The sequence below is a fragment of the Nyctereutes procyonoides genome, unplaced genomic scaffold (genome assembly GCF_905146905.1).
Source record: "Nyctereutes procyonoides isolate TBG_1078 unplaced genomic scaffold, NYPRO_anot_genome, whole genome shotgun sequence".
In the NCBI taxonomy this organism is placed as follows: Eukaryota; Metazoa; Chordata; class Mammalia; order Carnivora; family Canidae; genus Nyctereutes; species Nyctereutes procyonoides.
The window spans coordinates 59,574,926-59,647,014 of NW_026575125.1; the positions used below are offsets into that span (position 1 = coordinate 59,574,926).

At 36.8% G+C, this 72,089-nt stretch overlaps 1 protein-coding gene and 1 pseudogene across 1 annotated transcript; both read left to right on the forward strand.

Annotated features, from left to right (window-relative positions):
• The first annotated feature begins 27,560 nt into the window (after positions 1-27,560).
• Positions 27,561-28,064, forward strand: LOC129518513 (transcription factor BTF3-like; annotated as a pseudogene).
• Positions 28,065-42,984: 14,920 nt separating this feature from the next.
• Positions 42,985-44,097, forward strand: LPAR4 (lysophosphatidic acid receptor 4). Its single transcript, XM_055339101.1, has one exon. It carries the CDS (start codon positions 42,985-42,987, stop codon positions 44,095-44,097), a length of 1,113 nt encoding a protein of 370 aa, XP_055195076.1.
• The last annotated feature ends 27,992 nt before the right edge of the window (positions 44,098-72,089 follow it).

The following is a 72,089-nucleotide window of genomic DNA, read 5'->3' on the forward strand; positions in this document are numbered from 1 at the left end:
ATTTTACTCCTATATATTTTATTATTTTTTTTCAATTGTAAATGAAATTGTTTTCTTAATTTCTCTGCTATTTTGTTATTAACATGTAGAAACACAGCCATGACTCCTGTATATTCTTCAAGGTTCAGCTCATGAACCTGCCATATCCTGTAATGCAATCTTTCATCCACCCATTCATTTAGTCAATCAAAAGGTATTTAATTACTTTATTACTTAGCTATTGTAGATTTCTACAGCTGGAAGCAACTTAATGTTCTTTTAATTCTTTCAGCAATTTGTTTGTATCTTTTTAATGGCATTTACCATATTTGGACTATGACTAATGAAAAATAAATTATCTTTCTTAAGCACTTTGAAGGCAGAGATCATTTATTTATCTTCATTTACCTCACAATGACCTGAACATAGTTGGTATCTATTTTTAGATAATCTCTATGTCCTTAAGGAACTCTAGAACTTCCCTATTTCCCTTGTTTCAGATTTATCCTTTCCAGAATATGCTAGAAGAGTTACTGTATCAAATACAGCCAGATAGATAACTTGGTGAATGATTTTCTCATGAATTCCATATTTAGTAGAATTAGCCATTTGTAAATGTTTTGTACTTCACACAAATAACACTTTCAAAGCAAATTTCCAATTTGTTGAACAGTTATGACCTCACCAATATGAGTAATTAGAGTCAAGATTTCAAATAGTCCAAATAGGAGATCCCTGGGTGGCTCAGCGGTTTAGCGCCTGCCTTTAGCCCAGGGCATGATCCTGGAGTCCCATGTTGGGCTCCCTCCATGGAGCCTGCTTCTCCCTCTGCCTGTGTCTCTGCATGTCTCTCTCTCTCTCTCTCTCTCTCGAATGAGTAAATAAAATATTTTAAAAATAGAATAAAAAGAGTACCCTAGCATGTAGACAGGGAGAGAAATGTTAAAAAAATAGTCCAAACATACCATGATATTAAGATAACAGTAAGATATCAAGGATGAAACAATTTTTAAAGATATGTCTTTCTTAAAACATCAAGTGTCCATTCTGATAAAGAGAAATTCTAAGTGCCTTTCCTATACAGTTTGGTCAATTAGACTTACAGAATTAGCGATTCAACCTGAGGAATGCCTTTGCTGAACCTGAACTATAGTTTCCACTGGAAAAAGGAACAAATAAGTGTCTCCCTTCCTTTTTTTGATAAATATTCAGTAGTGGAATTTCTTATTGTTCTAAGAGGAGAGGCCCAAATTTAAGTAAAACAAGTTGGTCATAATAAGATTGGGCTAAAGAGCTGGAACAATACATACTAAAGAAAGTGGTTTTAACAGTTTTGTTTTGATTTGAAACTGTGGAAATTGTAGAAAAGAAAGTGGTTGTGATGTGGGTGCTTCCTTTTTACTGCCTAATATTTAATGAGAAGGAATGGAAGTAAAAAGAGGGTTTGAATTTATTATCAGTTAAATTTTTTTACAGTAACATCTTTTTAGACTAAGGTATAGTCTCCAAGATGATATAGTAGCATCACTTAAGTAATTGCAACATCACTTGTGCAATATTTTTTAAAAATTTATTTTAAGTGCAGCCCAGGTCGCTCAGTGGTTTAGCACCATTTTCAGTCCAGGGCATAATCCTGGAGACCCAGGATCCAGTCCCACATTGGGCTCCCTGCATGGAGCCTGATTTTCCCTCTGCCTGTGTCTCTGCCTCTCTCTCTTTCTCTGTGTCTCTCATGAATAAATAACTAGAATCTTTTAAAAAATCTTTTAAAAAAAGATTTATTTTATTTTAGAGAGAGATAGCTCATGAAAATGGGGGAGGGGCAGAGAGAGAGGGAGTGAGAGAATCTCATGCAGATTCCCCACTGAGCATGGAATCCCAATGGGGAGGCTAGGTCTCATGATCTGAGATCATGACCTGAGCAGAAATCTAGAGTCAAACATTTATTTGACTGAGCCATCCAAGTGTCCCCAACTGTGTGATGTTTTTGAAAGCTAATCATACAAAACAATCCTATACTGTCAAGAAGTTTTTAAAATGTTTCCCATCTCTTCTATGGTGTCTCACTCTTATGATCACTTTCATGTTTTTATTGTTTTGTTACAATACATATTTGAAAGCCCACCTAGGAAAATAAACAGATAATTTTGCTTGGTAAGCTTTAGGTCTTCAGTAAATAAAATGTAGTAAAATTAATTTGTTGTGTCATATGGAGAAAACTGGCATGGAATTTGTTAATAGGAAGCCAGCTAGTTTTAGCAGGCAGCCAACTAGTTTTAACAATCAAAACAATGACAAAAATAGAAGGAGCAAAAGGAGAAATAATAATTTCTTTGATAGAGAATGTTGTTACTCATTGAAATTTGGTTTCTTTAAAGGGTAATACATTTTGCTTCTTACTGCTTCCATAGTTTCTCCACAGAAGGTTATTTGGGGCCTAAGACTAAGATTGGGGCTAGGTAAAATAGTGAAATAGTCAGTTTGTACTCAGATGCATTCCTGCCCATACCCTTTCTGATTAGAAGGATGCTGTATAGGACTTCAGAGATCTCATATTCCATCAACCCCATTTCCTTTTGATAAATGAAGAAATTTTAATTCAGGGTAGGATTTTTTGAAAGTCATAGGATCAAATTTCTACAATTAGACTAGATGTGTTAACTCTTAGGTTAGTGCTCTTTCTGCCACATTATGATGTTTCTGGTGTTCCATCTTTTCTTTCAGAGTAGTTTAACACCCATGTCCTTAACACTCAGACTACCTTTCCAAGTGAAACCCAATGAGAAACTCAGAACTTTCTCTTATCCATTGTTTTATTTTCAAGTCCTTAGTTTTTCTTTATCATTGTCAGAGTTCTCCTTTCTGCTAGGGAGTAGATAATGAAGCCACATTAATTTGCTCATAGTAAGTTATATGAAGCCATATTAATTTGTTCATAGTAAGTTATATGTTAGCTCTCAAACATAGATCTATTGTAACAGCACCCTTAACCCAAAAAAGAGACTGTTATGGTAGATATTTCAGTCATCAAATCAGGATTCAGGGGAGATATTTTGGGTTAGGATAGTCTTTATTGGTTTCTCCAAATCATACTATGTGTATGAGTACCTACTTGGCCTAAGCAATGAGTTGCTGTTTGTCAAGATATACTGGTTTCTCCACTTTTGGGGTATTAAAATGGCTCGCTACTAACAGTATTGGCAGTTATTTTGTTTTCATTTATGGTAGCCTCATAGGGCCTGAGTCCTTAATCATAAATTTCCTCTTTAAAGAAAATTTCAGTGACTTACTAGTGCATTGGATTTGGATAATACATAAATCATACGTGTTACAGATTTCTGGAAAATAAAACCCTACCAAAAGGATACTTCACAGTTTTATTTTAGTTTTTATTTATGTTTTTAATCATAAGTTGGCCATGGTTCACTGGAAAGCAGTTTAAATCACCCAGAAAAGATTTGAAGCCTTTCTACAAAAAGGGCTGTCTATAGGATACTTTTTCCTACTACAAATATTTTGTTTTTTTTTATTTTATTTTATTTATTTATGATAGGCACACAGTGAGAGAGAGAGAGAGAGAGGCAGAGACACAGGCAGAGGGAGAAGCAGGCTCCATGCACCGGGAGCCTGATGTGGGATTCGATCCCGGGTCTCCAGGATCGCGCCCTGGGCCAAAGGCAGGCGCTAAACCGCTGCGCCACCCAGGGATCCCTACTACAAATATTTTGAAAAACAGACTTCTTGGCTTCTTTTGCAGCAAATGTCCTTGATGCTTAGATAAAGTTGTTCTTTCTTCCTGCCAAACTAACCTATAAACATTTTTAAATGTAGTAGTCTTGTACACTCCCTAACATATTAGAATAAACATATTGATTAGTTTTTTGAGCTATCACGTCAGCCTGACAAAAGCAGACATGCACACATGTATCTAAAAGTGACCCATGTATTTATTTCTTTTTTTTAAAAAAAGATTTTTATTTATTTATTTGAGAGAGAAAGAGCACTAGAGAGAGAACAAGCATGAGTGGAGAACAGAGAGAGGAGAAATAGGCTGAGCAGGGAGCCCAATGTGGGGCTCAATCCTAGGTCTTGGAGATCATGACCCAAGCCAAAAACAGACGCTTGATCAACTGAGGTGCTCCTTTATTTCTTTACTCTTATAAAATTTGTAGCTGAGGATATTCTATCACTCACTCCCAACTGAGAATAAGTTTTGGTTTATGATAGAGAAAACTGTTTTTAATGACTCTATCCTAGAATGGGCCTCCCTATAGTCAAATAATATATGCCAGACTTTTGAAAGACCTTTTTCTTCCTGGTGTGCTGTACTTTGAGGAATGAAAGCCAATAAACCAAAGGCTCTGGTATGGAGAGATGCCAAGGTCATTTACCTGAAAGAAGCAACAGGATAGGAGTCAAAAGTGAAATAAAAGTTGCTGTGGATAGATTTTAGTGGGCTGAATTCACTTAAAGTCAGAGCCAAAATATTCCAGAGGAATGGCAAAAGCACATGTTTTTCCTCCATCTTAAACCTAAAGGAGAACAAGTGTCTTACATTTAAGATTCATCAAACAGTTTACATGATCTTTTTTTGTGAAGTGAAAGTGACATTAGAAGATATATACAAGATAGAATTAGCTAAAATCTAGGTAGTAGATTGAAGTCATTTGCATGGACAGTTTTTTTTTAATTGAGGTATAATTGACATATAACATTATATTAGTTTCCAGTGTACAACATAATGATTTGATATCTGTATACATTGTAAAATGATCACAACAATCTAGTTACCATTCATGACATATATAGTTACAATTTTTTTCTTGTCATAAAGACTCCAAAGATTACTCCCTTGGCAACTTTCAATACAGTATTATTAACCATAGTCACCATGCTGTATATTGTATCTCTATGATGTATTTATTTTATAATTGAAAGTTTGTTACATTTTGACCCCCTTTACCTATTTTTCCCACTTCCACTCCCCTCTCTTCTGGCAACTACCAATATGTTCTGTATGTATGAGCATATTTTTTTTTCTTGTGTTGTGTTCTTTAGATTCCACATATAAAGGAGATCATACACATTTGTCTTTCTCTGTATGACTTATTTCATTGGCATAATGCCCTCAAGGTCCATCCATGTTGTCACAAATGGCAAGATTTCCTTCTTTTTTATGGCTGAGTAGTATTTTTTATGTATCTCACATCTTTATTCATCCATCGATTGGTGAACACTTAGGTTGTTTCATATCATAGCTATTGTAAAAAATTCTGTACTGAACATGCCAAGTGCATGTATCTTTTTAAATTAATGGTCTTGCTTTTTTGGGGATAAATAACTAGAATTAGAATTTCTAGATCTCATAGAAGTTCCATTTTTAATTTTCTAAAGAAACTCCATGCTGTTTTCTACAGTGGCTGTACCAGTTTACATTCCTACCAACAGTGTACAAGCATTCTCTTTTCTCCACATCCTCTCCAACATTTGTTATTTCTTGTTTTACTTTTTATAATAGCCCTTTTAACAGGTATGAAGTAATATCTCATTGTTGTTTTGATTTGCATTTCCCTGATGAGTAGGATGCTGAACATTTTTTCATGTGCCTGTTGGCCATATGTATGTTTTATTTGGAGAAATGTCTATTCATATCCTCTGCTCATTTTTAATTGGGATATTTGAATTTTGCTATTGAGTTCTATGAATTATTTATATATTTGTATATACATATATACAGTCTTGACTTCTTTTTTAAATTTTTTTTATTGGTGTTCAATTTGCCAACATATAGCATAACACCCAGTGCTCATCCCATCAAGTGACCCCCTCAGTGCCCATCACCCAGTCACTCCCACCCCCTACCCACCTCCCTTTCTACCACTCCTTGTTCGTTTCCCAGAGTTAGGAGTCTCTCATGTTCTTTGACTTCTCTTCTGAAAGATATTAAATTACATCTTAAAAGGGCTTTTTCAGCAAGTATACTTTAGCTTCAAGGTCAGCCAAAGCCTTTTTTAAAAATTTTATACAGGACTAGATTATTTTTGGTCTGTTTAAACTTATAAAACTGCGAATATTGCTACTTTTGTGCAGACTTAGTCATATTTCTACTTCTTTAATTACAGACTCTGAAAAATGTCTAGCACACTTATATAGTCTATAGACAGCTGCATTACTCTTTCAAGTTTTTCTCTGAAAGTATTTTTTGTCAACAAAACTGATATACTGGTACCAAAATTGGTTCTTCATATTCCAAAGATTGAGAAGATATAGTCAAAACTGTGTTAACTTGTCTGTTTCTTTAATAGCTATTTTGCACAACTCATGAATATTTGTTCTATGAACAATTGATGTTGCATTTTAAGGCTATCTTACTGGATTTTACTTTTTAATTGTATAAATAATAGTTATACTGCAACTTTTAGGACTGATTGAAAGGCTTCAATGGTAATTGAATAGCCAGACAGACATTTAGAACTTTTATGCCTTTGTGCATAAAAATAGCAGGACTGTGTTGAGAGAAATTATATGATATCAAATTCTGTGGAGATTTTCATTTGATGAATAATGTGCAATAGAGGGATGCCTGGGTGGCTCAGTCAGTTAAGCATCTGCTTTCAGCTCAGATCATGATCTCAGCATCTGCCAATCAATGGAGTAACACATCACATCAGACTCCCTGCTCAGCAGGGATTCTCCCTCTCTGTCTGCTTGTCCCCCCACTCATAGTCTCTCTTTCTCTCTCTCAAATAAATAAAAAAATCTTTAAAAAATAATGTGTGGTAGAACATAATATCTAGTACCTATTTGAGTAACTCCAGTAAGTTCCTGTTTTCCAACAGTAAGGAGCAGGGAACCAACATGATGAAGTATAAGTATTTTATAGCTTCTTTGAGCATAAACATTTGTCCCTGAAAATATAAGGCACACTAATTAAAGGTTATGTTGTCATACACCAGAGTTGGTAATCTTAAAATAATTGGAAACATTTTTCCCTCAAAAGTATTTATCTTAAGTAAACCACTTAGTAATGAAGAAATAGAATCAGAGTTATGGGACATTTTCCTATAACTGGAGGGACGCTGAAAGAGTTACTCCTATTCTTTTTGCTAGTCAGGGGCAATTATTACTACTGTAAAAATGTCTGAATCTACCATAGTTTTGTGGGTAGAAAGAAAAATTTCTCCTGAACATTCATGATATGATCCAGAAGGCTGAAGGAAGAATTCATGGTTTGGGAATTGACAATCCTTAAGTCCTCTGCATTATCTGGTAAACAAATATCCCTCCCCACTCATACCCAACTTCCCTAGTGCTGTAAAATCAGAACCTGCAAATGGTGAACAGCTATCTGGGAAGTCATGCTTCCAAACTGATGAGGGAAGAAGCTGCCCTCTAGAGGAAGATGGGAAAGGGGATTTGCCAGAATTTCTGTTTAGGACAGGCAACACTTTGGGACCTTCAGAAAATTGATAATTTCCAAATGTTCTCTGTGTTCCCCACAGTTAAGTGTTTCTGAGGCAGAGCCAAACCTAGAGCCATACACAAAAAGAGATTGTTAAATACACAATTCTCTTCATTTTGCCTAAGCCCTCTCCCCAACCCAAGCTGAATTGGCTAAAATTAATTGAGAGAAATACCTTGAAAACAATGGAAAACTGGAATAAAAATCACCACAATGAAGTAACTCATTGTAGAAAGCAGTCATTTAAGTTTCGTTAACACCACACTTGCTGGAAAATCAACAACTATCAAACTAAAAGTGTTTAGAGGTTTGGTCACAGAGGCAATAGTTATCTGAACTTGTATGTGAAATGCTGAGGAATGGCTTTGTGATCAACCAAATTGCTTTTTATTGTGACCTTCATTACTTAATTTCTTTGGCTAGCAGCCACATCCTATCTTCTCCCTTCCACCCTATTCTGTACCTCATTTCAATGACACACTCACAAATGTTTTCCATTCTTTGACTCCTTCACCTTCCATATCATAACTTTGGCAATGCTTGCCCAGTCCTGGTTCATTTCAGTGGTCCACTTTGCTTATTCTTGTTCCCAGTCTGCTTAAGTTTCATCTGGGGAAAATTGCATGTTCAATGTTCATTGGCTCCACTACAAATGTATGCTTTCCAATATCACTCAGATCCTTAAATCTCATCCTAATCCTTTTTTTTAAGATTTTATTTATTTATTCATGAGAGACAGAGAGGCAGAGACACAGGCAGAGGGAGGAGAAGCAGGCTTCCCTGCAGGAGCCTGATGCAGGACTGGATCCCAGAATTCTGGAGGCAGGACTCTATCCTGGAATTCCACTCAACCACTGAGCCTCCCAGGCGTCCCCCTAATCCTTTTCTTAATCCATAGTTGGCTCTTCCATTTCCCTCTGCAGCTGTTCTAAAACTTCATTCTTTTTCTCAAGCCCCTACTTCAAACCCCTTCACTTTGAGCAGATGACCTACATTTCTATTTCACTAAAAAATGCACTAGATAATAATTCTCTCCTACTTCTCCATCCAATGACCCTGTAGTTATTCATCCTTTTCTTCCTCCTCTCTTACACCACTGAACTTCATTTTAACTCTTCTTATCTTTCCTCACAGTCTACAAATTTGTTCCAGTCTAAAATGTTTTATAGACACCAAAACATATATTTCTTATATTTATTCCTCAAGCTATAACTAACTCATTTCTTTTATAACTAAACCTCTTGAAGGAAGGCATAGTTCATATTTGATGTCTTCAATTAATCTTTGATTTGCTTCTCTATTTATACTCAGATGTTGGCCTCTAGCATTCTAATAGGCTGTCACAAAACAGTTACAAAAATAAGTAGTTACACCTGCATATTTCCCGTCTATTTCGGTTTCCAGAAACAATTACCTTTGATTCTTCTAATTGTTAAATTAGTTACCACTCAGCCACCTGCTTTCCAGCTTCCAAAATTATGTTGTCTCCTTTCTTGTTCTTTGTTTATGTGGGTTGATAACTCTAAATAATCTATTTTGTTGTATTAATGAGGTTTCAGGAGGGAATAAAATTAGACACGAGTTCAATCAGTAGTATTTGTTTGGAACTGCCATTCTCTTTCCACAGCTTTTATTATTCTCTTTGCTCCTTAAGAATATTTCTCATTACACTGTTCTCAGGTCCTTTTCTCACATGATATCTGTTCTTCCTAGGTGATTACGTTCAGTCCCTTGGTTTCAACTATGTGCTTTATGAATATGATTCAATAATCTATATTTCCAGCTCTGAAATTTTTCCTGAGCCCCAGACTATCTACCTATATACAAAACTTCTTCACCCGGTGTCCTAATGTCATGTCAAACACAACCTGTTCTAAATCAGACTTATTTCTTCCATTCAAATTGGTTTTCTCTCCTGCCTAGATAATGGTGTCACTTAGTCACATAAGCTAGAATACTCAGAGTCATGTTCATTCATCTTCCTAACAAGGAATCTGCGTGCTTCTTGAAAGGCAGAGATAATGTCTCATTCATTTCTGAGTTTCCAAACCATTAACCTAGTTCCTCAAATAATAAGAGTAGACACATTATAGTTTATTAAATTGATGAGAAGTTTCTTTTAGTGTCTAAATGTGGGACAAGTCTAAACTAACCACGCAGATAAATAAGCATATAACTATATTTAGCTCATATGTAGTTAAATTGCTTATTTTATGAAATTCTTATTTGACATAAGATTAAGGTATGCATAATTTATCTATGATTGAAATCATCTCTCTTGTTTTAAAAAAAGTCCAGTTCTTATATGGAAATGAAACAATTGTGTACCTTTTGCATTATTCTATACATCTCTGTAAGTAAAACCCCAGTTTGGAGATTAAAATCGTCTTGTATTCCTCTGTGAGATTTCTCTTCATGGCCAACATGCACATGTGAAAATGCTCTGCATCACTTGCCATCAGGGAAAGACAAATCAAAACCACAATGAGATACCCCCTCACACCAGTGAGAACGGGGAACATTAACAAGGCAGGAAACCACAAATGTTGGAGAGGATTTGTAGAAAAGGGAACCCTCTTACACTGTTGGTGGGAATGTGAACTGGTACAGCCACTCTGGAAAACTGTGTGGAGGTTCCTCAAAGAGGTAAAAATAGACCTGCCCTACGACCCAGCAATTGCACTGTTGGGGATTTACCCCAAAGCTTCAGATGCAATGAAACGCTGGGACACCTGCACCCCGATGTTTCTAGCAGCAATGTCCACAATAGCCAAACTGTGGAAGGAGCCTTGGTGTCCATCAAAAGATGAATGGATAAAGAAGATGTGGTTTATGTATACAATGGAATATTACTCAGCCATTAGAAATGACAAATACCCACCATTTGCTTCAACGTGGATGGAACTGGAGGGTATTATGCTGAGTGAAATAAGTCAATCGGAGAAGGACAAACATTATATGTTCTCATTCACTTGGGGAATATAAATAATAGTGAAAGGGAATATAAGGGAAGGGAGAAGAAATGTGTGGGAAATATCAGAAAGGGGGACAGAACATAAAGATTCCTAACTCTGGGAAATGAACTAGAGGTGGTGGAAGGGGAGGAGGGCGAGGGGTGGGGGTGAATGGGTGACGGGCACTGAGGGGAACACTTGACAGAATGAGCACTGGGTGTTATTCTGTATGTTGGCAAATTGAACACCAATAAAAAATAAATTTATTATAAAAAAATAAAAATAAATAAAATCGTCTTGTAACTTTAAAATTTTTTTAATTTTTATTTATGATAGTCACAGAGAGAGGCAGAGACACAGGCAGAGGGAGAAGCAGGCTCCATGCACCGGGAGCCCGACGTGGGATTCGATCCCGGGTCTCCAGGATCGCGCCCTGGGCCAAAGGCAAGCGCCAAACCACTGCGCCACCCAGGGATCCCTTGTCTTGTAACTTTAAAGGACTTTTAAAGTTTCTTGAAAAGGCACCAGAAAGGGATGCCTGGGTGGCTCAGCGCATGATCCTGGAGTCCTGGGATCGAGTCTCACATCAGGCTCTCTGAATGGAGCCTGCTTCTCCCTCTGCCTGTGTCTCTGCCTCTCTGTGCGTGTGTCTTTCATGAATAAATAAATAAAATCTTTTTTTAAAAAACGGCACCAGAAATTATTACCTTAGAAAATCTAGTCAAGTATTAGCTAGCACAGATATTTCCAATACAGCTTTCTATTGCCTCTCTGAGGAAACATCCCATAGCTTTATTTTGATAAATATAAAATAACAATAGTAACAAATTCTGAGACATGTAGAAAAGTAAAAATAATGCACAAAAATAAAATGTTCTCTTTCCCACTTTTTCATCTCTGTCTCTAAACAGAAAGAAATAAATCTGTAGATGAATGCCCTTGTGACATTTCTTTGAATTTCACAATGGCTGAAATTCTTCCTTATACTTTCATAATATTATGAGGAGAATATGTGTTTATGGATCTTTTTCACAGCTCAATTTCTCCAGATCAGCCTATCATATAAAACTAAGTTTCATTTGTTGTGAGAACACTCAAGATGGGACCTATACTCTTTTAACACATTTTTTAAAATTTTTATTTATTTATGATAGTCACAGAGAGAGAGAGAGAGAGAGGCGCAGAGACACAGGCAGAGGGAGAAGCAGGCTCCATGTACCGGGAGCCCGATGTGAGATTCGATCCTGGGTCTCCAGGATTGCGCCCTGGGCCAAAGGCAGGCGCCAAACCGCTGCGCCACCCAGGGATCCCTCTTTTAACACGTTTTTAAGTGTACAATACAGTAATGTTAGTTATAAGCATAGTATTGTACAGCAGATCTCTAGAATTTTTTCATCTTACATAACTGAAACTATATACCCATTGAACAGCAACTTTCCATTCCCCCCCCCACCCAGCCCCTGGCTACCACCATTCTACTCCTTCTATAATTTTGACTTTTTCAGATATCTCATATATGTGGAATCATGACAAGATGCAGGAATAATCTAAATTTCCATCAACAAATGAATAGATAAAGAAATGTGGATATATACATATATACATATATATCATACATATTACATAATATATATATATGTATATATTATTCAGTCTCAAAAGAAAGGAAATCCTGACATATAAGACAACAGGTGAACCTCGAGGATATTACAAACATCAATATGCATCAAGATTTTTCTCAGGTAAAAGCTTGAGCAATTCTTATTTCCAATTCAGATTCCAGTAACGTGAATGGGTCTCCAACTAGTTTCCAGATTCCATTCTAAATAATTCACATATATTTCTCATTTAACCCTCACAGCAGTCCCTCAAACTTAGAAACTAGGAATATTTAGCCTTCCTTTTAGAAAACACATAAATGGATATTCAAGAATTTAAGAGACTTGCCTAAAGCCAATCATGGAGCTAATAAGTAGTAGACCTAAAGTTTGAATTCAAGTTACTTGACTTTTAATCCAATATTCTTCCCATTATAGGTCACAGACATCTTATTCCACATGTACCCTTTTGTAAGCATATGTTCCCATTGTACTTTGAAATCTCATGCCACTTTAGCCAACATCTTTTACATAGTGTCCATTGTAAAGGAATTAGTTCTATTGAATTAACTGTAAATATATTTGGTGGCATGAAATGTGGAAAAAGGGCCTTCTCTATCAGCGTGATTGGTGACAGCTAACGCCAACCTTATACAGAGGTAGAATAAGTTAAGTAATAAATGTGCTGAGATTTACTAAGTACAGATTATTAGAACTGGAAAGAATCTAAATAATCCATTCCATTTTTCAGAGAGGAAAACTGATACTGCTAGAAACCAAGTGAGTTGTACAAAGCCACATTGTCAACTAGTAGCAGAGCCAACGCTGGCACTCATGCCTTAAGTTCTCTTCTTTTAAAAGGAAAAAAAACTCTTTCCTAGCTTGCTGACGTGCCTGAAAAAAAAATCCACCACCATTAGGGGTTTGAATTTTTGGATTTAAATATTTTGTGTTAACACACTGATCTTGGAAGCAGTAACTAATTCATGATATTGTAAATTCTCAGCCCCTTCTTGTGTACTGTCAAATCCGTGGAGCCATTTGAGGACTGAATGCTATGATGAACAGAAGGTAGGGCAGGGCAATTTTGAGTTCAGAGGGAGAAAAGGGAAGTTCAGAGCCCTCACTATTGGAGGAGAGGTTCACAGTAGGGGGTCCTGGGTCACCAAGGGGGAGTGTGAAACCATACAGAACTTGGGGGAACTGTGAAGGGACATGTAGCACAAAAAACAATATTGTGTGGCCAATGAATACAAACTGAGCCAACTCCAAAGTTCTGGCCCAGGCAGTAGCCGTCTTTTAATGGATTTATATGCTATTAGGGTCTGCTAATATGGCCAGATTGGAATTTGGATAAATCTTTTTTGTGCATCTAAGGGTTTTTATTTTCCTTTATAAATGGACCATGATCCTTGTCCATTATTTGACTCTGTGTTGCCTAAAACCATTATCAGAATATCCTTTCTTCTCATTTTGCAAAGCATACGTATGGTCTTCAGAGCTAATCAGCCCTGAGATCAATTCCATCCTCACCAACAACCCAAAAAGCACTTGCTGATTGCTTTACTTAATTTCAGGGATGTCTGATGAGGGTGTTCATTTGAAAATGATTCTAATTTGTTCCAATGTAAAGTGATTAATTGGTCTGCCACAATTTGTCTTCAGTTAGTATCTATGTTCCTGATTGCTTACGGTTCCATTTTGCTTCAGGTCTTACAGATTGCTTGCCATGGCTTCTGGACTTTGACAATCAGGAGTTAACTAGCAGGAGATATCTTGTTTTATGAGTAATGCCTGAAATAATAAAACCTCATGCTGTTTTTTGTTGTTGTTGAAATATAGTCATTTTTATTACATAGATATTTTATATTTTCCTTTAAAATACTGATATTTTGGTGGATATAACAATATATTATATATAAGTACCTTATGCAGTAAAGCTGGATTATGGATGAGACCATGCTATAAGTTGTTTTTCTTTTTCAGTATTTCTGACTGTATTTCTTTTATGTGGCAGAGGATCAGGTGGGAATGTCATTCAAAAACATATTTATGAGGTGCTATCTTTAGGTAGAAGCCAGTGAGAAGGAATATAAGAACCTAAATAAAAATAATCATTGGCTTAAGGCTTGGCCATAAAACTGACTAATTAGATGAAACGTATGTATGGTTAGAGATCTATAGAAAATAGTTTCATACAAGCACTTGGATTAAGGGGTGAATTAAATGGTACATCAGCAATTATAGCATAACTGAGATTTCTTGGTAATTTACTGTATGATTTGAATTATTGTATACAGTTTATGGATTTTAGTTTACTAAGCTGTAATGTGGACCAGAGATCATGGGTAAGGAGTTTGTACTTGGAAGATCTCTTTAGGATCTTAGTCAGTTATGACATTCTCTGGTTCTAAGATTTAGTTTGAAACATATTTTTTTGTTTTTTTTTTAAAGATTTTATTTATTTATTTATTCATGAGACACACACACACACACACAGGCAGAGACATAGAGAGAGAAGCAGGTCCCATTCAGAAAGCCTGATGTGGGACTCGATTCCAGGACTCCAGGATCATGCCCTGAGCCAAAGGCAGATGCTCAACTGCTGAGTCACCCAGGAGTCCCATGGTTTGAAACATATTTCTGAGAAGAGATCTGGATGGACCTCATGCATACTCAGGCCAATCTATATCTGATTTTGACATACAGCTCACTCAAAATTAGCAATATTTACTGAGAACTCTATGTGTCCTAGGTATATTTACAGCACTTGCCCACTCACACTCTAAAGGAAATGTAAACTGCCCACCCATGCAGTCCTACCAAGGGTAGTAGTGATGTATTCTTTGTATGCTTTGTCCCTTTTGCCCTGGCCATGACTGACTGGACCATATGTGGGTACCTAAACAAAGAAAATCTATTCCTAGCCTTAGCACCAATTTATAATACAAGAATCGCCGGCCTACAAAAATGAGCTATGCCAAACAAACTTTACTCTGATTCAGTCAGCAGCAGAAACAAAACTCAAAAGCAAATACTCATGCAGCACTTGTTATATAGACCAGGCAAAATCTTAACTCATTCAATCCTCCCAACAGACTATGGGGTAGATTCTATTACTATCATCACCCTTAAACAAACTAGGAAATGGAATCACAAAGAGGCTTGCTTAAGGATGCTCAGGTAATAAGTGGCAGAGTTAAGATCAAAATCCAGGAAGTTTGGATCCAGAGTCTATGCTCTTAACCACTACACTACATAGCCATCATTTTGAAGTATAGTAAGCAAAAGGACAAACCTTTAGCTAGATTGACCAAGAAAATAAGATAGAAGCCAACAATCAACCTGAAATTCTGAGAGAGCAGAAAAAATATAGAGGCAGTTGAACTTGGTTTACAAAAAAAGGGGCAAGGATGGTCTGTAAATAAAGCCAGGGATGTAAAGGAAAAGACTGAAAGAGAGAGAGAGAGAGATCTTAGTCCTTGATAATAATATTTGATATTTACTTACTATATGCCAGTCACTCTTCATAATCTTTACCTATACTAATTCTCTTAATCTTTACATACTTACTATGAAGTAAATATGATCATTATTCTATTTTACAGATGAAGAAATTGAAGCACAGAATGGCTAGTGACTTGTATGAAGTCACAGAGTTAATAAGGATTTGACCCCAGGCAGTCTGGCTTTAGAGTTAGCACTCATAAAAATTCCACTTCTATCCCAGTTCCAGTTCCTATGAAGCCTTGTTATACATCAGTTCTTATCCTTCACTTTCTTTGGGACTCCTTTATATTTTTAACCCACTCCTCCTCATTTACTTGAGTTGGATTTATTAAGTCTCTCTCCTTGCATACTCAATGAAGGGTGAAGATTGATTTGGGAATACTGACCTTGAAGTTCTAGAAATTATAGAAGGTTCATGTGTGTTTTCTCTACCCTTGACTGTCTGAAGCTCTTCAGTGGGTAAACCCCACTGAGAAAGTTTCAACAGAATTAGAAAACAGGGCAGCCCGAGTGGCTCAGCGGTTTAGACTTCAGCCCAGGGTGTGATCCTGGAGACCCAGGATCAAGTCCTGCATCAGGCTCCCTGCGTGGAACCTGATTCTCCCTCTGCCTGTGTCTCTGCCTCTATCACTGTCTCTCATGAGTAAACAAATAAAATCTTTAAAAAAAAAGAAAAGAGATTTTTTCTTTCTATTTTTACTTTCATCACAATATTTATCTATTATTTATTTATTTATTTATTTACTTATTTATTTATTTATTTATTTTTATTTACATTCAATTTGCTAACATATAGCATAACATTCGGTGGTCATCACATCATGTACTCTCCTTAATGCCCATCACCCAGTTACCTCATCCCCCCACCCACTTCTTCTTCAGCAACCCTCAGTTTATTTCCCAGAGTTGAGTCTCTCATGGTTTGTCTTTCTTTCTAATTTTTCCCCATTCCATTCTCCCTCCTTCTCTATGGTCCCTTTCACTATTTCTTATATTCCACATATGAGTGAAATCATTTGATAATTGTCTTGTCTTTCTCTGGTTGACTTATTTCACTCAGCATAATACTCTCCAGTTCCTTCCACATTGATGTAAATGGTACATATTTATCCTTTAGAAAACAGACTTTCAAGCTTATTTTCATTGCATAAAATCCAGTCTTGTAGAAATTTTCCTTTCCAATTTAGATGGGCTTTGGTACTATCTGTGTTTTTGAAAGGAATCATTGTGATCTCAGAAAACCACATGGATAATTGGAATCTACATTCTGGTTTTTCCCTCTTATCACCTATTTTCTAGATACAGAAATTAACCATAATGGCTAAGAAGTTCACATAACTCAAAATTAAAAATAGTTTTCATTAAAATATTTTGAAATGGTAGCAACATCTTGCTGGTGGGAATGGAAAATGATATAGTCACTTTGGAAGACAGTTTGGCAGTTTATCACAAAGTTAAACTGTTTTACTATACAATTTAGCAATCTCACTCCTTGGTATTTACCTAAATGGGTTGAAAACTTTTGTCCATACAGAAACCTTCACATAAATACTTACAGCATCCTTTTTCATAATTTTCAAACTTTGAAGCAGTCAAGATATTCTTCTGTAGGCAAATGGATGAACAAAGTGTGGTACATCCAGACTATGGAATACTATTCAGTCATAAAAGGAATAAGTTATCAAGCTATAAAAACACATCCAGGAACCTTAAAAAGCATGTTGTTAAGTGATAGTAGTCAGTTTTAAAGGCTGCATACTGTATGATGCTAACTATATATGGCATTCTGGAAAAGGCAAAACTATTGAGACACTAAAAAGATCGATATTTTCCAAGGGTTCAGGGACAACAAGGGAGGGATGAATAAATAAAAGGAGTACAGAAGTTTTTAAGACAGGGAAACTATTTTGTATGATACTGTAATGGTGGACAAAAGACGTGTTTGTCAAAACCATGGAATTGTATATATGATTTCACTCATATGTGAAATTTAAGAAACAGAACAGATGAACACAGGTGAGGAGAAAGAAAAATAAAATAAGATAAAAACAGAGAGAGAGGCAAACCATAAGAGACTCTTAACTATAGAGTACAAACTGAGAGTTGCTGGAGGGGTTGTGGGTGGGGGAATGGGCTAAATGGGTGATAGGCATTAAGGAGGGCATGTGTTGTGATGAGCACTGGGTGTTATACGTAAGTAATGAATCACTACATTTTTCTACTGAAACCAACATTACACTATATGTTAACTAACTTGAATTCAAATAAAATCTTGGAGAAAAAATATGAAATTGTATAATACAGAGTGAACTCTTATGTAAACTATGACTTTTTGTTAATATTAATGCATCAATATTTGTTTATCACTTTTAACAAACATAACACACTAATGCAAGATGTTCATAGTAAGGGAAACTGTGTGTGAGCGCAAAGCAGGAGGAGTGGATGAGAATTCTGTACTTTTTGCTTAATTTTTCTGTAAATCTAAACTGCTCTAAATAATGTCTAATAATTTTTAAAAATCTTCAACTGCAAAATCCTCATGGGAATCTTTAATTAATCATATTTGTATTGATGTCATGAAAAGAATGAGTATTTATTTATTTTAGTTTTGGACTGCCTCATGTACCAGTTCTGACTTCAAAGAAAATAAATGTATTACTTTCTTAATCCACAGAAGACCATAAAAAATTGAACTCCTTTGTAGTCATTAAGTGAAGCAATACGGGTAGGAATGCAGTAAAGCCTTACCAATTTACACTAGTTGGAGGATAGAGGTAAGCAGTATGAATGATAGAATACTTCAAAAGGAATGTAATTAATGGCATTCAAATATTTATGATAACAAAACTTTGGGTATTGCATAAATGAGGTCCTAGGGGGAATGGCATTAAGAACAGACTCTCCTGTTTGTACCCTTTGGGTCACATAATTTTCTAGCCTAGATACCCTTGTGTCCACCTACTAAATGCATATTCATTATTTAAAGCTTGAGTTCTTCCTACTTTGTCAAGCTTTCTTTTTTTAAAAAAAATATTTTATTTATTTATTCATGAGAGACACACACACATACACACACAGAGAGGCAGAGACACAGGCAGAGGGAAAAACAGGCTCCATGCAGGGGGCCCAATGTGGGACTCGATCCCAGGTCTCCAGGGATCATGCCCTGGGCAGTAGGTAGCCACCAGGGATGTCCTTTTTCAAGACTTCTTTCTCTGGTACATTCAGCAGGCCTTCCTTCTGCATTTGTTTATAGCTCTTTGAGGTCATATCTGTCAGATGCTTGGAGGCAGGGGCTAAGACATAATTATCTCTATATTAGTTACATCACTTTGTGCTGTGCTTTGTACATTAAGAGTGTCTCTAGGAAGGCCTGGGTGGCTCAGTGGTTAAGCATCTGCCTACGGCTCAGGGCCTGATCCTGGAGTCCTGGGATCGAGTCCCACATCGGGCTCCCTGCATGGAGCCTGCTTCTCTCTCTCTGCCTGTGTCTATGTCTCTCTCTCTGTGTCTCTCATAAATAAATAAAATATTTTTAAAAAAAGAGTGTCTCTAAAATGCCTGATAAGTGCATTTATTGATAACTATTGATATAATCTGTAATGGAATTTTAAAATAGTCTTTTCATTTTGAGTTCAGAGGTGAAAGGAATCCAGTAGAGTGTGTATAAAGAAAGCAGACAACAGGAAGTGGTTACATGGATACAGTAGATTAGATTTAACATTATAGAGTCCCAGAATGTGAGAGTTATAAGGATCTTTGAGACCATTTTGTTCAACAATTTCAACTCTTTAAAGACTTTTAATGATATATAATTTACATATCACTAATTTCACCTGCTTAAAATGTATAATTAGTGGTTTTGGTATATGCAAAGAGTTATACAACCATCACAATAACCTAATTTTAAAAATATTACTATCCTTCAATAAATATTTTTATAGCCAATATATTTTTTATCTTTAACAGCCCTATTGAGGTACAACTGATATGCAAAATACTGTACTTATTTAATGTATATAATCTGATGAGCTTAAACGTATGCATATGCTTATGAACCTATCACCACAATCAAGAAAATAGACATATTCATTATTACCAAAAGTTTACTTGCACCTCTTTTGTGTGTGTTAAGAAGACTTTATATGATCATCAGGATAAGAAGCTTTTGCACAGCAAAAGATACAGTCAACAAAACTAAAAGACAACCTACAGAATGGGAGAAGATATTTGCAAATGAGGAATCAGATAAAGGGCTAGTATCCAAGATCTATAAAGAACTTATTAAACTCAACAGCAAAGAAACAAACAATCCAATCATGAAATGGGTAAAAGACGTGAGATTTCTATCTCACAGCAGAAGACATAGACATGGCCAACAAGCACATGAGAAAATGCTCCGCATCAGTTGCCATCAGGAAAATACAAATCAAAACCACAATGAAAAAAAAAACCCACAATGAATGGATAAAGAAGATGTGGTTTATGTATACAATGGAATATTAGCCATTAGAAACGACAAATACCCACCATTTGCTTCGACATGGAAGTTATTGCTGAGTGAAATAAGTCAATCAGAGAAGGACAAACATTATATGGTCTCCTTTATTTGGGGAATACAAAAAATAGTGAAAGGGAATAAAGGGGAAAGGAGAAAAAATGAGTGGGAAATATCAGAAAGAGAGACAGAACATGAGAGACTCCTAACTCTGGGAAACGAACTAGGGGTGGTGGAAGGGGAGGTGGACGGGAGGGTGGGGGTGACTGAGTGACGGGCACTGAGGGGGGCACTTGAGGGGATGAGCACCGAGTGTTATTCTATATGTTGGCAAATTGAACACCAATAAAAAATAAATTTATATAAAAAAGAAGATTTTATATGAGATCTATTCTCTTAACAAATTTTGAAGTGCACAGTACAATATTGTTAATTGCAGGCACAATGTTGTACATCAGATCCCTAAAACGTATTCATTTTTTTTAAATTTTTTTTAAATTTTTATTTATTTATGATAGTCACAGAGAGAGAGAGAGAGGCAGAGACACAGGCAGAGGGAGAAGCAGGCTCCATGCACCGGGAGCCCGATGTGGGATTCGATCCCGAGTCTCCAGGATCGCGCCCTGGGCCAAAGGCAGGCGCCAAACGGCTGCGCCACCCAGGGATCCCCGTATTCATTTTTTATAACCGAAATTTTATGAATTTTATGTTCATCGAACAACTCTATTTTTAACTCATCCAAATCCCTGGTAATCACCATTCTGTCCTCTGCTTTTGTAAGCTTAATTATTTCAGATACCTAATATAAATGGAATCATGCAGTATTTGTGCTTCTGTGATTGGCTTACTTCACTTAACATAACATCTTCCAGGTTCATCCATGTTGTTGCAAATGGTAGGATTTTCTTCTTTTTATGGTTGTAGAAAATGCCATAGTCTATATATTATCTATCTATCTATCATCTATCTATCTATCTATCTATCTATCATCTATCATCTATCTATCTATATCTCTGTTAATGAACATTTGGGTTATTTTCATATATTGGCTATTTTAAATAATGATGCAATAAACATGAAGATCCAGATATCTTTCAGATTATGATTTCAATTCTCTTCTCTATTGGACATATATGCAGAAGTAGGATTGCTGAATCTTATGGTAGTTCTATTTTTAATTTTTGAGGAATTTGTATAGTATTTTTCATAGTGGCTGCACCATTTTTCATTTCCAACAACAATGTACAAAATTTTCAATCTCTCTACATCTTCTTCATTACTTTTCTTTTTTTGGATAATAGCCATCCTAACAGTTGTAAGGTAATATATCATTGTGGTTTTCACTTGTGTTTCCTGGATAATTAGTGAAGTTGAAACCTTTTCATGCACTTATTGGTCATTTACTTACCTTCTTTGGATGAAAATCTATTCTAATAATTTGGTCACTTAAAAAATTTGGTATAGTTGACACACAATGTTACACAATGTTTCAAGTGTACAACAAAGTTTTAACGAGTTTATATATTTATGCACAACTCAAGCATAGCCACAGTCACCATATAAAGCTATTGCAATACCATTGACTATGTTCCTTATGTGTATCTTTTATATATATGATAGAATATTACTCACCCATGAAAAAGGATAAGACTTTTGCTATTTGTAACAACATAGATGAAGCTAGAGGTTATTGTGCTAAGTGAAATAAATCAGATAGAGAAAGACAAATACCATATGATTTCACTTATGTGGAGTCTAAAAAGAATAAAACAAGCAAATAAACAAAAATCAGAATCAGACCTATAAAAACAGAAAAACTGATGGTTGCCAGTGGGGAGGAGGCAGAGGAATGGGCAATATGGATGAAAGGGAGTGGAAGATATAGGTTTCCAGTCATTTGCCCATTTTTAAATTGGGCATTTGTCTTTTATTGAGTTGTAAGAGTTCATTATATACTGTGGATAATAGTCCCAACAGATATGATTGACAAATATTTTATTCTATTCTGTAAATTGTCTTGTCTTTTCACTTTTTTTAGATTTATTTATTCATGAGAAACACAGAAAGGCAAAGATATAGGCAGGAGGATAAGCAGGATCCCTGCAGGGAGCCTGATGTGGGACTCCATCCCAGGACCCCAGGATCATGCCCTGAGCTGAAGACAGAAGCTCATCCACTCAGGCATCCATCTTTTCACTTTCTCGATGGTGTTATATGGCTCACAAAAGTTTTAACTTTGATGAAGTGAAACTTTTCAATCTTTTTTATAGTATATGGGTTCTTTGTTGTATTGAAGAAATCATTGCATAACTCCAAATCTCTAAGATTTATGATGATTTATTCTAAGAGTGTATAATCTTGGCTCTTAATTTTAGGCAAATGATCCACTTTAGGTTAATTTTTGCATTGTGTGTGGTTTGAGGTAGAAATCCAAAATCAGGGCAGTCCAGGTGGCTCAGCGGTTTAGCGCCACCCTCAGCCCAGGCCTGATCCTGGAGACGCGGGATCCCGTCCCATATCGGGCTCCCTGCATGGAGCCTGCTTCTCCCTCTGCCTGTGTCTCTGGCTCTCTCTCTCTGTCTCTCATGAATGAATAAATAAAATCTTAAAAAAAAGAAATCCAAAATCATTCCTTGAATGTTTATATCTAGTTGGCCCAGGACCATTTGTGAAGAGATTATCTTTCCCCAAATAATTGTTTTGGTGCCCTTGTCAAATATCAATTGGTATAAAAGTGTAGGTTTGTTTCTGGACTCTTAGTTCTATTTCATTGGTCTATATCTGTCTATCCTTATGCCAGTACTGCACAGTTTTGACTACCATAACTTTGTAGTATGTTTTGAAATTGTTTAAGGGTGAGTCTATCAAATTTGTTTTTTCTTTTAAAGATTATCTTTGCTATTCTGGGTCTTTAACATTTACATATGAATTTTAGCTTGTCATTTTCTACAAAGAAGCCAGCTGAGAATTTGATAGGAAATTTTTTGAAACTCTAGATCAATTTGAGGAGTATTGCTATTCTAAAAATATTGTATCATCCAATCCATAAGCATAGGCTGCCTTTCCAGTTTATTAGATACTCTTAAATTTTTTTGAACAATGCTTTGTAGTTTTCAGCATACAAGTTTTGCATTTCTCTGTTAAGTATACTCTCAAGTGTTTTTAAAATTTATTTTGATACTATTACAAATGGAATTTTAAAAAAAGGTTTTGGCCAATTAATATTCAACAAAGCAAGAAAGAATGTCCAATGAAAAATAGGCAGTCTCTTCAACAAATGGTGTTGGGAAAACTGGACATCAATATGCAAAAGAATAAAACTGGACCGCTTTCTTATACCATACACAAAAATAAATTCAAAGTGGGTAAAGAACTAAGTGTGAGACAGGAAACCATCAAAATCCTAGAGGAGAACACAGGCAATAATCTCTTTGTTATCAGCCATAGCAACTTCTTACTAGATATGTCTTCTGAGGCAAAGGAAACAAAAGCAAAAATAAACTACCGGGGCCTCAGCAAAATAGAAAGCTGTTCAGTGAAGGAAACAATCAATAAAACTTAAAGGCAATGTATGAACTGGTAGAAGACATTTGCAAATGATATATCAGATAAAGGGTTACTCTCCAAAATCTATAAAGAATTTATCAAACTCAACACCCAAAAAACATATAATCAGGTTAAAAATTTGCAGAAACATTAATGGACCCTTTTTCAAAGACATACAGCTTGTCAATAGACAAATGAGAAGATGCTCAAGGGACCCCTGGGTGGCTCAGTTAATTAAGCATCTGCTTTTGTCTCAGGTCATGATCCCAGGGTCCTGAGATCCAGTTCCACATCACAATTGTTGGGCTCCCTGCCGGGAGCCCAATGTGGGGCTCAATCCCAGGACCCCAGGATCATGACCTGAGCTGAAGACAGATGCTCAACCACTGAGCCACCCAGGTGCCACAATAAAATATTATTTTAAAAGAAAAGATGCTCAATATCATTCATCATCAGAGAAATTCACATCAAAACTACAATGAGATATCACTTCATACCAGTCAGAATGGCTAAAATTAACAACACAAGAAACAACAGGTATTGGTGAAGATGTGGAGAAAGGGGAACCCTCCTCCTGTGTTGGTGGAAATGCAAAGTGGTGCAGCCATGCTGGAAAACAGTGTGGAGTTTCCTCAAAAAGTTAAAGATAGAACTACCTATGATCCAGCAATTGCACTACTAGGTATTTACCCAAAGAATACAAAAATACTAATTCAAAGAGAGACATGCACCCCAATGTTTATAGCAGCATTATCTACAATATCCAAATTATGGAAATAGCCCAAATGTCCATTGACTGATGAATGAAAAAAGAATAGGTGTTATATATATATATATATATATATATATACACATATACATATATATATGGATGGAGTTAGTATAATAAGCTAAATGTATCAAATATATTGATAATATATTTGACTATATCAAATATATATAATATACATAAAATATATGAATGAAAAAAGAAGAGGTAATATATATACATTTATATATATTATACAATATGGATGGAGTTAGTATAATAATCAAATATATTGATTATTATCAATAAAAAATATATCAAAGGAAGACAAATACCATATGATTTCACTCACATGTGGATTTAAGAAACAAATCAAATGTGCATAGGGAAAAAAAGAGAAAAAGAGGCCCACTGAAAAACATACTCTTAACTATAGAGAACAAACTGATGGTTGCCAGAAGAGGGATGGGGATGGGGATAGGGATGGGTTAAATAGGTGATGGGGATTAAGGAGTATAATTATGATCAGTAGAGAGTGTTGTATGTAAGTGTTGAATCACTAAATTATACACCTGAAACTAATATTACACAATATGCTAACTGGAATTTGAAATAAAACTTAAAAAAGAAAAAAATATATTTTCAGATTGTTCATTACTGGTATATAGAAATTCAGCTGATTTTTGCATATTGATTTTATATCCTATAACTTTGCTGACCTTGTTGACTATATCTAATAGTTATTTTGTGGACTCCTTGTAATTTTTTATATACAATTTTATGCTACCTGTCAATGTAGTTTTATTTCTTTCTTTCCAATTTAGATGCCATTTATTTATTTATTTATTTATTTATTTATTTATTTATTTACAGCTCTGAATAGAATTTCTAGTACTATGCTGAATAAAAGTGGTGGAATGAGACATATTTGACTTAATCTTAGTGGGAAAACTTTCAGTCTTTCACCTTGAATAAGATTTCAGCAGTGAATATTTTATAGCTATCCTTTATCATGATGAGGATTTTTTTCTTCTAGTCCTAGTTTATTCATTGGTTTTATTTTGAAAGAGTATTGGATTTTGGCAGCATATATGAGATGTAGTCAGTTAATTTTTCATATGTTTAGGCAACCTTATATTTCTTTTTTTTTCAACCTTATATTTCTAAGACAAATCCCACTTGGTCATGGTATATAAATCCTCTTTATATGTTGCTGGATTTGGTTCACTAGTAGTTTTAAAGGATTTTTGCATTTGTATCCACAAGAGATATTAGTCTTTTTTTTTCTTTTCCTGGGATGTCTTTGTCTATTTTAGTATCAGTTTAATATTGGCTTTATGGAAAAAAATTTGAAGTGCTCTCTTCTGTTTTTAGGAAATATTTCCAAAGGATTGGTAATAGGTCTTCCCTAAACGTTTGACAAAATTCATCAGTGAAGTCATTTACTCCTGGAATTTACTTTGTGGAAAGCATTTGAATACTAATTCAGTCTCTTTACTTGTTATATGATATTTACATTTTCCATTTATCTTCAGTCTATTTTGGCAGTTTGTATATTTCTAAGAATTTGTCCATTTCATTTAGGTTGTTAAATTTGTTAACATAAATCATTCATATCATTCTCATAATAATTTTTAGTTCTGTAAGGTTTCTTGTTTCATTCCCAATTTTAGTAATTTGAGTCTTCTATTTATTTTTCTTGGTCAATCTAGTTAAAGATTAGCCAAATTAGTTGATCTAGTCAAAGAACAAACTTTTGGTTTCATTAACTTTTTGCTATTTTTCTATTTTGTACTTCATTAATGTCTGATCTAATTATCATCATCATTATCATATTATCCTCATTATTATTTTCTTCCCTGTGTTTGCTTTAGCTTTACATTGCCCTCCTCCTCCTCCTTCTTTCTTCTTCTTCTTCTTCTTCTTCTTCTTCTTCTTCTTCTTCTTCTTCTTCTTCTTCTTCTTCTTTTCTTCTTCTTCTTCTTCTTTCTTCTTCCTCTTCTCTTTTCTTCTTCTTTGTTAAGGTTAAATAATAGGACATTGTTTGGCGATTTTAAATCTTTTCTACATACAGTTCTTTTCATCTGTAAGTTTCCCCCTGAGAAGCTTTCGTTGCATTACAATAGTTTTGATATGTTGTGTTTTCATGTTTATTCATCTTACAGTACTGTGTTTTACCTTATGATTCTTCTTTGACACACTGGTATTCACATGTATATTGTTTAATTTCCACATTAAAAAATCAATTTCTTTCTCTTTGTGATTTCTTTTTTTTTTATGAATTAATTTTTATTGGTGTTCAATTTACCAATATACAGAATAACACCCAGTGCTCATCCCGTCAAGTGTACCCCTCAGTGCCCGTCACCCATTCACCCCCACCCCCCGCCCTCCTCACCCTCCACCACCCCTAGTTCATTTCCCAGAGTTAGAAGTCTTTATATTCTGTCTCCCTTTCTGATATTTCTCATACATTTCTTCTCCCTTCCCTTATATTCCCTTTCGCTATTATTCATATTTCTCTTTGTGATTTCTAATTTAATTCTGTTGTAGGCTATCAACATATTTTGCATGATTTTAATCCTATTAAATCTATTGAGGTATATTTTATGCCATGTATGTGATCTTTCCTGGAGAATATTCCAGGTGCACTTGAAATGAATGTATATTCTACTGTTGTTGAGTGGAATGTTTTATAGAACTATTAGGTCTATCTATTAGGTCTAGTTGATGTACAGCATTTTTCAATTTTTCAATATTTTTCTTGATCTTCCGTCTAGTCATTCTATCATTATTGAAAGTGAGGTACTGATGTCTCAAACTATTACTTTTGAATTATCTTCTTCTCCCTTCAATTATGTAAGTTATTACTTTATATATTTTGTGCCTTTGTGTATGTATGCCTGCATGTTTATAAGGATAAAAATATTCCTGATAAATTGACTATTTTATTATTATATCGTGTCCTTTATCCTTAGTAATAGGTACTTAAGTCTATTTTGTCTGATGTTAATATAGCCATTCCTGCTCCTTTTTGGTTATTTTATATAAGGCATATCTTTTCTTTTTTTTCTCTTTTTTTTTGGCTTTCAGTCTATTATTACTTCTGAATCTAAAGTGTATGCCTTATAGATATCATATTGCTGGATCTTTTTTAAAAATTAACTTTTATAGTGTATGCACCTAATCTCAGCTGGTCTGCCCGAGACCCCCTGAGCACCAACCCTAGTACCCTGCACGGTCCCATTTGTGCTCCAACAAGATGAAAGAAACTATCGTGAACCAGGAGAAACTAGCCAAACTGCAAGGACAAGTGCGCATTGGTGAAAAAGGAACTGCTCGCAGAAAGAAGAAGGTGGTTCATAGAACAGCTACAGCAGATGATAAAAAAACTTCAGTTCTCCTTAAAGAAGTTAGGGGTAAACAGTATCTCTGGTATTGAAGAAGTGAATATGTTCACAAACCAAGGAACAGTGATCCATTTTAACAACCCTAAAGTTCAGGAATCCCTGGCAGCGAACACTTTCACCATTACAGGCCCTGCTGAGACAAAGCAGCTGACAGAAATGGTACCCAGTATCTTAAACCAGCTTGGTGCAGACAGTCTGACTAGTTTAAGACTGGCTGAAGCTCTGCCCAAACAATCCGTGGATGGAAAAGCACCACTTGCTACCGGAGAGGATGATGATGATGAAGTTCCAGATCTTGTGGAGAATTTTGATGAAGCTTCCAAGAATGAAGCAAACTGAATTGAGTCAACTTCTGAAGAAGAGGGATCCCTGGGTGGCTTGGGATCCCTGGGTGGCTCAGCGGTTTAGCGCCGCCTTCAGCCCAGGGTGTGATCCTGTAGACCCTGGATCGAGTCCCACGTGGGGCTCCCTGCATGGAGCCTGCTTCTCCCTCTGCCTGTGTCTCTGCCTCTCTCTCTCTCTCTCTCTCTGTCTTATGAATAAATAAATAAAATCTTAAAAAAAAATTTCTGAAGAAGATAAAGCTTGAAGAAGTTACTGGGAGCTGCTATTTTATATTATTACTGCTTTTTAAAATTTTGTCCATGGATCTGATAAAATCTAGATCTCTAATATTTTTAAGTCCAAGCCCCTTAGGCACTGCAGCTCTTTTCAGTTTTTGCTTATACACAATTCATTCTTTGCAGCTAATTAAGCTGAAGAATCCTGGGAATAAAGTTTTAAACAAAGTTAATAAAGTTCTTTACCTAGGAAAAAAAATTAAATTAAATTAAATTAAATTAAATTAAATTAAATTAACTTTTATAATTTGTGCCTTTTGGTTGAATTGTTTTATCTATCCAATTTAATGTTATTACTGATATGGTTCTGATTTTCATACCATTTTACTATTTGTTTTCTACATGTTTCATGTCTATTTTTGTCTTACGCCCTCTTTTACGATCTCATTTTTTCTTGAGTGCCTATTTTGTATTGTACATTTTTTATTTCTGTAATTATTTCAAACTATATTTTTTAGGTATTTTTCTTATTTTGAGGTATTTTTCTTGGTTGCTCTTGGGTTTCCAATATTTAGTTTAATTTATCAAAATTTACTTCAGATTTGTATTAACATAATTCTAAAACACTGGCATTTTTATTTGTTTTGTTTTTGCTATTTATTAGCTTTGCTGTCTTAGATAAGCCCCTTTATCCTTATGCCTTTAAGAATTAGGCATAAAAAAGTTAGTAAGAATTAGCTTCTGACTTTAGTCCTCGTATTTACAGATCCAGATCCAGAGATTTTTTAAGCCTTAGAATGGTTCAAAAGCCACACATTTTATTAGTGGAATTATTAGCTTCTAGTGAGTGGTTTGCATTAGAAAAAGCAGATCCTTATATTTGCTCATAAACAAGATAATTTGAACAGAGTTGTAAGCCCTGTAGCAAAAGAAGATGCAGTTATAATTATTAGTCCAGAAATTATCAGAAATAATGAAGGAATTATCAGTTGTATGACTTGGGCAAGTTACCTAACCTTTCTGTGCCTTATTTTTCTTGACTATAAAATAGGAGTAATAACAGTATCTACATCATGGAGTTGTACAGTTTAGGTAAATAAATATAGTCAAAGCACTTAGAATATTGCCTGGCATATATAATGCTCAAGACAATTTTTTATTGTTGTTATTATTACTTTGATATTTTTCTAACCTATAGCAAGAATTCAAGGCTTCTGAGCACTTTACAAAGCTCTTTGGTGAAAACATTCATTTTCTCTACCACCCTTGCCTGTAGCAATGGAACTTGCTATTATCCAAGACTAGTTAATGAGAAAGAAATTTCAGATGCTAGAGAAACATCTTAGAGGTGATGGTGCTCTAGTGTGAAGGATGAGCTAAAAATCTTCCAGGGACTGTGCTTGAAAACATGTTTTCTGACCTTTCAGAAATGTAATGTCTGGTGTTGTGAACTGATTTGGAGCCTCACCTTGTGGTCCCTTCTTCCCACTGAAGCAAAAGAAGATTGTATTTTATTTTTTTTAATAAATTAATTTTATTGATGTTCAATTTACCAACATACAGAATAACATCCAGTGCTCATCCCGTCAAGTGTCCCCCTCAGTGCCCGTCACCCATTCACCCCCACCCCCCGCCCTCCTCCCCCTCTACCACCCCTAGTTCATTTCCCAGAGTTAGAAGTCTTTATGTTCTGTCTCCCAGAAGATTGTATTTTAAAAGAAAGGCTGTAAGGTTCAGGACCTTGAACCTTTTTTGTGCCTTTTTTGTTGTTGTTGTTGTTGTTGTTGTTGTTGTTGTTCCTTTGTTTACTGAATGGCTTCAAGACATTTGATAATTAATGCAAAGTTAGTAACTAAATGGTTTTTCTTCTTAGAACACTGCCCAGATTTATATAGGCACTGTGTTCATTTAGAGAATGAGATTTACCAAAACTAGATCCTAAACTATAGGCATAGTGAAAATTCTTTAGTTACATTTGTAATGTTTCTAAGGTAATTAGCACAGTGTTGGGTCCCTAGTACTTGAGGTGAATTCACCCAGTACTTTGATATTGTTGGCAGAAAAGTAAAAAATGAGTTGAGTTTGGAGTGTGAAGATTCCAATCATCTGTCTGTTCTTATTCAAGTGAATTCCCAGTTAGAAGTTAGTCATATTTGTTACTTTCATTTCAAACAGATAAAGAGGAAATGTGTACTCACTCCCCCAGGTAGTTCCCAATGCACTTTTTCAGCTGCATATTCATTCCCCCTGCCCCCAGTGGCAAGTACATCAGCAACTCAATGAAAAAGTTTGAGGACTTTTTGGGTTAAGTTGTGTGGCCATAAACTGGCTGGAGAACACCCTGGAAAAGCTTTAATTTTCCCTCTTCTACCTTCCAAATATTAGAGGAAGTAAAACTGGAGTGTTTGCAGTGAGGAGTAAGAGGAGTGAGGTGAGGACAAAGGAGAATAGTAGTGAATAAACTTCAGTAATTTCTTGTTCATGGGCCTTTTTTTAATATGTGTGTAGTCCTTGTTCTAAAATAACACCTTGATGTGGACCTGTTTGTAAATGAATCTAATGGCACGTGTTTTCCACTGAGGAGGAAAAAAAACTCCACACACTGCTGCTTTGCTCAAGCAAGAGAGAAGTGTTCTGGAAAAAGAGTTTTTGTAAACACTATTAATATTAATTTTGTATTAAGCAGATATAGACCCTATCTTCTTGGTGTTTACAGTTGGGAGAAACTGACAATTAGATTATCACACAAATGAAAAATTATACAATAGTATGTAAAATTATATCTGTGATGAATGCAATAAAGCAGAGGCACACAATTCTGGAAGAGCATATAATAAAGTGGATATGACCTGACCTAAGCATTAAGGAAGGGTTTTCTGAATGCATGATTACTGGTATAATTTCTGAAGGAAGAATAAGAACTTGGTGAAAGGGAAGATAGGGGAAAGGAGAGTTTCAGGCAGGGATAATAGCATGTGGAAATGTCCATGGTATTAGTGATCAATTTTATTCTAGGAAGTTGAAAGTAGATCAGTGAGGCTGGAGCTCAGATAGAGGAAGAGTGATGCTAGGTCATGCAACCCATTGATATGTTAAAGATCTCGTCCTTTGTGAGATTATCAGAAAGGTACTTTAGGGAGAAATGAATCAGATGACAGGAAAAAAATAGTGAGCTGGTCATACAGTGACCATGACTATAGGTTTACTTTAATCACTACTGTTCACTGAGTTGCTAAAATTGTGCACTCTTCCCAAAAGCTCTTCTTAACCTTTTTTTTCTTCGCAATCTTCCTATCCACCTCCTCTCACTTCACACCTTCTGCATTTGACCACTTGGGTCTGGCCACCTGGAAAGATTTCCTCTTCCTTTTTTGGCTTATTTAAATAGTAATCATCCATCATGGTCCAACTCACCACCTCCTCCTCTGCAGGAAGTCCTCCTGACCTTATCCCTGGGACTTTATCTCCATTCTCTGAACCTTTATAGAACTTAATCTCTCCATATAACTACTTTAGTATTTTTCAAAATTTGCCTTTGGTATCTCTTTAATGTATCTTTTGTCCCCAGTTAGACTGTGAGGCACTGGAGGGAAGTGACTATATCTTTCTCTTGTAGATTGACGAATGCACCAAGAATGGGTCTAAGCCCAGAGTGGGTGAATGACCACTTGTGGAGACTTAGCCAATGTCAGCAACTGACAGAAATAGACATACCTGAGATAAGCGGAGAGGGGAACAGAAAGAACAGAACCTAGGAGTGGGGGAGAGGGGGAGGAACAGAGAAGTGTTTTTTAGAATCAATCACAAGAAATTAAGGCTTATATCAGCTTCACACTTACTTGTTACTGGCCTTGACTATTAGTGAGAATAAACAATTAAACTGAAGAAAGATGTAGAAAAAAACAAACTTGAAGCATGGCTTATTTGGGAGGCAGCTAATTATGCAGGCTGAGGCTTTGAATCAGGCACAGGATCACCCAATTCTCCAGGGGCATGGCTCTGACAGAGATAGAAAGCACCTTATCCCTGACCCAAGAGTTTCATTCCTGAGAGGGGGGAGGGGTTGCTGTTAGTGGTAATGTTGGCAGTGCATGGAGGTAGAGGATAGAAGGGAGGTGCTGGTGGAGGGGAAAGGCTAGCAATGAAGTTAGGTATGGATGAGTGAATTTCTGCAACAAATTCAGACCAGAGAGAAGAAAGGAAGGAGGATAAAGAGGAAAAAAAATAGAGTAGGTGACCAAAGCAGGCAACCTATAGGGAAAGAACCTGCCCAGAGGGAGGAGGAGGTATATAGTTGAAGATAACTCCACATTATAAACAGATTGCGTCTGTACTATTTATTTTGGTTTTAGGAAAACCTCTGAAAATTTCATGGTAATTAGACTTCCTGCCAGGCAGTTACTTAAGAGAAATGCAGACCCTCCTTTTGCCACAGAACACTCTCAAGTCCATGGAAGGTGGGTATTAGAGCTCTAGGACCCCAGCACATCTCCAACTGAGGGCACTTCACTGACTTAAGTGAGTATAGTATTGTTTTTGTGTATGTGTTGGTGGGATGTTTAATTTTGCATAGTATAATAGGAATATATTAGTGGAACCACTTTTGCTTTTCTCTGACCCCTTACGTATTATCATCGATATTGTTGTTGTTATTATTTTAAACAAGCTGGAGCAAACATGGGCGGCTCATAATTAAAACACTTCTCCCAGTTTGGAATTTTGTCTCCTACCCATTAGAACTGTAGAGAGATAGCAGTCCTGCAGCAAAAACAGGGACACAGGCTTTCTCTGTGGATTAATTGGTCAGGAACTTTTTATATTGTTAAGTGGCTCTTAAGCGGCTAATTCTTGACTGTGAAAACTGCTTTTCCTGGGCAATGCTCTTTAAGGAAAAACTTCTTCAGTCCAGTGATTGGTGACTAAGGAAACGATGGAGCACAGGGGATTGGGCGGGATCTCGGCTCCTAATAATGCCTCCTTGTCCAATGAAAAGCATTTCCTATTGAGACCCCCAAGAGTTCCCTCAGCCCTCGCTACGGCCCGGACTTTGGGCCTTTTCTTGTGTCCTGTTTGTTAAAGGCCAGCCGGCTACCGCATTCAAGAGAGCCATTCCTTAACAAAGAAAAGAGATAAATGTAAATAAGCTCACATTTTCAGAATGAGCGGTTTGTTGTAAGAAACTTCGGCAGCCCAGAGCCTGTTACTTTGGGCTGGGCTAATCTTTCCCTGTAAAAAAATAATGGATTAAAATATGCACTTCTAAAGTGCAAGTTGTCCATTTACATGTTTATTAGTTAATTGTCTACAGGCATGAGCACATTCTTTCATCTTGCAAACTCTTTCTTGGGGTAAGTCTGTTTGAGAAAGATTTGATTTGGGTGTTTGGGGGTGGAGGAGCGGCATAACAAACTTCAGCAGAATCACTGATGCTTTGAGTGTTTGGGGAAAGAAGTTATACTACAATAGAAGTGCTGAAGAGGGATCGTCGTGTTGAATCGTTTAAAAAAAACAATAATTTCTACTGTTTTGGCAATAATATTATTTCAGTGGAAGAGATACTGGATTTTCAGGCTGTTGTTTCATGTAAACACGGTTGTCCTAAAGAGCGCATTTTAAATCAGAGTAATTTAGAAATTCTTCTGGCTAGCTTTGTATTTCTTTGGTTTGCAATTAATTTGAGCTAATGTGGTTTCTATTATTATGAGGTTTCTTTTAGTAAAACTATCTGTGGCAGTTTGCCTTTGATGCTTAATTGATTTATGGAAAATGTGACATTTTCTATACTGAATAATTCATGAAATTTACCATAAAAGAAGAAAGATGTTTAAATACAAAACTAATTCCGGCATAAGTTGAATTTGATATTATATTTGAAATTAATCACTGTTTTCCATACAAGTGCAATAATGTGACATTTATAACTTTTTGTATATGTTGGATATTTTAAAGACTTTTAGTAACAAGATCTTGTTGAATTGATAAATATTGTGTTTTAGTTATTTTGCTTTAGGAACTATAGTAGTGTGATTCATCATTGTTTCAGCATGGAAAAGACCAGATGAATCTAAAGATTAACATTTAGAGCTTGTGGGATTATTCACTTTACCAAATTATACCATTTTTCTTTTTATTTGAGTAACATGAAGACAATAATGTCCTAAACTCCAGATTATCCCGTGGATTAGAAACGTTTATTTTTCAGAACAAAATTCCAAACATATCCCATTAACATAGAGTGTAAATCCTTTTGCCATGTCATAGTTAAAAAGTTGCACTCTTGCTAAAAAGGATGAGTTCAGCTGATACATTTGATGGCATTTATATTCTAAAGCATTTCCTACCAATCAGAGATGTGAATTAATGCCCAACTGGAAAAATCAGCCTGATCTTCCAGAATTTGTACTCTTTGTGAGTTAAAGAGAGGAATGGGAAGATACCTCACAGGAACACTAAGTCCAATCTTAGCTAAAGCTTCATCTATTCAATTTCCTTTGAGAGAAAACACAGTGATAATTGTTGCCCTTGCTGTGGTGTGGTCAGGGACAAATTGTGTAGTTGTCCTTTTTTACTGTGTATGGTTATCATGTGTATACTTTGATCTTGGCCTTCTTAAGGGGGAGGGAAAAAACCCTATAATATATTTATGAAGATTAGTAGTGAAAATTGAGAGCTTAATAGGAGATTAATAGATTCCCACCTACCACTGGGAATCCAGCCTTACTTTTAGTAGGTAAATAATTGGTTATTAGAACAATGCATAGGCTAGGTAGTCTACTGATTATATATAGTTATGTTCTGAAGTACTTTGGCAATCTTATATTTTGAGAAGACAGGTAACTGGGGAACAGGTAGAAAAGGTCAAGGATTAAAACCTTACACCATTAAAGCCAATATACCTGCTAATATGGGCACAAAGGGGATGAGGAAAAAGAGGTCATTAGGAAGACCTTAGGATATAATGTCTTGATCTGTGATTCTTAGCTCCTGGCACTAATTAATAATATTTGCTTCTGATATTAAAATAAATCTAAACTATGTATGGTAACACATGTTAGTTAGACTTATTGTGGTGATCATTTTGAAATATATACAAATACATAATCATTATGTTGTACACCTGTAACTAATACACTGTTGTATGTCAATTATACTTCAATTAAAAATAAATAAATCTAGCAATAGTTTCATTGAGTTTAATAAAAATTAATTTCCTTTATCTCAGACTTTGAGGGATTATTATTTTTATTTTGCAGAAATAAATGGGAACAGATGGAAACAACTGATAGGAGAGAATAGCCAGTGAGGCCACTGCCATAGCATCAGTTGAAGGCTGCTGACAATCAAAGCTGAAGGTGGAAGGAGAATAGAAACTGAGGTCCAGAAAGGGACTGTGAATTGCTCTCACACAGTTAGTGATGGGGCTGGATGTGGCCAAATTAAATTAATACCAAATATGAAAACCTCTGGGTATTTGAACTTCCTAGTTTGCTTGTATTCCAAATAAAAAGAAGTTTTCTTCATAATCTGTATCAATTGTGAAGACCATAAAAGAATGTTAATGCTTTTGTCTTACCTTAAGATAAACCAGTAAATAATATTCATTTTATTTAAAAAATATTGCTTCCTAGAGGAGTGTGAATATCAATTCTCCTTAATATTAAGGTGATTTCAAATATATTTTAGATTGTCTCATTATTTTTTGTTTTGGTTCTCTTAGATTAGAGAAAAACTATTGGAGAAAATTTTCAGAAGAGTTGGAGGGTTTTGTTTTTTTTTACCAGTCTGCTTTGTTTAGGCTACTTTTGTTCAGAAGATGGTGAGATATGACCATGGTGTAAGTTTGGCACTAGCAGATGATGCTTCTTTACAGGCAGTAAATGAATAGTGTTCAAATGCAGGTGGTACTTGTAAGAATTCCATTGCTGAGTATTTCTAGTTCTATGCCAGTACTTTGGGCAGAGCTGTGATTTGAAGATGTTACAGAACATGCTAGGCCTAGGACATACTAGTAGAAGCAGCAGTGATCGTTAGTGTGCTAATAGCCAGTAATTGAAGCCTTGCTAATATCACTGTAGTTCAGGTGAGAAAGAAATTCAGCTGGGGTCGGGGTGCAGATTAGGGCCAAGGCAGTGCGGTCTCCACCTGTTGTTCCAGACTTCTTTTCTTTCCTCTTCTCTTATCAAGGTCCCTATTCAATAGATTTTGCCAGAGAAAGAGAAAAGAAAAAAACAACCAATATAATTTCAGGCCAAAAAATATAAATCTCCTTTGTTCAATTATTTTTTAATGTAATGTATTTTCTTACAGAAGAGGATGAGGTATTTTTATGCCTTTGTCATTAGTTATCTTTAATGATAATAGATAATACAGACTCATGGACTTTATGTTTGTCAACACAAGCTATAAACGATGGCTCATCAGTTACAGGTTTGAAAAATAAAATGTTATCTGCAACTCTGTAATAAGAATATCCAAAATATTTAGGTACTATTTTAAAATATGTTGGCTTTGATTTACTGATTTATATCATATAATACTTTTCTTTATCTTATTTTTTAAAGATTATTTATTTATTTATTCATGAGAGACACAGAAGGAGAGAGAGGCAGAGACACAGGCAGAGGGTGAAGCAGGCTCCATGCAGGGAGCCCGACGTGGGACTCGATTCTGGGTCTCCAGGATCATGCCCCGGGCTGAAGGCGGCGCTAAACCGCTGAGCCACCCGGGCTGCCCCATTTCTTTATCTTATAATCTTAGTATACATGTTATTGGGAAAGTCTCTCTATGGGACACTATTGTGACTAATTCTATCCCATATCAATCATTGGAGGAAATCCCTAAAAATAGTATCTCCAGAAAGTTCATTAATTATCCAAGTCTTGGGAAATCTTCATTGATTACCCAAGTCTTAGATAAAATCGGTGCTAGAATATGATTAAACTGATGTGATGAGTACCACTCTCCTGGTAATAACTTTCTTCAAAATTCTTTTTTTAAATTTTTTATTTATTTATGATAGTCAGAGAGAGAGAGAGAGAGAGAGAGAGAGAGAGAGAGAGAGAGGCAGAGACACAGGCAGAGGGAAAAGCAGGCTCCACGCACCGGGAGCCCGACGTGGGATTCGATCCCGGGTCTCCAGGATCGCGCCCTGGGCCAAAGGCAGGCGCCAAACCACTGCGCCACCCAGGGATCCCTTCTTCAAAATTCTTAATTTCATTCTCCAACTTTTTTTTGTAACCAATACTCCAATACCTCCAATTTATTGTAGATAATAAGACCCAGAACTCCAGAATGATTGGAAGCATTGTGATTGTTTATTATAACTCAGACATTTTTGGTGTAGATGTATATGGATCCTTTGATTTAAGCCCTCTGTGCCATTGGTATATACCTTTAGAGATGGGAGACATATTATTTTATTTTATTTTATTCTATTTATATTATCAAAATCAGTATCCAAGTATGTCAGGTGAATTGGTATGAAAATTTATAACTAATTTGTCTGCTTAAATAGGAATAATAAATCCAAGTTCTCAGTTGGCATGTATGAACCACACAGAATTTGGAAATGAACTCTTTTACAAACAACCAAAATATTTCCCAAAAGTTCTGGGGCATCTGCTGAGATAATAGACAATTTCATAATATTAGGTTAAGCAATTTCTCTGCAGTTATCCTACTTTATAATTGTTAGAGAAAATTGTACTTTAGTAGGGTTGATGCAATCTTTGGCCTCATGATGTTTGAGCACTAAAAAATATTATTTTTCAAAGATTAGACTGTGTCATCAGGTGAAGGGTTAGTGGGAGACGATTATTTTAGTGAAAAAAAAAATCAAGTTAATCACTGAGGTTAGGATCTGCTCAGATTAGGGCCTGTGTCAATTTCCTGATCTTTTCAAATAAAGTGAGGACACAAAACAGCCATTATAATCTCAATGCAAATCAAAATCAACATAGAGAAATGATTTTTAACAGGATATTTCTTGCATCAAAAATAAATGAAGCTTATCAATCTGAGCATTTGACACACCACTTGGCTTGCTTGGCATGAAACCTGATAGAGATCAACTTCCCTGTTCACTTCTGGAGTAAAATATTTACTTATGGTTTCCTCCATATTAATATCATAAGACTAAGTTATATTTTAAAAACTATTATGAAACAACCAATGCATAGGAACATCAATTAGAACCATGTGTATAATGGTGACCTGTGCCTGTAACTTGGGCTTATCTGTTAGCAGTCACTCTCATCTGAGAAGCAACAGTCTAGACATATTCCCTATTATTCCAGCAGAATGGTTTCAATCTGTATATTTTTTGCAACTTTTTCGTATTTTTTTAGTTTGCTTCACTGCTAGATATTTATAGGCAAGGACACAATAAGTTTTGGCTTCCTCTGAAAAAGTATTGTCGATGTTCCTAAGTTTCAACCAGAGTAGAAAGAGGAAATTCTCTGGGGATCAGAAGCGCTCTGATCTGACCCAAGCTCAATAAAAATGGAGCAAGGTAAAAGAATTTGAATATACTCTGCCTTCAAGGCCTTGTCTTCCTAAATTCTGGACAGTCTTTTGTGGGGGAAAAAAAGAAAGCCAGCCTTTCTAGGCCACTAGGAATATACCAGGAGTTAGAACTTTGTTTTCAATGTTATCATCTGAAAGTTTAGCATTTAGTGAAGTAATTTAGGTATTCATCTTTATAGGGCCAAAAAGCTAGCTCCACTTCCTCCAGTAGCCCCAAAGACTTCAAACATGGCATATTTCATCATTAGAATTTTTTTAAAATGTGAACACTACTATGAACTGTTAAAATTGAGTCCATATGTGTAGGTCAAGGTTACAAATTCATTGACAGTCAGATTACCTTTGGTCAACCTCCAGGTGATCTGCTTCCTGTCCGTTGTCGGTGAAAATACATCCACCCAGTATTCTGAACCTCCTAGATGATTAATTATTGGAATTATTGCATGCAAAGGTCTTTACAATAGTCTCACACTACCTCAATGGAGTATGTAATTAGCTGAAGCAGCCTATATTTTTTCTTTTTCATCTCATCTGAAGCTCATGTTTACCCTTTGTCTTCATTCAGTGCATGGTATATTGGCAATTTATGAAAATCTAGTGGTTAAAAAACAGTTTCTTTTAGTCCAAAGAAAGGAAGCCAGTCAGAAGAGACTTTGTTTTTTGTATACCATTGATTCTTCACTAGAATCAGCTTGAGAGCCAAATGCTTCTCTGATTTTCTTTAACCATAGCTCAAATGGGAGATAGACCTTTTCAGGACACCCTCCTGGATTGTTCTATTATGAGAAAAATTGTGTAAAGGTTGAAATTTAAGGGGGTCTTTCTGAGGCATAAGGTATATATGGTGTTAGGAGAAAGATGTGTTGCTGGTAAAATAAGTTTATCAAGAAAGATAGCGACACAAGTGTCCAGTTGTGTCAGGGAAAAAAAAGAAAGAAAATCTTCCATCATGTTTCTTTGTGATTAGGTAGGACTGAATACAGGCAAGCTCATAAAATTACTCACAAGCCCCGTTGAATCTTCCTTGCCTCAGCTGTGAGGCTCAGAGGTATGTTTATACAGGGAAGAGAAACAGTATAGTCAAGTTACAGAGTGAACTAGTGTCTGAATCAGAAATAGAACTCTTTGCTTCCAATGCTGTGTTAAGTCCCAGCACCACACCCTAACTGCTAGACAGCAAAGGTGCTAATGTGTTCAAGCAAAGGAAAGCTATGAATAAGGCCTTAGTGGCAGTTCCCCATGCCCTGTCTTCAGGATTGAGACTGTAATGCTTTCTTGTCTGTGGCCCTTTCTCTCCCACAGGATTCGGTTACTCAAAGTAGCAAAGCAGAAGTGCCAGACTGCCTACTGTTGGTGTAGTATATATATATATATATATATGTTCATCAACATAAATATACGTTAGTGTAGTATATATGTTTTCCATTCAATTTATGCATAAAACTGAATGGAAAACAAGGGAGACAAACTTCACCTATTTGAGATGCACCGTCTTGGGAAGTACAAAATAATAGCCAGTGAACTAGAAGCAGGCTGTGTAAAAAGGTTATCAGTGGGCAGAATGGAGGGCCTCTGGGTACAGGTGTAGAGGCATCTGTTAATGAAACCATTTTCCAAATAATCTTATTGGCAGTACTTATTGTAGAAGGCAGGTGCAAGCAGATTATAGTGAATGAAACTTGGCTTTAATATAAGGGATTTTCCAGTCCCTCAATTTCTTTAGATTGTGTAATTATGTTACAGGAATATTTTTGACTCTCTTGATTTTTTTCAACAGTGAAAAAAAATGGCCTCCAGACTAATGGGTAGTGAGTTGTGGGTATTAAAAATAGTATATAAAGTGGTTTAAGCAATTGAGGAGTTTGCCATTCTTTTTCCTTCTGCCATAGCATTGGTGAAACAATCTGCATAAACCTGGGTCTACAGTTCCCAAAGTAAGATATGAGCCCCACTAACTGAGAGTTTTCAGGTTCTTCCTGTTTTTGCTGATCAGCTTCAGTGACCTTAAACATAGTGAATGCATATTGTTCTTTCTGAGAAAACTGGAAAGAGTGATATGAAGTAAAGGAGCAGAGAGGATAAAATTTGAGGAATCATGAACCAGAAATACCTCCCAAGGCCCTAAATAAAAATTAGCAGCACTGACATCTCCCCAGCAAGGTCCTCTTTCTTACACCTTTTCTTCTCATTCTCTAATTCTTCAGTTTTAATTTCTTTGCTACTGTCTTTCCCATCTCCTCTTTTGCCCTTCTCACCTATTTTTATTTCTTCTCTGTTTTTTCCTCTCCTGGACTTTACTTGGTCAAGGTTCCTACTATATATTGCTTTTATTTATCAAGGTTGATTGTGGCAAATGTTGAGCTGGGCCTGTGGGATGAAATGGCCAGGAAAGAATATGATCTTAGTGCAGTGTTAGGCTCAGGGGAGGCACTCCATAAAGATTTTTTGAATGAGAATTGAGGAATAGCAAGTTTCCAATCTTGAGAACTTTAGCTGTTAAAAATGACAACTCTTTGATTTAAATCTAATGAGTCATCTTTCCAAGGTCATTTCTCCCTCTAGGCACTGCAGTGAGTGAATTTTTTTTCCCTCAAGCCAGTTTTTTTTCTCAATGCAAAGACTGGCCAAAGTAGCTCTATATCTTAGGCAGCTTTCTCCCTCCACTCCCTTCTCTGTTATATAGAGTGGCCCTTTGACCTGTTCCCTTGGAGTTGGAAAGAATGAGTAATATAAGGAGGAATCACTTCAGAAAAATTAATTTCACATTTTAAAATATAATCATATGAAAATCCATTATTGGATATGTCAAGGAGCAAAGACCACTTTTTTTTGCAAAGACCACTTTTAATCCACATCCTCCTCATTGAAAATAATTCATTCAGCAGTTACTTGTCCATAGTGTATTACAGAGAATTAGACAGTTCCTATGGCAGCTGTTAACCTAGAAAGTTAGTAAGATTTCTATATGCACCTTAGAACAATGTTGGCCCAGATACCCAACAAAGATGATTAAGTTAATGACTGCTACATGTATAAGCAGTGGCAAGCAAATGGCAGGTAACTTTTGATCAAAGTGTGGGGCAGGGAGATGGGCATTTATGTCAAATCTACCTTTCATATTTCACCTGTATTCAGCCAGAAAAGGTTTTATAGATTAGGGTCATTTTAGGAGCTGAAAGCATGAAGACAACTAATGGAATGGGCAATGGGAAGGGGAGAAGACATCCTAGGCTAAGTATCTAGCAAGAGAAAAACATGAAAAGTGAACTACAATCTGCAAGAGGGAATATCCGAGATTATTATTTGAATTATCACCCTAGAAAGTCTATGTAATACAGTGAAAAATCTTTTTGCCAGAAGCTTTAATTAATGGAGGGATTCTTGCTCTCTGAACTCATGTTTTAGAAGAAAAGGTGAGTTAATAATTTACTTCAGAAGTTTAATTATAACTTCTTTAAGAGCATGTCCTGGAGGTCCCATATTGACCTGTAGTCTTGTGCAATGGAACTAGTACTTAGACAATGAAGTTTACTAGTATTGGAAGAGAGACTCTATAATTTAGATTAGTTTAACAATCCTTTGGTTAGGAATAAAAAACCTGAATTCTGATTCTGATGATACCATTTACACATTCTTCTAATTTTGACATTGTAATTCTAAATTACATAAGCTTCAGTTTCTTCTTCTGAAATATGGTGATACATTCCTGTCTTGCCTACTTATGGTGTTCTTGTGGGAATCAAATAAAACACATTTTTGAAAGTTAAATAATTCCATATGAATTTTAAACTATTAGTGTCATTTTGATTATTAGAAGTCTATTTCCCCATCCTCATTCCCTATCCCTGCTTGGGTTCTTAAGTACCCAATATCTTATTCTTGTTCATTGCAGTGCTACATGTAGTATTGCATTTTTAATACTGAGTGTGATCTCTCCCAATCCTGCAACATACTCTTGTAGTACCTTTTAACATATGGTTGGTGCTCAAAGTGTACTTGTGAAACCAAATTGAATGTGTGTATTGTTTCCAATCTGAGTGGACAGGATATCTTTTAGTCCACAGAAATGAATGGAAGGCAGATTTGATTATTCATTCCATCTTGTCTCCCATAGGAGGAAAATATTTCTTACCAGTCTCTAGTCTCAAAGTGGTGAAACCTGCAGCCAGCAGGCCTTCTGAAAAAAAAATCCATGGGTGACAGAAGATTCATTGACTTTCAGTTTCAAGATTTAAATTCAAGCTTCAGATTCAGGTTGGGCAATGCTACTGCCAATAATACTTGCATTGTTGATGATTCCTTCAAGTATAATCTGAATGGTGCTGTCTACAGTGTTGTATTCATCCTGGGTCTGATAACCAACAGTGCCTCTCTGTTTGTCTTCTGCTTCCGCATGAAAAAGAGAAGTGAGACTGCTATTTTCATCACCAATCTAGCCCTTTCTGATTTGCTCTTTGTTTGCACTCTACCTTTCAAAATATTTTACAATTTCAACCGTCACTGGCCTTTTGGTGACACCCTTTGCAAGATCTCTGGGACTGCATTCCTCACCAACATCTATGGGAGCATGCTGTTCCTCACCTGTATTAGTGTGGATCGTTTCCTGGCCATTGTCTATCCCTTCCGATCTCGTACCATTAGGACAAGGAGGAATTCTGCCATTGTGTGTGCTGGAGTCTGGATCCTAGTCCTCAGTGGTGGTATTTCAGCCTCTTTGTTCTCCGCCACTAATGTTAACAATGCAACTACCACCTGCTTTGAGGGCTTCTCCAAACGTGTCTGGAAGACTTATCTGTCCAAGATCACCATATTTATTGAAGTTGTTGGTTTCATCATTCCTCTGATATTGAATGTCTCTTGCTCTTCTGTGGTGCTAAGAACCCTACGCAAGCCTGCTACACTGTCTCAAATTGGGACCAATAAGAAAAAAGTGCTGAAGATGATCACAGTGCATATGGCAGTCTTTGTGGTATGCTTTGTACCCTATAATTCTGTCCTCTTCCTGTATGCCCTAGTGCGCTCCCAAGCCATTACCAATTGCTTATTGGAAAGATTTGCAAAGATTATGTACCCAATCACCTTGTGCCTTGCAACTCTGAACTGTTGCTTTGACCCTTTTATCTATTACTTCACCCTTGAGTCTTTTCAGAAGTCCTTCTACATCAATACCCACCTCAAGATGGAGTCCTTGTTTAAGACTGAAACACCTCTGACCACAAAGCCTTCCCTTCCAGCTATTCAAGAAGAAGTTAGTGATCAAACAACACATAATGGTGGTGAATTGATGCTAGAATCCACCTTTTAGGTAATGAGAACTGTCTTTAGGTTCAGATATAGTTGTTCCTATGATTTTTCCTATGCTATGAACAAGACAAACAGTTTGAAGCTAATGATACTGAAAATGGATTAATGTACTGAATAGTCAGATACATTTATTTGAATGTTTATTGTGCATATGCTGTTTTGTTCAATAATTATAGGTCAGGTCTAATTACAACAACCAAAAGAGATTGCCAAACTCTTCTGCTGGTTTTTAATTTCATTTATCACATTATGTAGGTAGCCAGTGGCCTTGACTTTAGTGATCTGGAGATTATTTTAAAAATTTTTAAGAAGATATTTCCACTCTGATAATATTTGGTAATTAGGTTGGGCCTATAAATATAGAACAAATTCAGGGATTATTAAAAAAAGTTTGTGTTAACTACTGATACGTTAGTCTTTTTTTTCCTTTTTTGTATTGTCATAGAATATATTTTAGCACAAGAACATATTTTAGCCTAACATTATTAATAAGAAATGTATCAAATTTAAAAGAGCTAGCAGAATTTATTGTATATATTTTGAAAGTAGAAGCATAAATTGTGTTTGCCTGAATATGGATGGGAAGAAACAAAATTAGCTGGATTTATACATTTGTAGTTCCCAGCAGTGTCAGGTTTTTTTTTTTTTTTTGGTTCTTCCTTTTTTTACACTACATTAAGATTTTCATATAAAACTTCAAATCCAGAAAGCTGCTAAATACATGTCTGAAATAAATACAAAATAGAAAATCACATAAAACAGCATGTGTCCATTTAAAAATTAGCAACACCAATATTTTTTCTTAAAATTTCCAATTATCTTTCTTTTGACAGACTGATTTTATAAAATATTGTTCATATGAAATTTTGTAGCACAATGCAGCCAGAATACAGCTGCATTTATGCCCTGCTCAGGAGCAAAACAATTATTTTGTTAAACAAAATAATAACAAAAAATAGAACACATTTAAAAATCTTAATTAAAATGTTCTTAATACTATTTTGGGCGGTGAGAGTAGACATCTGTAACTTTAAATCACTTATTCTTTCATATTAAATTTTGGAGCAAACATAACCAAATTGCTGCTGAATTTGTGTCCAGGTTAGGAGCATATTGAAAAAAATACATAAATCAACCCAAACCAATACAACAAAACTCAGGAAAAAAAAACAATAAAACCATAAAAACAATGAACAATAATTCCTAATGCTTGCATTTATATTTTATTTAATTTTTGAGTTTCTGTAAATTTAAAAATACTGTATCATTTATGTAAAATTTTGGAGTACAATACAGGTAGAAATCTGCTAAATTTGTGCCCACATCAGGATCAAATTGAGGGGAAAAACCCATAAAACAACCCCCCAAAAAACAAAACACATAAAAGTTTAGAACATGTATTTTTTTGAGCATTTGTAAAACTTTCAAAATACCATGACTTTCATATGATGCTTTGGATCAAAATGCAGTTAGAAAGCTGCTAAACTGGGACCCCTGGGTGGCTCAGTGGTTGAGTGCCTTCCTTCAGCCCAGGGCATGATCCTGGAGTCCCAGGATCGAGTCCCACATCAGGCTCTGGGCATGGAGCCTGCTTCTCCCTCTGCCTATGTCTCTGTCTCTCTCTGTCTGTGTGTCTCATGAATAAATAAATAAAATCTCAAAAAAAAAAAGCTGGTAAACTGGTGCCTAGTTCAGGAGCAATTAGAATCAATATTTATAAATATACAAAGGAAAAACTTTTTTATACTCAAACAATAAAAGAAAGTAATCTTTAAAACATTTTACCATGTACTGAATGAAATGTAGATATAAGAATATTAAGACATGTAGATAGAAATTCTGAGCACATATAGCTTGAAAGGTGCTACATTTGTGCTCATTTCAGAAGGAATGAAAATAAGTTCCCTCATCTACATTCTTCACACTCACACACAAAACAAAACAATTAAAACATTGCAAAACAATAAAACATTCTTAAATATTTACTAATCAATTTTAAAATATTTGTGTATGGCAACTTAAAAATACTAAGACTTTTAAAGTAAATTTTCCAGGAACAATACATCTTATAAATTGCTGAAATTGTGCTAGGAAGTGATTTTAAAAAACAGAAAAAAAACAAAACAAAACAAAACACCCAAACACCATAAAACAATAATAGGAAAGTAAAAATTTAAACAATGATCAATTCTTAAAATTCTCACTAACCTTTTTTTCTTTCTCATGATATATGATTTAAAAATATTGATTTTTAAGTTTACAACATGAGCATAATGTAATCTTATTTTTTAAATTTTTTTTGTAATCTTATTTTTTTCTTACATGAATCCTTTTATTTGATTCAATAGTTCTGTACTTTACCAAGTTACCAAACGTATAAATTCCTGTTATTAATGGAAACCACCCAACATTTTTATACCAATTGGTTAATTATGAATTACTACTTTCTCCTTCTTTATTAACGTTTGCTGTTGTAAAATTCTCCAACAACTCTATAACCCTTACTGAATGAGGAGAATGTCTTCATTGTGATTCTTTCTATAAATCAAAAGTATCCATGACCAGAACATTTTTGGATGCTTCAATACCAAATCCTGAATTAATAATGTTTGTTGATGAGTCTTACATGAAAGAAAAAGAAGAAAGAAAGAAAGAAAGAAAGAAAGAAAGAAAGAAAGAAAGACCAGGCTTGATATACAGTAAATTGCCTAGTTTCTTTGTAAAATTTGTTTCCTTACCAGGGTACCAATGGCTAAATTTGACCCTGGATTTAGGGCTCATTGAAAAAAAATGCTAAAACAATAGAACAATAATAAAACTGAACTTTCAAAAATGGCATTACTTTTTTCTTGTGACCTAAAGTCCTAGATAATGATCATGCATTCTATTTTCTTGTGAAAACATTATACATAGAATATATAAGCATTAGGTTCAGTTCAATGATATTAGGTTAAGTTAGGCTAAGTTTGATTGTTAGGTTATATTGTAAGATCAAATTAGTAACCAAAATATGAGCAATCTTTTATTTTTCTTTTAGTATTCTTTCTTTCCATTTGTAAAGTATAAACTATATGTATCTTTTTGTTTATTCTGTCTCTCAAAATTATAAAATTTTAGGATTATGACACCAAACACTTTAATGGGATATGTTAACCAGGTGGACATAAAATATATCAATAAATCAGTTTCCTTTTGTGCAATTTCCATATTTAGTTTTGTTTAATATTTCATATTTCAATTTATTTTAATTGATTTCAATTATTATAGTTAATATAGCTTGTTAATAATACAAACTTTTTTCATGCAAACAATGTAACCAAATATAGGTAATGTATAACTAAATACGAAATTGATTTTTATTTTACATTTAAAGGCAAAAGCAATAATTCAGCTTTAATTACAACTTGGATTTCAAATGCTCCTTGAATGCAATAAATACGTTTGGATTATGTAGCAGTTATACTTTGGTCAACTGTTTATTAAAGTTTGCCTTTACAAATAAAGGCAATAAAGGCACCCAGGGCCATTTTTCCTTTATTTTCCCTCCATCCTTCAAGAAAGAACTTATTAAGATATATTTGTACTCAAGTCAATTCCAATACTTTGTTTTTCAGGATGTCTGAAGATTAGACTAATACAAAATTGCAAATTGCAAATGGTTTACCATTTGCATTCCTGGGTGACTTTTCAGGAATCAAGCTGAAAGATTAACTGCTACCTTCTCTGATTTGTCCAATTTGGCTTTGATTTATTTGGGGCTTCTTGCTAAGCTGACTCTTGAATCTGATCGCTCAGATTTGATTAAATTCCCTAGGACAACTAGGAGTCTTGGAGAAAGTCAAGGCAAACAGACCATCTGACAAAGAGATGATTTTGGAGGTGGATAGCTCACTGACCAAAAACTAGAAGAGCTGGTGGTCCCAGGGTGGCAGCACAAGGAATTCCCACTTATCATCCTCATACCTTCTAACTCTCAGGGAAAACAATGCCAACATTTCATAAACCGTATTATGGTTTGTGGTTCCCCATGAAATGACAGCAAGCACTACCTTTTCTAAAGGCATGACCAGAGTGATCAGCCCTAGGTCATGTTTAAAATTATAGGAAATTTGTCATTCATGACTTTCTAGGCCAGGTCTTCAGAAAAAATGTAGGCAGAAGTTGGTTGTTTTATATCTCCATTAACCTTCTTCCATCTACGTTTCCACCCCTGAACTTCTGTACCTTATGTTTGCTATGGTTTCCCAAACTCTCTGTCTTTCCTGGGACCCTTTCCAACATCTCTCTTCACTTCTTCAGAAATATTGCTTTTTGTGGATCAAAAACAATACATAAACCTCTGTCAAAATGACATGTTGAATAGATTTACACTAAAGTGGAAATGACTGATCCCTCCACCCACGGCTTTTACTCCTCCCATTGGTGTTTGCATCTTATGAAAGGAGTCTGGTTAATTAAAATAACTGAAACAGGGTTGGAATAGGGAGACATGACTGTCCTCTTGAGCCTCAGCATCCTTCAACTCATGGTAGGGCCTCTACAACTGTAACTTTCTTGTCCCACTCTCAACATTACCCTATGTACCACTGAGTCTAAAACATACACTACCTTTTGTCAAATATCCCTCTTTTCCAAAACTGCCTAGAGTAACTGGAATTCTATGTTCTCATTTCTTTTTTCTAAATATTTTATTTATTTATTCATGAGATACACAGAAAGAGAGAGAGAGAGGGAAGAGGGGCAGAGACACAGGCAGAGGGAGAAGCAGAGGGAGAAGCAGGCTCCATGCAGGGAGTCTGATGTGGGACTCGATCCTGGGACTCCAGGACCATGCCCTGGGCCAAAGGCAGATGCTAAACTGCTGAGCCACCCAGGGATCCTCCTATGTTCTCATTTCATACATGCTTGGATTTTTTTTCCCCCAAATGACTTCATTCTGGAGGACTTAGTGAAATGCTTCTTAAAATATGAATCAATTTGTTTCAACGAGGAAGCCAAAGCACAAACTACTGATTTTTTAATAGCTATGTTTTTCCCACTGCTTCACTTCTTACCCTCTCTGAGTATCTGAGAATGAAGCTCTTCTTTCTCAAACATCCATAGAGGTACTGAGTTCAGGAGTATAGAGGAATAGAGCCAGAGTGAGGCATAAAATCTGTCAGTGAGAGAAGTCAGGCAGGCTCAAAGACTGGGATGACTTTTATGGCCATAGCATAGCTTTCTTTCTGATCATGGATAAGCTCCAACTATATAGGTGAAGACTTAAGTAACAGAAAGCCTTCACTCTCCCATTTGCTAGTCCAGGGTAAACTGCTCAGCTTGTTACCTTCCTCACTCAGGTTGGTGGTATCAAGGTTGGAAATACAGGTCACTTTCCTCAGTGCAGATCCTGAGATTTCTGGACTAGCATCAGTTCAAGGCAGTTTGAAGTTCTTGGAATTCAGTTTGGCAGAATTCTTAGGGACCCAGAATTCATTATTTATTTATTCAACAAATTTCTTGAACATCAACTATGATGTGCCAGACACCTTCTAATTATTGAGGGTGCAATGGTGACGATACAGATAAAAAGCTATTTTAAAGGTTATGTTCTAGAGTCAGAGCAGGGAAAGCCAAAAACAAACATATAACTAAGTTAAAAAGTAATGACAGACGATAATAAGTGTTATAGAAGAGAGAGAGCCAAATAAAGGGGAACACATACTTGAAACCACATTTCAGACTCCATGGTAGGACTGGATTGAAACTTTAAAGATAATAAGCATGGAAAAAAGAAGGATGCCTCTCTCTAAATAAATACAACTATTTCGATTAAGTTCATGCTATACTTATCAATGCATATAAGGAAGTATAAGAAAATTCTCATTTTAAAACATCACATTTCTTTATTTTTAAGGGAGTCATAAAGCCCTGAATTGTCCAAATTCTCTGCTTAGTCTGTCTACCTTTGGGTATTTATGCTTTTGTCCAAGCCACAAAGTCCTCAAAAACCTAATGAAGACCCAAGCCTAGGCAACTTCAGTCAGCAAAGCTGATCATGTCAAGACCTCTGACTTCATCCTGCAGCAAGAGATTCACTTGCTTTCTCTCTGTTTCTGTTTCTTTCTCCACTATTCCTTTCAGCAAAACGTGCTCCCTGAATAAGATCTGAATGCTAACTCTGTGTTGAAATAAAGAGGTTGGGGCTGGAAGCCCAAACATGGTTTTCATTCTAAGCTTTTCTACTCACTGTGCAAACGTGGGCAAGTACCTTTCTCTCTCTATGCCTAAATTCCCCTCTTAGTAAAATAAGCAGATTGTTCTCAGTATCTCTGAGGTCTGATAGTTCTAAAGCTGGAACTTTAAAGTCATTAATGCTCAACCAGAACTAAAAGTACTTATTATTAATGCTGCTATAAATTATGGTGCTTACTGAGTGTCAGATACTGTACTAAGAAATTTAAACACATTATTTCACAACAGTAACATGACTTTGTGATTAGCCACATTCTACAGATAAGAAAACTGAGGCTCAACAAGCTGAAGAAAAAATAGTCATGGAGCTATAAGTGGCAGTCTGACTTGATCCCAGTTCTGTATGTCATTAAAAACTGTGTTTTAGGATGCCTGAGTGGCTCAGCGGTTGAGCGTCTGCCTTTGGCTCAGGGCATGATCCCAGGATCTGGGATCAAGTCCCATCTCAGGCTCCTTGCAGGAAGCCTGCTTCTGCCTCTGCCTATGTCTCTGCCTCTCTCTCTCTTTGTGTTGCTCATGAATAAATAAATAAAATCTAAAAAAAGACTGTGTTCTTAACCAGTACTGCTTTGTCCAAGCAGGATTGAGTATTTTAAAAAAAAAAACATTTTATTTTGGGACACCTGGGTGGCTCAGTGGTTGAGCGTCTGCCTTTGGCTCAGGGCATGATCCCGCAGTCCCAGGATCAAGTCCCACATTGGGCTTCCTGCATGGAGCCTGTTTCTCCCTCTGCCTATGTCTCTGCCTCTCTGTGTGTGTCTCTCATGAATAAATAAAAATAAAATGTTTATTTTTTTATTTTGTTTTAAAGATTTTATTTATTTATTCATGAGAGACACACAGAGAGAGAGGCAGAGACACAGGCAGAGGGAGAAGCAGGTTCCCTGTGGGGAGCCTGATGCAGAACTCCAACCCAGGATTCTAGGATCATGACTTGAGCCAAAGGCACATGCTCAACCACCAAGCCATCCAGGTACCCCCAGAACACAAGGAACACATTTTTAATGGTGGAACTTCTGCCATTAAAGAGAAGAATAGGGAGGCTTTGGGGAGAAGAAATCCTTCTAAGTTTTTTTTTTTTTCAAAACATTCCACAAAAGTGGCTGCTTGCTCCCTCTTATAAGTGAGACCAGAAGGAGTTTGAATAATAACAATAACAATATTAATTAATACATTTCAAATACTCAATATCTGTCAGGAAGTAGCACGCAAAATCTCCTAACCTTGTTTTTAAGATGATAAAACTGAGGTTTAGGAAACTTAAGTAACTTGCCCAAAGTCATACAGCCAATCAGTGGAAGAACCAGGGCTTGCATACAGCCTGATTCTAAGCCCCCAATTACAGAGAGACTTGTTCTAATATATAATAATAACTACATTTATTGAATGTTTATGTCAGGCACTGTGCTTTGCATATATTTTCTCTTTTAATCTTTGCAACAATCATAAGAGGTAGGCACTATTACTATCTTTTTTTTTTACAAGTGAAGGAAATGAGATACAGAGTTAAGCAACTTGCTGAAAGTCTCATACTTATTAAGTGAGTCTTTATGAAATTCAACGCCTAACCATGGTAAGACTGCCCAACATCAGGCTCTTATCTATTGCCCAACCTCATCTCTTACTACTCTTTTTCATACTTGAACTCCAGGTACATTGGTCTTCTTTCCATTTGTTTAATAAGTGAAATTCATTTTTGTTTTAGGGCCTTCATCTTTGATGTTATCTTCACTTAGAATAGTTTTCCACTAGGGCATCATGTGGCTGGCTCTTTGTCATCATTTAGGTTCAGATGTCACCTCTTCAGAGAGGCCATCCCTGATCATCCAATCTAAAATAGATATGCCACTACACTATTGTCACTTTACCCTATTATAGGCACTCTATGATATTATTCTTTTTAATGTATTTGTTCAGTGTCAGTCTATATCACTCTCTGTAACATGTATGCTCCATGAAGGCAGCAATAACGTTATTCTATTTCAGTACCATACCTAGCATATAGTAGACACTTAAGTAATATTTGTTGAATAAACAGAAGTGGTTGATCTGAAGTGGGAAACCAAGTCTGTATGACTTTAGGACCTTTGCTCTATACTGACCTTCCATTTATCCTTTGAGACTTCTCTTTTCCCTAAAGTGCAACATCTTTTCCAATGCTTCATGCTGACTTTCATTAGAACCTGAACTTTGAAGAGTTAAATGTCTTACTTTTAGATTACAATTGGCAAAATAATACCTATTTTCTTAAGGAGGCTACTTTAATTACCTTATCATCTTTTACTTTTGAGGTTTATTTTTTATTTTTTTTATTTATGATAGTCACACACACACACACACAGAGAGAGAGAGGCAGAGACACAGGCAGAGGGAGAAGCAAGCTCCATGCACCGGGAGCCCGACGTGGGATTCGATCCCCGGTCTCCAGGATCGCGCCCGGGCCAAAGGCAGGCGGTAAACCGCTGCGCCACCCAGGGATCCCTATTTTTTTTTATAGAATGTAGAGATGCTCAAATATCTTTCCAGATATTCAAAGAAGAGCTCAGAGAAAGAAAACAAATCTTGAGCATATTTAAAACTCTTAAGCTATATTCAAGTCCTAAGTAAATAACTCCACCTTTCCTTTGCAGTTTCCCCTCATTTAATTTGTACCTCCTGGCACTTTGCTGGCACTTTTAAGTTATACATTAGATTTGAGTGTTCAGTCCCTATGGCATGTCACATAGCACAGAAAGTTGACTACACAGAAATGTCTTATTACTCGTGATTCTGAAAAATCTCCTATTACTTTCAACACACATTCCCCTGGTTGGTTTTCAGTCTATTTCTTTATTAGAAACCACTGTCTAGCCATTGAAAGGACATGTTTTTAATAAAAAAGAAAAAAAGGGGGAGGGAAAAGTTCTATGTGATTGGATGTCATCCAGGAGGTACATACATAGCTTTAGCTGTAATGGAGCATAATGGCAGCCTTTTTCTAGTAGGATCTGGAGCCAATACTCACAGTTTTCTCTTTGCAGTTTTACTGGGAGAAGTCTGTGCTGGCTTCTCAAATAAAATGTACTACTATCATCATCTGCCAAGATGCTAACTGAAAAGATCCATTATTTTTGATATTTAATACCTTATAAATTATATGGAGATTGTGTTGACTGACACGGACATCTGGAAAGATGGTCAGAAACTTTTTTCCTAGGTCAGGTAAGACTGAGTAAGTGCCTGTTTCTTCATCAATGACCAATTATGCATTGACAGAGAAAACATTTCTTCTTAGCTTTGGGCAGCTGACCTCAGAAGAACTGGGATGGCTGGATTTGAAGAAGTAGCTATTTGGAATTTATAAGGAAAATGTATAGCTGCCTGTTCCTTAACAGAGGTGAATTGTGAGCTAGTCAGGGCTTGAAGGAGAGAAAAATTCTATCTTGTTTAAGCAGAACTGAATGTGTTTTCAGAGGCTTTTCTCAGTTCCATATTGGCTGTCTCTGCAGACCAGAGAATGTGCTTTGCTTTTGAACACTGACCAGAAATTATCTAGTTTCTGACCAATGTATCCCATTTGCTCCCAGACTTATATCAAGGAGAATAAAATGAAAGTTGTGAAACCAATGATGGTGTCTGGTTGGTTATGAAGACATTTATTTTACTGTTAGTTCACCTGCTTGTTTCCTGCTAAAACACTTTCAGTTAAGTTTCTGTCCACAGATTTGGTTTGTTCTAGGCCATTATTGGCTTTGTGTTCAGGTCTTCATATGTGAAATTCTTGATACATCTCCCTCCCAGCATGCCTGGGGATTTGCTGTTCCCCCAAAATAGATTTTGAATGAACTGGTTGATGTCTTTGCCTGTCACAAATGGCATGCCTTTCTTAGAAAGTGAGCAGGGGCAGAGGCTATAGAAGGGGAAAAAAAGATGAATAAAAAACTCTTTCAATAAGTTGAAAAACAGTGTACAACAATGAAAGCTAAGAAAAATGGGCATCTTTAATGTCATATACAAACCTAATGGTAACCATAGATCAAAAACCACTAATAAATATGCAAAGAGTAAAGAAAAATAAATCCAAATATATATAAGTAAAGAAAACCAACAAACTGAAAGAGAAAAAGACAATAAAAAATCAGGGAAAATCTTCAGAAACAATCACAAAACAGGTAATAAAATGGCAATAAAGACTATCAATCATTGCTTTGAATTTAATTGGACTAAATGTTCCTATCAAAAGGCATAAGGTGATTGAATGGATACAGAAAATAAGACCCATCTATATGCTGCCTAAAAGAGACTCATTTTAGACCTAGAGATACCTGAAGATTGAAAGTCAGGGGATGGAGAAACACTTATCATGCAAATGGCTGTCAAAGAAAGCTGGAGTAGCAATGCTTAGATAAAATAGTCTTTAAAACAGACTGTAACAAGAGACAAAGAAGGACACTACATAATCATATTGTGATTATGCAACCAGAATATATAACAATTGTAAATATTTATGACAACATGGGAGCACCCAGATATGTAAAACAAGCCTCAAGAAATCCAAGAAGACCAAAGTTGTCATGTACCTTTTCTGAACACAACACTATGAAACTAGAAGTCAATCACAATTAAAAATCTGGAAAGAGCACAAATACATGGAGGTTAAATAACATGCTACTAAACAATGAAAGGGTGAAATAGGAAATAAAAGAAAAAAATTTACATGGAAACAAAAGAAAGTGAAAGTAGAATGGTCTACAACCTTTGGGATTCAGCAAAAGTAGGGTTTTTAAAAATGATTTTATTTATTTATTCATGAGAGACAGAGAGAGACACACAGGCAGAGGGAAAAGCAGGCTCCCTGTGGTGAGCCTGATGTGGAACTTGATCCCAGGACCCTGGGATCATGACCTGAGCCAAAGGAAGATGCTCAAACACTGAGCCACCCAGGTGTCCCAACTTACTTCATTTAAAAAAAACATTTTATTTATTTATTTGAGAGAGTGAGCATGGAGAGAAGAGCAGAAGACCCAGAGAGAGAGGCATAGTCAGAGGAAGAAGCAGACTCCCCCACAAGGACCCTGATGTGGGACTCCATCATGGACCCTGGGATCACCCCTGAGCTGAAGACAGAAGCTCAATGGCTGAACCACCCAGGTGTCCCATCATCAAAAGTAGTTCTAAGAGGGAAGTTTATAGCAGTACAGGACTTTCTGAAAAAACAAGAAAAATATTAAAACAACCTAACCTTACACCCAAAGGAGCTAGAAAAAGAACAATGAACAAAACGTAAGACCAGCAGAAGGAAAGAAATAATAAAGATTAGAGACAGAATAAATGATGTAGAAACTAAAAAAAAAAAATCAGTAGAACTTATCAATGAAAGTAGCAGCTGATTTTTTGAAGAAATCAATAAAATTTATAATCCTCTAGCAAGATTTACTAAGAAAACAGAGAAAGAACTCAAATAAAATCACAAATGAGAGAGGACAAATAACAATCAACACCATAGAAATATAATTGTGAGAGAATATTATAAAAATCTCTATGCTGAAAAATTGGACAATCTAGGAGAAATGGATAAATTCCTAGAAACATATAAACAAAACAGAAACAGGAAGTAATAGAAAATTTGAACAGACTAATATCCTGCAAAGAAATTGAATCAGTAATCAAAAAATTCCCACCAAATGACAGTCCAAGATAAGATGCCTTCACAGGTGAATTTTGCCAGACATTTAGAGATAATATCTATTCTTAAACTATTCACAAAAGTTGAAAAGGAAGGAAAGTTTCCAAATTCAATATATGAGGCCAGAATGACCCTGACACCAAAACCAGATAAAGACAACACTATAAAAGAGAACTACAGGCCAATATCCCTAATGAACATAGATGCAAAATTCCTAATCAAAGTACTAGCAAACTGAATTCAACAATACATTAAAAATAATTATCTATGATCAATTGTGACTTTTAATCCTGGGTTTCAAGCCTGGTTCAATATTCGCAAATCAATGTGGTACATCACATTAATAAGAGAAAGTATAAGGACCATATGATCATTTCAATATATGCAGAAAAAACTTTAGGGCAGCCCAGGTGGCTCAGTGGTTTAGCGCCGCCTTCAGCCTAGGGTATGATCCTGGAGACCCGGGATCGAGTCCCCAGTTGGGCTCCCTGCGTGGAGCCTGCTTCGCCCTCTGCCTGTGTCTCTGCCCCGCGCTCCCCCCCCCACATCTCTCATGAATAAATAAATAAAATATTTTAAAAAACAACAAAAAACAAAACAAAACAAATTGATTCGTGATAAAAACCGTCAACTAAGTAGGGGGATCCCTGGGTGGCGCAGCGGTTTAGTGCCTGCCTTTGGCCCAGGGCACCATCCTGGAGACCCAGGATCGAATCCCACGTCGGGCTCCCGGTGCATGGAGCCTGCTTCTCCCTCTGCCTGTGTCTCTACCTCTCTCTCTCTCTCTCTCTCTCTCTCTCTGACTATCATAAATAAATAAAAATTAAAAAAAACATGTCAACTAAGTAGGAATAGAGAGAACATACCTCAACAGTATAAAGGCCAAAAACAAACAAACAAAACAAAACAAAAAACAAAAAAATTCCACAGCTAACAATATCCTTAATGGGGAAATACTGATAGATTTTCCCCAAAACTTGGGAATAAGACAAGGATGTCTACTTTTACCTTTTTATTCAACATAGTACTGGAAGTCCTAGCCCCAACAACTAGACAATGAAAATAAACAAAAGGCATTTAAATCTGTAACAAAGAAGTAAAATTTTCACTATTTGCAGACTACTTAATACTATATATGGAAAATATGAAACAATTCACCAAAAGAACTGCTAGAACTGATTAACAAAATCAGTAAAGTCACAGGATACAAAATCAATGTACAGAAATTTGTTGCATTTCTGTACACCAATAATGAAACAGCAGAAAGAGAAATTAAGCAAACAATTCCATTTGTAATTGCACCAAAAAATAAGATACCTTGGAATAAACGTACCCAAAGAGGTGAAAGGCCTGTACTTTGAAAACTATACAACACTGATGAAAGAAATTAAAGATGACACAAAGAAATAGAAAGGCATTCCATGCTCATATGTTAGGACAAATAATGGTAAAATGCCTATACTACCCAAAGCAGTCTACAGATTTAATGCAATCTCTGTCAAAACACAGCTTTTTTTTTCATTGAACTAGAACAATTTTCAAATTTGTATGGAATCACAAAAGACCATGAATAGCCAAAGCAATTTTGAAAAAGAAAAGCAAAGCTGGAGGCATCACACTTCCAGACTTCAAGTTATATTACAAAGCTGTAGTGATCAAGACAGTATAGTACAGGCATAAAGATAGACACATAAATCAATAGAACAGAATAGAGAACCCAAAAATAAACCCACAATTATATGGTCAATTAATCTTTAACAAAGCAGGAAGGAATATTCCCAATGGGAAAGACAATTGCTTCAACAAATAGTGTTGGAAAAAATGGACATCAACATTTGAAAGAAATAAACTGGACCACTTTTTTTTACCCCATATACAAAAATAAACTCAAAATGGACTAAAGACCTAAAGATGAGACCTGAAACCATAAAACTAGAAGAGGACACAGGCAGTAACTTCTTTGACATCGGCTATAGCAAATTTTTCTAGATATGTTTCCTGAGGGAAGGGAAACAATAGCAAAAATAAACTATTGGGAGGTACTGCATCAAAATAGAAAGCTAATGCACAGTGAAGAAAAAAAAATCAAGTACAAAACTTGATTTTATAAGTGTTTTCAAAGACAGTAAAAGCCAGGAGCATGACATATGTGTCACGTCCATCCACAGCTTTAAAAATCTGGAGCTTAGGGGATCCCTGGGTGGCGCAGCGGTTTAGCGCCTGCCTTTGGCCCAGGGCGCGATCCTGGAGACCCGGGATCGAATCCCATGTCGGGCTCCCGGTGCATGGAGCCTGCTTCTCCCTCTGCCTATGTCTCTGCCTCTCTCTCTCTCTCTGTGTCTGACTATCATAAATAAATAAAAATTAAAAAAATCTGGAGCTTAAAAAGAAAAAAATAAAAAAAAATCTGGAGCTTAGAATCTTATTTACATTCATTCATTTGCTAAAAATTCCCAGACAATATTGTGCTTTTGACCTGGACATCCATGAATGATGAAATGGATCATATCTTAGGAGATTCTATCCTGAAATAGCTGGCATTTACATGTTATTAATGTCTTTCAGAAGAAATGTACTTGGTGAAATGATTTGTCTTTCTTTAAGGATACAATTCAAAAATAATTCTCTGAGTACTTATAAAGAGGTGCACATTGTAGGAGATAGATGAATATGATTTTGACATATAATATGGCCTCATGTTCCATATTAAGGGCTTTGAAATTATTCTGTACCTAACCCACAAATAACTGAAAGGTTTTGAGCAATACACTGACGTGATAATTTTGGGACATCAGGAAGATTACTTTAGGAAGATTAAATGCTCTATGAAGAATGGATTAGAAATGGAAAAAGGAGAGAGACAAAATACTTGAGGGCTCTTTTTAATCCAAATAACCAATTCTGAGGTATTGACTTAAGGCAAAGGGAATGAGAAGAAGGGAACAAATGAATTCTGTTTATAACCAATTACATTATATCCTATTAGAAGAGAGGGGAGATAGAGTTTTCTAGGAGGATACCAAAATTTCTGACTTAGGTAATTGGGTGGATGATTGTGCTATTACAAAGATAGGTAACATTGAAAGATAATTGAGTTTGATCTAGAAGTAGGGGAAAATTATATTTTTGGAACCTTTGAGAGAGCATTCATTTGACTCATCAGAATAGCATATAGTGGATTTTTTATTTGTCAATTGTTAAAAAGAAAAATGAACAGGTGATAATTATAGTGACTCACATGATAATCCATTATGCTCACAATCAAGTGGATAAAATTGGCCAGTCGAGCATAAAACAAACAAATGCAGCTTTGTATTACTAAATGACACAAGGATAATAGCTGTCACAACAATTGATGGCATCTATCCCATTAATGTAGTTATTTTGAGTTTCGTGAGTTTTGTAATATTGTAAATGTTTAATTTGTAAGTTTGGTTTGGCTTCACAGTGTATCATATGGCAAAAAGGTAAAGAAGTTACATCTTGTTTGAACATGTGTTTTTAATGTTATAATAAAATAATGTAAGGGGGCAAAAGAAGGAAGAGCCATTGAAGGAAAGTAAATATTTTATAGAGTTGGAAGGATATAGTTTCAAAAGAAGAAGATATATTTCATTTAGTTTTGTAAATGACCAGAGAAATTAAGTACACTCATGGTTTAAAATGATTCTGTGACCTGAGGAACTAGCAAGTCAACAGTGGTCCTTGTAAAAGTGGTGGTTGGAATAGAAGCCAAATTACTCACATTGAGGAGTGAATTGATGGTGAGGAAGTGGAGAAAGACTCATCTTTTTGTTTTATTTTTACAAAGTTGTATGTGAAGTAGAGATAGAGAAAATTAGAGGAGAAAAATAGGGCCCAGGGAATTATCATTGTTGACATTGTTGTGGTTGTTTATAAAGTGGAGATACTTGAACAAGTTCATATACTGAAGGGAGAGAGACAATAGGAAGGAAATAGCAAGGTTGTCAAGAAAGCAGGAAAGGATGTGGTAAGTGATAAACAGGAGAAGGGATAATACTTCTTCCCATTGAGATGTCAGGAGGAAAGGAATTAAGGATGGCTACAGATGCAGACCCATTTGTAGGGCTGAGGACAGTAAGTCAAGGAAGTTCTTACCTGATGGCATCTATTTTCTCATTAAGGAGGAGATGATAGAATTTTCTTGAAAGGGACAATTGTGAATGGGGTTCAGAAAAGAGATTTGAAATTACTCATGAAATTACTCATGAGTCAAGGAGTTGACTAGAAGAATTTCCAAACTACACTGAAGCCCTGTTAGGCAGTATTTGTAGTGATCACTGTATGGTTGTGCAATCTTCTCCCTTGCTGCACTTAGGTGCTTGGATTCAATAGCAGAGAAGGAGTGTGCTTATATTGCCTCAGGACTGAAGTTTCACAAGGAAGATATGATTTGGATAAAAGGAAAAGGAAGTTGAGGTTCCTGGCAAATGGAAAAATTGAGGTCCACGGCGTCCAAACCATATAATGAATGAAGAGTGACATGTGGAACACTGGGAAAAAAGGAAGGGTTAAATGACTATAGGTCAGAGAATAAGAATACAGAAAGAAGTAAGAGAACTGGAGGGAGATTATCTTAGAGTCCATTCGTGAGATATTTGTATTTACATTTTTAGATGAAGCAGTTTTACCTTATATTAATGTTCAAATGTGGCCAGGGGAGCAGAGTTTATAAAAAAATATTGTAGTTACAAAGCTAAAAAAGCAATTTAACGTAGGTAATAGATGGATTATTTACATGGACATTGAAGTCTTTCTAGATGATGTCATGATTTGAAATAGCAAAATAGCTTGGAACTAGAGCCTCATTAAAAGACTGGGGTAGTGGTCAACAGACGGCATCAAAGTGGAAGGAAAGAGTGGTAGAGCTAAATGGCATGTACTTCAAAGGATAAACATTTTGGTACATTAGAGGAGGAATGTTTGAGTCTGGAAGTGGCAATGGGAGAAAAGAGACTGCTAATGCCACCTCTGGAGATATGTGGATCATGGGAGAACCAAAGCCACTATTTGACAAAAATGCAAGAGAACCAGCTAACTCAGGATTTGTTAATTATCTCAAGATTTGATCTTTACCTCTATTATTTGTGGTATTTGTTGATTAAAATTTACTTTTCTCTGTTTTTGTCTTTATACAAGGATAAAACAGGTATTTTGTTTTGTTCTTAGAATGAAACAAACACAAACACTTTGAGGAAGTGTGGGATTTTGGAAAGATAATTTGACTAGAATTCATGGATCTAAATTCTAGTCTTGGCTCTGACATTGTGTGATCTTGGAAAATTGTCTTCCATTTTCTGGTGATTTTACCATAATACCTCCAATGCCTCCTCCAATTTTGTCACTCTTAAGCTATTACAATGAGTCTTAATTTTGTACCTTTTTAAATTAACTTACCCTAATTGTTTTGTTCTATGGATCGAAGGCCTTGGGCAGGGGAAAGCAGGTCCTAAGCTTGGGATAAGGTAGTGTATCTTTAGGTAGCCCTGGAAAAATGCAAATAAACATTGAACTTTGGGAAAGTAACATACTTATAATAAGTTATCACTCATGGAGTACAGAATTGTATAACTTAAAGCTTGGGAAAAGACAAAAGTGTTCTGGAGCATGAACACAAATGTGACCATGAACGTGAGGTGTTACCAGGCTGAGTGGCAAAGGAAGGACAGGCCGAGTTGTGTAGTTTTGGTGATAGTGGTGAGAATAAGAGTGGGGAAGCAAACAGACTACATATCCAAAGGCTATCCATGGTGGTCAATGGGTAGCTATTTAGGAGGCTGCTTTGAGGAAAGAGGATAAGGAACTGAGCATCTACTGTGTGCAAGATATGTGACATTGGTCATGCCAATTTAATCCTCACACCAATTCTGTCAACTGTTTGTTATTAAGCATATTTTACTGAAGCAAAAGAAGGTAAGATCAGAAAAATTAAGTAAAATGACTAAGGTCACACAGCTAGTAAGTGGTAGAGCTGGGATTCAAATACAGGTCTGTGTGACTATAAGGTCCATCTTCTTAGTTATTCCAAACTACAACTCTGCATTAATAGGCCTGAATAGATTAACAAAGAAGAAAGTTTATAAGGTAAATCAGTATAAAATAAGAATTAAGTGCATGTACTCTGAAGTCAGACTGCTTGGACTGGAATTCCTAATCTAGCATTTTGTAATTATGTAAACAAGCAAGTCATTCAAGCTCTGTGTTCCTCATTTTCTACTTCTGTAAAGTGGAGCTATGAATACCTATTTGATAGGGCTATTAGGAAAATGAATAGTTTAATTTAAATCATTGGGCATAATAAAAACTAGCTAATAAAGGAATAGCAATTTTTTAATAAATTAATTTTTATTGGTTTCCAATTTACCAACATACAGAATAACACCCAGTGCTCATCCCGTCAAGTGTCCCCCTCAGTGCCCATCACCCATTCACCCCCACCCCCCCGCCCTCCTCCCTTTCCACCACCCCTAGTTCATTTCCCAGAGTTAGGAGTCTTTATGTTCTGTCTCCCTTTCTGATATTTCCCACACATTTCTTCTCCCTTCCCTTTTATTCCCTTTCACTATTATTCATATTCCCCAAATGAATGAGAACATACACTGTTTGTCCTTCTCCGATTGACTTACTTCACTCAGCATAATACCCTCCAGTTCCATCCACGTTGAAGCAAATGGTGGGTATTTGTCGTTTCTAATGGCTGAGTAATATTCCATTGTATACATAAACCACATCTTCTTTATCCATTCATCTTTCGATGGGCACCGAGGCTCCTTCCACAGTTTGGCTATTGTGGACATGGCTGCTAGAAACATCGGGATGCAGGTGTCCCGGCGTCTCATTGCATCTGAATCTTTGGGGTAAATCCCTAAGAGTGCAATTGCTGGGTCGTAGGGCAGGTCTATTTTTAATTCTTTGAGGAACCTCCACACAGTTTTCCAGAGTGGCTGCACCAGTTCACATTCCCACCAACAGTGTAAGAGGGTTCCCTTTTCTCCGCATCCTCTCCAACATTTGTTGTTTCCTGCCTTATTAATTTTCCCCATTCTCACTGGTGTGAGGTGGTATCTCATTGTGGTTTTGATTTGTATTTCCCTGATGGCAAGTGATGCAGAGCATTTTCTCATGTGCATGTTGGCCATGTCTATGTCTTCCTCTGTGAGATTTCTCTTCATGTCTTTTGCCCATTTCATGATTGGATTGTTTGTTTCTTTGCTGTTGAGATTTAAAGTTCTTTATAGATTTTGGAAACTAGCCCTTTATCTGATATGTTATTTGCAAATATCTTCTCCCATTCTGTAGGTTGTCTTTGAGTTTTGTTGACTGTATCCTTTGCTGTGCAAAAGCTTCTTATCTTGATGAAGTCCCAATAGTTCATTTTTGCTTTTGTTTCTTTTGCTTTCGTGGATGTATCTTGCAAGAAGTTCCTGTGGCCAATTTCAAAAAGGGTGTTGCCTGAGTTCTCCTCTAGGATTTTGATGGAATCTTGTCTCACATTTAGATCTTTCATCCATTTTGAGTTTATCTTTGGGTATGGTGCAAGAGAGTGGTCTAGTTTCATTCTTCTGCATGTGGATGTCCAATTTTCCCAGCACCATTTATTGAAGAGACTGTCTTTCTTCCAGTGGATAGTCTTTCCTCCTTTATCGAATATTAGTTGACCATAAAGTTCAGGGTCCACTTCTGGGTTCTCTATTCTGTTCCATTGATCTATGTGTCTGTTTTTGTGCCAGTACCACACTGGCTTGATGACCACAGCTTTGTAGTACAACCTGAAATCTGGCATTGTGATGCCCTCAGCTATGGTTTTCTTTTTTAATATTCCCCTGGCTATTCGGGGTCCTTTCTGATTCTACACAAATCTTAAAATAATTTGTTCTAACTCTCTGAAGAAAGTCCATGGTATTTTGATAGGGATTGCATTAAACGTGTAAATTGCCCTGGGTAACATTGACATTTTCACAATGGTAATTCTGCCAATCCATGAGCATGGAATATTTTTCCATCTCTTTGTGTCTTCCTCAATTTCTTTCAGAAGTGTTCTATAGTTTTTAGGGTATAGATCCTTTACCTCTTTGGTTAGGTTTATTCCTAGGTATCTTATGCTTTTGGGTGCAATTGTAAATGGGATTGACTCCTTAATTTCTCTTTCTTCAGTCTCATTGTTAGTGTATAGGAATGCCATTGATTTCTGGGCATTGATTTTGTATCCTGCCACGCTACCAAATTGCTGTATGAGTTCTAGCAATCTTGGGGTGGAGGCCTTTGGGTTTTCTATGTAGAGTATCATGTCATCGGCGAAGAGGGAGAGTGTGACTTCTTCTTTGCCAATCCGAATGCCTTTAATGTCTTTTTGTTGTCTGATTGCTGAGGCTAGGACTTCCAGTACTATGTTGAATTGCAGTGGTGAGAGTGAACATCCCTGTCTTGTTCCTGATCTTAGGGGAAAGGCTCCCAGTGCTTCCCCACTGAGAATTCTATTTGCTGTGGGCTTTTCATAGATGGCTTTTAAGATGTTGAGGAATGTTCCCTCTATCCCTACACTCTGAAGAGTTTTGATGAGGAATGGATGCTGTATTTTGTCAAATGCTTTCTCTGCATCTAATGAGAGGATCATATGGTTCTTGGTTTTTCTCTTGCTGATATGATGAATCACGTTGATTGTTTTACAAGTGTTCAACCAGCCTTGTGTCCCGGGGATAAATCCGACTTGGTCATGGTGAATAATTTTCTTAATGTATTGTTGGAACCTATTGGCTAGTATCTTGTTGAGAATTTTTGCATGCATGTTCATCAGGTCTGTAATTCTCCTTTTTGGTGGGGTCTTTGTCTGGTTTTGGAATTAAGGTGAGGCTGGCCTCATAGAACGAATTTGGAAGTACTCCATCTCTTTCTATCTTTCCAAACAGCTTTAGTAGAATACGTATGGTTTCTTCTTTAAACGTTTGATAGAATTCCCCTGGGAAGCCATCTCACCCTGGACTTTTGTGTCTTGGGAGGTTTGGGATGACTGCTTCAATTTCCTCGCTGGTCATTGGCCTGTTCAGGTTTTCTATTTCTTCCTGTTCCAGTTTTGGTAGTTTGTGGCTTTCCAGGAATGCGTCCGTTTCTTCTAGATTGCCTAATTTATTGTGTTATAGCTGTTTATAATATGTTTTTAAAATCGTATGTATTTCCTTGGTGTTGGTAGTGATCTCTCCTTACTCATTCATGATTTTATTAATTTGAATTTTCTCTTTCTTCTTTTTAATAAGGCTGGTTCATGGTTTATCTATCTTATTAATTCTTTCAAAGAACCAACTCCTGGTTTTGTTGATTGGTTCCACAGTCTTCTGGTCTCGATTTCGTTGAGTTCTGCTCAAATCTTTATTAACTCTTTTCTTCTGCTGGGTGTAGGAACTATTTGCTGCTTTTTCTCTAGCTCCTTTAGGTGTAAGGTTAGCTTTTGTATTTGAGTTCTTTCCAGTTTTTGGATGGATGCTTGCATTGCGATGTATTTCCTCCTCAGGTCTGCTTTTGCTGCAACCCAAAGTTTTTGAAAGTTGTATCTTCATTCTCATTAGTTTCCATGAATCTTTTTAATTCTTCCTTAATTTCCTGCTTGACCCTTTCATCTTTTAGCAGGATGGTCCTTAACCTCCACGTGTTTGAGGTCCTTCCAAACTTCCTGTTGTGATTTAGTTCTAATTTCAAGGCATTATGGTCTGAGAATATGCAGGGGACGATCCCAATCTTTTGGTATCCATTCAGATTCGATTTGTGACCCAGTATGTGGTCTATTCTGGAGAAAGTTCCATGTGCACTTGAGAAGAATGTGTATTCAGTTGAGTTTGGATGTAAAGTTCTGTAGATATCTGTGAAATCCATCTGGTGCAGTGTATCATTTAAAGCTCTCGTTTCTTTGGAGATGTGGTGCTTAGAAGATCTATAGAGTATAGAAAGAGCTAGATTGAAGTCACCAATTATAAGTGTATTAATATCTAAGTATGCCTTAACTTTGGTTATTAATTGATTTAAATATTTGGCAGTTCCCACATTTGGGGCATATATATTGAGGATTGTTAAGTCCTCTTGTTGAATAGATCCTTTAAGTATGATATAGTGTCCCTCTTCATCTCTCACTACAGTCTTCGGGGTAAATTTTAGTTTATCTGATATAAGGATGGCTACCCCTGCTTTCTTTTGAGGACCATTCTAATGGTAAATGGTTCTCCAACCTTTTCTTTTCAGGGTGTAGGTGTCCTTCTGTCTAAAATGAGTCTCTTGTAGACAGCAAATAGATGGGTCCTGCTTTTTTATCCAGTCTGAAACCCTGTGCCTTTTGATGGGGTCATTGAGCCTGTTCACATTCAGAGTTACTATTGACAGATATGAGTTTAGTGTCATCATGGTATCTATTCAGTCCTTGTTTTTGTGGATTGTTCCACTGAACTTCTTCTTAAAGGGGAATTTTAAGAGTCCCCCTTAAAATTTCTTGCAGAGCTGGTTTGGAGATCACATATTCTTTCAGTTCCTGCCTGTCTTGGAAGCTCTTTATCTCTCCTTCCATTTTGAATGAGAGCCTTGCTGGATAAAGTATTCTTGGTTGCATGTTCTTCTCATTTAGGACCCTGAATATATCCTGCCAGCCCTTTCTGGCATGCCACGTCTCTGTGGAGAGGTCTGCTGTTACCCTAATATTCCTCCCCATGAAAGTCAGGGACTTCTTGTCTCTTGCTGCTTTAAGGATCTTCTCTTTATCTCTGGAATTTGCAAGCTTCACTATTAAATGTCGAGGTGTTGAACGGTTTTTATTGATTTTAGGGGGGGATCTCTCTATTTCCTGGATCTGAATGCCTGTTTCCCTTCCCAGATTGGGAAAGTTTTCAGCTAGGATTTGTTCAAATACATATTCTGACCTTCTGTCCCTTTCGGCGCCCTTGGGAACCCCAATTAAACGTAGGTTTTTCTTCCTTAGGCTGTCATTTATTTCCCTTAATCTGTCTTCATGGTCTTTTAATTGTCTGTCTCTTTTTTCCTCAGTTTCTCTCTTTGCCATCAACTTGTCTTCTATGTCACTCACTCGTTCTTCCACCTCGTTAACCCTCATCGTTAGGACTTCTCGTTTTTTTTTTTAAAGGGATGGATTTTATTTTATTTATTTATTATTTATTTTTTATTTATTTATGATAGTCATACAGAGAGAGTGATGCAGAGACACAGGCAGAGGGAGAAGCAGGCTCCATGCACCGGGAGCCCGACGTGGGACTCGATCCCGGGTCTCCAGGATCGCGTCCTGGGCCAAAGGCAGGCGCCAAACTGCTGCGCCACCCAGGGATCCCAGGACTTCTAGTTTGGATTGCATCTTATTCAATTGATTTTTAATTTCTGCCTGATTGGATCTAAATTCTGCAGTCATGAAGTCTCGTGAGTCCTTAATGCTTTTTTCTAGAGCCACCAGTAGCTGTATAATAGTGCTTCTGAATTGGCTTTCTGACATTGAATTGTAATCCAGATTTTGTAACTCTGTGGGAGAGAGGAGTGTTTCTGATTCTTTCTTTTGAGGTGAGGTTTTCCTTCTAGTCATTTTGCTCAGTGCAGAGTGGCGAAATAGAAGTTGTATTGGGAAAAGGAGAAAAAGAGAGGAGAGAAAGAAGGAAAGAAAAGAGAAAAAGTAAAAGAAAAAAGGAAGAAAAAAGAAAGAAAAGAAGAAAAAGAGAAAGAAAAGAAAGAAAGGAAAAAAAAAGGTGGGGGAAGCAAACCGAAACCAGAAACCAAAAAAAAAAAAAAAAAAAAAAAAAAACAGAAAAAAAAACAAAAACACGGGGGAGTATCTTCTGATTCTGTATACTTTAAGTCCCTTGACTTCCCCTGGAACTGGTCCGTCTAGCTGGTCTTCTGGGGGAGCGGCCTGCTGTGCTGATTTTCAGGTGTTAGCACTTGGGGGAGCTGCTCTGCTCCCTGCCTGGTGCAGGGCTCAGTGGGGGTTGTTTACCTCGTGAGGCCACAGGAGGAACAATCACAGTGGCGGGGCCAGCTCTGGAGCCCTGGATTCAGCTCCCGCAGTAACTACAGAGCTCTCAGCCTGCAGGGCCTGGAGGCTCCGGGGCAGGGCCTCTGATCTGCTCAGCTCGAGGCAGGGGTGTCCTTGGTGTCCTGTGTCCTCCCGGACTTTGCCTGTCCCGGGGGGAGGTCGGATCCTGGGCTGTGTCCTGGGTGCCCTGTGCTCCCGGGCCTGCGTTGTTGGATTCGCGCTCTGGCCGGGCAGCCCCCTCCCCGGAACCGCCGCCTGAGCCCCCCCGAGGTGCTCCCGGAGCCGCGCAGCCACCTCCGCAGGGAACCACTTCCTCTGCGGGAGCCACCACCGAGCTGCTCCCGGGTCAATGCTGTGAGCTGCAGCGCTTAGGGAGCTCGGCGCACTCCCCTGGGCGCGCTGGTGTCTGTTAGTGTCCCAGGGAGCCTGAGGGCATCCCCGCCCTCCTGGGGTCCTGCTCCAACTCCCTGCGGGCGCCCTTCCACCCGGGAAGGTTGGTGAATCTCCTGCTTCTCCGGGACGGAGCTCTCCTGTCCTGGGGACACTTGCCCCGTCCTCAGCCCGGCTCCTCGCGGGGCCCCTCCCCCTTGGATGCCTTTTGTTTCTTTATTTCTTTTTTCCCCGTCTTCCTAACTTGATAGAAGCGTGAACTCTTCTCACTGTAGCATTCCAGCTGTTCTCTCTTTAAATCTCAGACCAAATTCATAGATTTTCAGGATGATTTGAAGGTTATCTAGGTAATTTGTTGGGGACAGGTGATTTGGGGACCCTACTCCTCCGCCATCTTGCCCCTCCTCCCCAAGATATCCTTTAATCTTCCCTCACTTATTTTTTTTATTTATGCTGTTCAGCTTGGATGCTTTCCATGAGCTTGTCTTCCAGATCACTTATCTATTCTGCATTTTCTAATCTACTCTTGATTCCCTCTAGTGTATTTTTCATTTCAGTTGTATTCTTCAATTCTGATTATTTAACTTTTATTGTTCTATTTGAAGTTCTCACTGAGTTCATCTACTCTTATGTCCAGTCTGCTGTGCATCTTTTTTTTTTTTTTTTTTTTTTTAGATTTTATTTTATTTTATTTTTTTTTATATAAATTAATTTTTATTGGTGTTCAATTTACCAACATACAGAATAACACCCAGTGCTCATCCCGTCAAGTGTCCCCCTCCGTGCCCGTCACCCATTCACCCCCACCCCCCGCCCTCAACCCCTTCCACCACCCCTAGTTCATTTCCCAGAGTTAGAAGTCTTTATGTTCTGTGTCCCTTTCTGATATCTCCCACACATTTCTTCTCCCTTCCCTTATATTAACAAGGCAGGAAACAACAAATGTTGGAGAGGATGCGGAGAAAAGGGAACCCTCTTACACTGTTGGTGGGAATGTGAACTGGTGCAGCCACTCTGGAAAACTGTGTGGAGGTTCCTCAAAGAATTAAAAATAGACCTGCCCTACGACCCAGCAATTGCACTGTTAGGGATTTACCCCGAAGATTCAGATGCAATGAAACGCCGGGGCACCTGCACCCCGATGTTTCTAGCAGCCATGTCCACAATAGCCAAACTGTGGAAGGAGCCTCGGTGCCCATCGAAAGATGAATGGATAAAGAAGATGTGGTTTATGTATACAATGGAATATTACTCAGCCATTAGAAACAACAAATACCCACCATTTGCTTCAACGTGGATGGAACTGGAGGGTATTATGCTGAGTGAAGTAAGTCAATCGGAGAAGGACAAACAGTGTATGTTCTCACTCATTTGGGGAATATGAATAATGCTGTGCATCTTTTAAAAAAGATTTTATTTATTTATTCATGAGAGACACACAGAGAGAGGCAGAGACATAAGTAGAAGTAGAAGCAGGTTCCCCGCAGGAAGCTCAATGGGGGACTCAATCCTCGGACTGAGGATCATGCCCTGAGCCAAAGGCAGATGTTCAACTGCTGAGCCACCCCCCGTGTCCCTGCTGAGCATCTTTATAATTATTACTGTGAACTCTTTATCAGGTAGTCTGCTCATCTCCATTTTATTTATTTATTTTCCTGAGGTTTTGTCTTTTTCTTTCATTTGCAGCATATTCCCTTTGCTCCTCATTTTGATTGACTTTATGTGTTTGTTTTTATGAATTACGTAGAGTAGCTACTTCTAATCTTGAAGGAATGGTATTGTGTATGGTTGTCCCCTTTATAGACTATGTACACCTAGTAACGTTGGGAAACTGGTTGGGGCTGTGTCTGGTAGGGCCTTGGGGTCCTGAGGCACTCTACTGGAGCTGTTCTAGTAAAATGGCTGAAGGTGAAGTTGGTGCAGGTTGTGTTGGTCTTGGGGCTCTCCAGAGAGAGAGAACCTTGGACAGACAGCCGAAGTGGGTGTGGGCTGGGGTTGTTCCAGGGCTCTCCATGCCGAAGTTACCATGATCAGATAGCTGAAGCTGAATTGGGTGCAAGCTGGTTAGTCCTGGGCCTCTTTAAACAAATCAGTTCTGGAATGACAACTTAAGCTGCAGTGGGCATGGTGGTGGGTCTTGGGGTTCCCTGTGCAAGGGGAACTCTTGGCAGAGTGACTGGAGTGAGACAAACACAGGCTATTGGGTCTGGGGTGCTCTACACAGGGGAGTCAAAGTCATGTGAGCCTGGATTGTTATAGGCTGTTTTGCATCTGTACCACTTTGGTGGGTTGGCTGGAGCTACAGTGAATGCTGGCCAGGGCTTTCCTGATGTGTACCATGCTGGTGCTGTCTTGGTTGGTTGGCTGGGATTGGTCTGGACTAGGGGTCTGGGACTAACTGCAGTGGCAGGATGGCTAGGTTGTCCAGACCTGCTCCTGACTGTGCTATCAAGGTGGAGGGGAATATAATTCATGAAGCTTGCTAGCCCCTGAACCTGGAGAGAGTTCCAGAAGCTCTTGCACCATTTGGCAGGATTCTAAGACTGATTCCTCTATTTTCTCGTTGCACTTTTAATTTGCAGCTTTTTTCTGTGCCTCTAGGGAGATGAATCTGCTCATGGTTCCTCAGTACTATTGCTCTCCACTGCAGTTTGCAGCATTAGAGATGGGATTTCCCTTCATTATAATGTCTCCATCTCTCTGGATGTTTTCTATCTGGTCTTTCTATTGTTTTTGCAGAAGTGGTTCAGTTCTTCTTTACAAGGAATTGTTCTATAAATAGGAATATATTTGGTATGTTCATGGAGGAGGTGAATTCAGAGTCTTCCTACATTAACATCTTGGACCTCCCTACTGGAGTATATTCTTTTTCTTTAGAGGTCATTGGCAAATATCTTATTTTAAAAATGATGAACTCATGAACTATATGATACTCTCAATAGATGCAGATAAAGCATTTGACAAAATACAGCATCCATTCCTGATCAAAACTCTTCAGAGTGTAGGGATAGAGGGAAAATTCCCAGCATCTTAAAAGCCATCTATGAAAAGCCCACAGCAAATGTCATTATCAGTGGGGAGACACTGAGAGCCTTTCCTCTAAGATCAGAAACACGACAGGGATGTCCACTCTCACTACTGCTATTCAACATAGGACTAGAAGTTCTAGCCTCAGCAATCAGGGGACAAAAAGAAATAAAAGGCATTCAAATTGGCAAAGAAGAAGTCAAACTCTCCTTCTTCGCAGATGACATGATACTGTCCATAGAAAACCCACAAGACTCCACCCTACGATTGCTAGAACTCATACAGCAATTTGGCAGTGTGGCAGGATACAAAATCAATGCCCAGAAATCAGTGGCATTTCTATACACTAACAATGAGACTGAAGAAAGATAAATTAAGGAGTCAATCCCATTTCCAATTGCACCCAAAAGCATAAGATACCTAGGAATAAACGTAACCAAAGAGGTAAAGGAGCGATACCCTAAAAACTACAGACATTTCTGAAAGAAAACTGAGAAAGACACAAAGAGATGGAAAAACATTCCATGCTCATGGATTAGATGAATTAATATTGTGAAAATGTCAATGCTACCCAGGGCAATGTAATTCAATTAAATTGCATTAATGGAACATTTAATGCAATCCCTCTCAAAATACCATGGACTTT

Excerpts from the sequence above, each read along its gene's own strand:
- LPAR4 (XM_055339101.1), top strand. The coding sequence starts at position 42,985 with ATGGGTGACAGAAGATTCATTGACTTTCAGTTTCAAGATTTAAATTCA.